This window comes from Elaeis guineensis, chromosome 15 (assembly GCF_000442705.2).
Source record: "Elaeis guineensis isolate ETL-2024a chromosome 15, EG11, whole genome shotgun sequence".
In the NCBI taxonomy this organism is placed as follows: domain Eukaryota; kingdom Viridiplantae; phylum Streptophyta; class Magnoliopsida; order Arecales; family Arecaceae; genus Elaeis; species Elaeis guineensis.
The window spans coordinates 61,787,569-61,859,657 of NC_026007.2; the positions used below are offsets into that span (position 1 = coordinate 61,787,569).

Below are 72,089 nucleotides of genomic sequence, written 5' to 3' on the forward strand. Positions count from 1 at the left end.
GTCAGGAGAGTGGATGATGGAGAGCTAAGAGCTTTTTGTAAGTATTTTTAATTATTTTTTTGTTTACAATTTGATTTTCAGTATGAAATTAAAATAGCTATGACTTTAATTTTCAGGATCGTATGATAGGCATCAGATCCCAGCCTACCTTTGAAGGCTCGACCGCACCCACAGATGATGAGATCTGTGATCAGATGCTTGGTACGAGATCCTATTATGTTAGGAGTCTCGGACATGGGATCAGTGCTCTCTCATCCTCACGCTCGTCCAAGGCTGACATCCATACTGCCTGCGATGCTCGACTGGTAGAGATGCAGAGGCAAGTTACTAAGGATCAACAGCAGACTGAGCAGGGAGTTGATGAGTTGGCTGCATGCGTCGATGAGTACTAGTTGCTCCAGATCTAGATGATGGAGCGGATAGCACAGATGGGTGGATGATGCAGCTGATGAGATAGCAGCAAGCTGGTCCGAGCTCTTTCGAGCGCTCTCCTTCCCCAGCCCGTTCTCTTTTTGCAGATGCCGACACTTGACGGCTTGTTTATGTAGTTTTTTATTTTTATTTCAGACCTCTTGTAATTTTAATTTAATATAATAAAATGATAAAATTTATTTATAAATTTTTTATGTAAATTTTTTATTTTTATTTTATAGATTATAAATAAAAAAATATTATAAATATAAATTAAAAATATATATTCATAAATTATTTTAAAAAATTATGTGTAAATTTTTAGCGATAGAATTATTTTTGATGAAATTTTATCACCAAAAAATATATTAACAATAAAAATAATTGGTCATAAATAATTTTTTTAATAAATTTAAAAATATTAAAATTTTATATTAAATTAATAGTGATGAAAATATTTTTATCATAAATAATTGATAATTTAGTAGTAATGAAACTTTACATCAAAAATTATCATATTTATGATGAAATATTTATGTCACTAATATTTTTTTAAATCTAAATTTTATAAAAATTTTTAATTAAATTAATAACGATGAAAGTGATTCATCATAAATAATTATTTTTTTATTAGCGACATAATAGTTCATCATAAATTACTTTTTTTAGGACGAAAATTTTTCATTGTAAATAGTTTTCAAAAAAAAAAATTTAATGATGAAAATTTTTTGTCGGTAATATCGATTATTGGTGATAAAAATATTTTTTTATTATAAAAAATTATTAATGACATCGTTATTTGTAACTAAATATTAGCGATCATAATTTTATCGCTAATAACTATTATTGATGAAAATCGATTATTAGCGATGAATTTTTTACGTCGCTAATACCCTGTTCTGTTGTAGTGCGAAATGACGGAAGTCCGATCTCCATTGATATGATAGCCTCTGCATTAAAAGAGAGTTTGAAAGGAGTTTCACTTGTTGGGATCCTTTGGGTGGTTCTATAAGCCCATAGTATATTGTACAGTTCATCAACCCAGGCTTCTTTAGCTCGGTCAATTCTGGCTTTGAGTTTCTGTAGAATGATTTTATTGGTAACTTCAGCTTCATCCTTGGCTTGTGGATGTCCTATTGAGGTAAAGTATTGAGGGATGCCATGATCCCGACAGAACTCAGCAAACTTGGATCCAAAAAATTGATGCCCGTTGTCCGTAATGATTATTCCTGGGAGGCCAAATCTACAAATGATAGTTTTTCAGATGAAGTCGATTACCTTCATCTCGATAATCTTGATCAAAAGCCCAGCTTCTACCCACTTTGTGAAATAATCTATTGTCATAAGCAGAAACTTCTTTTATCTTGAAGCCAGAGAAAAAGCACCTAGAATATCCATCTCTCATTGTACGAATGGCCAGGGAGCTACAATTGGAGTTAATAAAGCTGCTGGCTGATGCTGGACATTGGCTATCCTTTGACACCGGTCACAGCACTTGATAAAGTTGACAGCATCATCTTGCATTTTGGGCCCATAATAACTCTGTCGGGGTAGCCCGTAAGCTAGTGATTTACTGGTTATACGACTCCCGCGCATCCCTTTGTGTACCTCTTGAAGGGCATATTTTACCTCAGAGGGGTGGAGGCATCTAAGGAGTGGCAAAAATAAGGACCGTCAGTAAAGTTGGCCTTCATGAAAGATATAATGGGGGGCCTGATGCTTAACTTTTTTGACTTCTTTTGAGTCAGTTGGTAAAACTCCATTCTTCAAAAAGTGGATGAATGAATCAATCCAGCTAGGTTCTTCATCAATTTGTGACATAAGGACCGGATTTTCAAGATTTGACTTCTCCAATACTTCAAAAAATGAACCCCTAGGGAGGTCGTCTAGTGTCGAAGTTGCTAACTTGGAGAGGAGATCGGCCTCGAATTCTCTAATCGGGGAACTCACTGAATTTCAAAATCAAAAAATATTGAGGTAAGATTCTTTACCTTTGAGAGGTATTTCTTCATATTCTCCTCTCATGCTTCATACTCCCCTTTGACTTGGCTGGCTACCAATTGCGAATCAGTGTAGACCTTCAGCTTCTTGGCCCCCAACTCTCGTGCAATTCTTAACCCAACCAAAAGGGCTTCGTATTCGGCTTCATTGTTGGTGATAGAAAAGTCGAACCATAGGACATGCTGTAACAAACCCGTCCGATCCAAAAACTAGCAAGCCTACATCAGACCCAGCAGAATTAGAAGATCCATTTGCATTTATGGTTCAAGTCTCATCTTGTATGCCAGATAGGTCCTGATTGGATGCTTCAGTCCCGATAGCCACTTCTAGTTCAATTGGATTTTTGGAAACTGTGCACTCTATAATGAAGTCGGCCAGAGCTTAAGCTTTAATGGAAGGCCAAGGTTTGAATTCTACTCCATACTCCATGAGTTCAATTGTCCATTTTGTTAATCATTGGAAGTATTAGCGTGATTCCATGCTGCCTTCAAAGGTTGATCAGTCACAACTACAACTGGGTGTGCCTGAAAATATGGTTGGAGCCTGCGAGTGGAGATGATAAGGGTGAAGATGAGCTTCTCCAATTTAAGATACGTGTCTTGGCATCATGCAGGATTTAGCTGACATAATAAATAGGCTTTTGAATTTTCTCTTATTCTTGGACTAGGATGGAGCTCCTAATAGCTGGTAATACTACCAAGTATAAATAAAGTTTTTCGCTTGTTACTGGTTTGCTAAGAAGTGGCGGAGAAGCCAAATAATTTTTGAGCTCTTAAAAAGCATAACTGCATTTCGAGGTCCATAAAAAGTCCTTAGGCTGCCTTAAAACCTTAAAGATTGGAAGGCACCATTCGGTCGATCTAGACATAAATCGATTGAGCACCGCTATCCATCTAGTGAGGCTCTGAACTTCTTTTATGGTTTTCGAAGGACTCATGTTCTGGATAGCTTCAATGTTCTCTGGATTAGCTTCTACATCTCCATTTGAAACCAAGAACTCCAGGAACCTCCCTGAGGTTACATCGAAAGTATATTTTGTTGGGTTTAGCTTCATTTGGTATCTTTGAAGTGTGATGAAGATCTCTCGAAGGTCGTCCACGTGGTAAGATGAAGTCTTGCTCTTGATGAGCATGTCATCCAGGTAGACTTTCATATTCCAGCCGATCTGATGTTCGAACATTTTGTTCACTGGTCGTTGGCAAGTGGCACCTGCATTCTTTAAGCCAAATGACATAATCCTGTAACAAAAATGACTTTGGTCAGTAACAAAGATGGTCTTCTCTTCATCTTCAGGTGCCATCTGGATTTGATCGTATCCTGAGAAGGTATCTATAAAGGTGAGGAGTCATACCCCAAAGTAGCATCTACCAACTGGTCAATTGAGAGCAAAGGATAGCTATCTTTCGGGCATGCTTTATTTATATCTCTGAAATCTATACAGATCCGTCACTTGTCGTTAGCCTTTTTTACCAAAATAACATTAGCAATCCAGTCAGGATACGTTACTTCTCGAATAAAATCAGCATTGAGTAGCTTTCCTACTTCTTTAATCGTAGCCCTCTATCGTTCGGAGGCAAAATTTCTTCTCTTCTATTGGACAAGACTATAGGTAGGATTGATATTCAACTGATGTACTGCTATGGTAGGGTCGATCCCGGGCATATCCGTCGAAGTCCAGGCAAAAATATCCGCATTCTCCTACAAAGAGGAAACAAGTTCTCTTCTCACTTTCGAGTTCAGCATGGATCCAATTTGCATCATGTGTTCTGGGTTCCCATCGTTTAATGGGATCATTTCGAGGTCTTCTACTGGCTCTCCTCATTCTTCAATAAGATCATCATGGGTATCCAATCCATCGATAGGATAGGTCTTTGATTGCTTGGTGTCCCTGAGTGTGATGGAGTCGCATTGGGGTGCCAGCGTCTGATGCCCCCGAACCTCACCGACCCCCTCATGGATTGGAAACTTCATCTTAAGATGATAAGTAGATGCTACTGTCCAAAGAGCATTCAGCTCAGGACGCTCATTGTACGCAGAGGGCGTTTGTACTACTAAGAAGTCCACTTGAGCCATTGACCAGTGAGGGGTCTGGCCAACAATCACGGGTAATGTAACTATCCTTTTAACAGGTATCGCATCGCCAGTAAATCCAACCAGAGGAGCATCCAGTCGTTTCAAACATTTAGGGGGTATTTTCATCTTAGAAAAAATATCATAAAATAACACATCCACAAAACTTCTATTGTCTATCAGGGACACGGCGTACAAGATAGTTTTCTATGCTAAGAGTGACAATAACCGCATCATTATGCAGATACAAGATTTCCTAGGCATCCTCTTCAGTGAAGGTGATAGGCTCCTCAATTTTAGGCTTCTTAGAGGATTCAGCTTCTTCTTCATTCCGAGGCCAATGCCCTTCAGCTATTATATTAATGATCTTGATTGGAGGTCAATCTTCTGGAGGCTTCGATCGACACTCTGGCTATGAGGGATCCCTTCAATGCTCCTCATGATGTCCCGGGTGATGCTTGATGAATCGATCCAGACATCTACGATGAATAAGCTCCTCAATCTCATTCTGAAGCTGAACACAATCTTCAATGTCATGGCCATAATCAAGGTGGTAGAGGCAGAACTTGTTCTGATTTCGACATATGGGATTTCCCCTCATCTTTTGTGGCTGAGAAATTTGGCCACGTACCTTCATGAGGACCTGCATTCTAGGGACATTAAGAGAAGTATAGTTAGTGAATTTTCTGAGTAGAGATGGATGTCATTTTCTGATTGAACTTGTCTGCTGGCGTCCCCTTGGGGGGGGAGTTCGGGATTGATTGCACCTGGGGGGAGATCAGACTTGTCGAAAATCTTTTTTTTTTGAGTCGAAAATCTTTTTTTTGTTTGAGTCCCCACGGTTGGGACTTCTCAAGTTTTTCTTTTTTTCTTTCTTTAGGGGCTCTTCCAGACGCAAGTCCACCCTCGAAGACTTTATCAGTGCGAGTATATTTTTTCGCTCTAGCCAAAATCTCCATCAAGTCTCAGGGATAAGACTTCTCCAAATAATATCGAAGGTTATTCTTCAAAAGTCCACTCTTTAAAGCTATCATTGCGATTGACTAAACCAAGTCTCATACTTTCCAGACAGTTACATTAAAATGGCCAAGATATGATCGGATAGACTCTCTCTCTCACTTTGCTTGATGTTAATTAAGAAATTAGACCCCTTTCTTTATCTGTGGCTACTAACAAAATGGGTTACAAAGAAGCGACCCATTTGGTCAAATGAGGAGATTGAACATGGCTTTAGATCGATGTGCTAGTGTCAAGCCACACCTTCAAGGGTAGCGGGAAATGCTCTATTAAATGTAGCATCAGCATCTCCATGGAGGAGCATTGCCACCTTGAAACTCTCCAAATGATCCATGGGGTTCGTTGATTTATCATAGCTCTCCAACTAGGGTATTTTGAAGTGGTGAGGGAGCAATTACTCATAACTTTAGTACTAAAGGAAGGATCAGCGTAGTAACTATCATCTCTAATGGAGACTCGATTTTGTAGATTCTGGATCATTTGTCTCATATCTCAAAGCTGGCGATCAACTTCTGCATCCCTGGTAGTATAGGCTTTGGTATGAAGTGAGTTGGTCCATCTCGGAGTGAAACCATGCTCCGAATGAGGACTCAGAGATCATTGAACATCAAGCTCTAAGCCTCTTAGGCGACTTTGATGAGTTCGCCTTTGTGGTTGAGCCTAAGGATGTTTAGGTAAAAATGCGGCAGGTGGTGAAAGGCTATTTTGTTGTATCACCCGCACCGCCGTGGTTAGATTTTGGACCTGCTGAACCAATAGGTTAAACTGATCCATACTAACAGTCGCTCCAGATGGTGGAACGACCAATGGTGGGACCTTTATCGAGGGTACATGTACTTAAGAATCAAGTTAATTGTTTGTTGATCGAGAAGTTACGGCATTCAATCAACAGGACGACGCTCCTTTGCATAGCATCATAGCAATTTCAAGGCTCTCTCCTCTCCTATGGGGGCTTAGACCCTTCCTCTAGCATCAATCTATTACGAAAGATTTTTGATCCTACACAAAAATGGCTGGAGCAAATGGAAGACCACCGACCACCGAAGTGGCATTCCTGCAGAATAAGTCCTGACTGAAATTGGCTCCAACGAGAATCCTCCAACAGTCAAGTCAGAAATCTAGCACAATAGAAGAGAAGGAGAGAATGGGAGAACAGAAAGTATTCTCTAGGGTGCACATGCGAGCATACCTGGGGCTTATCCTCTTATCTCTACTTATAGAAGAATCAATAATGATGAGCTGTACAGATCATGTCAGTTGATGAGTTGTTCTTCACTCGTCATGCAGCTGACAAAAAGGGACGACATGACATAGGCTTGGTAAGCACGTGGGTGATGCACCCTAACTTGACTTATTTAGACAAAGATCATTTTTAACCTTTCGACCTATCCGTGTGGTGGCTATTTGCGGTCCGATACTCGATCTCTTCTTGGATGCCAAAGTCAAGATTCCGATAGGAGTCTCTACTATTAAATGGAGGGCATCGACCAAAGAGGGAGATTGGTTGATAAGCTAGAGTTCATCCATTCATTGATCGATAGGCCTCATGATCGGTAGCGGAGATATGGACATCGGAAGGCTTTTAGCAGGGTTCTGCTCGAAGGGTCAATATTATAGTAGCCAACCTCCTAAGAATGGTTGCTTGTAATAGCAAAAGACCTCTGATCTGATTAGGGATAAGGATTGGCCAAGAATTTTAGAGAATAGTCATGCTTTTTCTAGCTCAATACTCGATACCCTGAAATTACCTTGGAGGGAAAGATCGACCACCATATGATTCGATAAGGCATAGAAATACGTCATTGGGTTAGGAGATCAGTGCCGCCACTTTAGCCCAAGTCCCTTCAAGAAAGGGTTGAAGCAGAAGGTGAAAGGATAAAAGGTCATTATGACTGTATTCTATCTTATGGAGCCATGTGAGATATTTAAATACCTCGGATAGCAGTCATAAATTGGCATGGCGCACAGTTAGCCGTGAAAGATACGGTGATAAGATATGGTGCACAACAGGTGAGCAGAGCGACACGACCGGATGACAGAGCCTTTCGGATCAACAGGAAAGATCGTCATGTGTTCTTCTGCTTGAATTTCAAGTAGGGATTGGGGAGGACATGACAGTGTTGGACCCTTATAAGGGGGATCGATTCTGTCCAATGATCGATGAAGGTGGGCTCCATTATCGAACCCCTATGGGAGGATCGATTCTATTCAGCAGCCGACGAAAGCGAGCTCTAACTGTAGTAGGATATCTTTTGCCTAACAATTTTTAGCATCATCTATTTTTTTTTCTTATAGACAGTCCTCAGAGATATCCATTCGATGATTCTTTTAGACTAGCTGCTAATAGAATTTTGACGATAAAGATTTTTAATAATTTTCATTAACGTGTAGTGGCCAACGTATCACCCCCAAATAATACTATTCTCGGGAGGTGGAATTGCTCCGGGGAGCTCTACAGTGAGAGTAGCACTATTGCTTTCGACGGCAGAGGTTCGAGGTCGGACTATCATCAGATCGATTTTAGCCCACTCATCTATTGCGATGGTGGTTAGAGCAGCTCAGCGATTGGATTCTAGGCCCGAGGCTCGATCCGAAGTCTGAAAAACTTTTAAGTCGGACTCAAGGAGGGGTGTGGCTCGGCCCAATCCGATCTATTTTCAATCCTATTTGCAATGCTGCTCGATACTTTAAAATCTCCAAGATGAGATTTGTCGGGATGCCATGCTGGTGTGCTCGCATGGTCGAGTCATCTGACATGCCCCAGTCCGCATGCACGGGATGTGCATCCTGACCATCTCCATGTGCAATGATGCTATGTACTTTGAAATTCATTAATTTAAATATTTTAAAAATATTGTATTGTATATAGCCATAGATCCATCTTTTAATTAATATACATATTCTACGGTATCCGTATAATTATATATTTTTATATAGGTTGGAGGATTATATACATTGATCAATTGATTGTTCAATATAGATAGTTTGAAAAATATAATTAATTCTATAAGTCATTACAGTAATCAAATACTATGGTGAGGGTTCGAAAAAAAATTTGGATAGTATTTTTTTTTAGTTCTCTTCACATATTTTACGCTATATGGAGGAGAACTAAGGAAAGATGCTGTCGAAATTTTTTTCAATCCTTATTGCTTATCGTTTGATTATTGTACTTGATCTATAGAATTAAATCAATTACTGAATGGGACAAAACTTTCTATACCTATTAGTTGATGGCAGGATGTAATTATTACCTAAGCCATTTGAAATGATAAAATAATCATTTAGTTATTGCTTTGTATTTGTATATGCACAATCCTTAGATAGTATGCCATAGACCATAGTTGGATGGACCGTCGAGTAGTCGAGAGAAAGATTTTTGCTGAATACGAGGAGGGTGTAGAGTACTTTTATGATTATGCTTTTCAAAATATGGCACTCTTACATTAAGGACGGGCTCGTTGCCCTTGTAAGAGATGTGATAATAGAGAAATACTTAATAAAAATACAATGACTGTCTATTTATATTGGAGTAGATTTATACTCAACTATAAGCATTGGTACCTGTATGGAAAGATGTGGGAGATAGTTGCAAATGTTAGAAATGAGCAGAAAAAGAACATAGATAGAATGATAAACATGATTATGGATGCTGCTGGTCCTAAATTTAACTAGAATGTAGAGGATGATCCAGAAGCTAACAGTGATGATTTCTATCGTATACTGAGAGATACTGACGAACCATTATGATCAAGATGTGAAACACACACTATATTATTGACTGTGCCAGAGTTATTGAAATTGAAGGCCAATTTAATATGATAGTTAACTGTTATGATAGGATGGTAGTAATCATAAAAAAAATGCAATCGAAGGATGAGAAGTTTGTTGGGAGTTTCTATACTTCAAAAAAAATGATGAAAGGGCTAGACATAGGATATGAGAGGATAGATGCATGCCGTAATAATTATAGGCTTTTCTATAAGGACGACCAACCGAAGAGCTCATGTGATGTGTGCAGTGAAAGCCGATTTAAGCCAAGGCAAAAGGATAGGAATCAAAATGACATACTACACAAGGTTCTTCGATACCTTCTCCTAACTCTTAGGCTTCGGAGGCTCTATTTGTTCAAGAGTACTATCGGACAGATGATATGACGTAAAAAAGAGATTTGCAAGCACTGCGATATGATGACTCATCTGTCAAACAATGAGATGTGAAAGAAATTTGATGTTTGTCATCCTTTATTTGCTCAGAAATTATGCAATGTCAGACTGGATCTATCTATCGATGGTTTTATACTGTTCAATCATGCAGCAGTACCTTATTTATATTGACTGGTTTTTACTACTCCATACAATCTGTGGTCTGGGATGTGAATGAAAGAACATAACATCTTTCTTATATTAGTTATTCCTGAACCACGACATCCTGCTAGAAGCATTGATGTATATCTAAAGCCTTGTGTTGATGAGCTAAAATTCTTATGATTTGATCACATACGTACTTTTGATGTATCGAAGAAGAAGAGTTTCATAATGAAGGCTGCATTAATGTGGACCATTAGTAATTTTTTTGCTTATGGAATGCTGTCAAGTTGGAGCACTCATAGAAAACTAGCATGTCCCTATTGCATAGAGAATATAAAAGTATTTCAACTTGAGCATGGTCGTAAGCCTTGCTGGTTTGATTGTCATCATTAATTTCTCTCCGAGCATCATCCTTTTCGAAAGTAGTGGGACAATTTTAGGAGGAATAAAATAGAGAAGGATGAGGCACCCTCGTGACTCAGTGGTATAGAAGTGTTTCAAAGGGTATCTCAAATGGATGAAGTCCAATTTGGTATACTATTTGACAAGCAAAAATTTTGGAGGTTCAGTAGAATTCATAATTAGGTGAAGCGTAGCATATTCTAAGAATTACCGTACTAATCCATCAATTTGATCCATCATAATCTTAAAGTCATGCACATTTAGAAGAATATGTTGGATAATATTTTCTACAATGTTATGGATGTCAAAAGCAAGATGAAGGACAACCCTAAGGTCCGAGCAGATATAAAAAATATATGCAAGTGTCTTCTATTAAAGCTGGTTAAGGTATCTCTGAGAAAATTTTTGAAGCCGAAAGTAACCTACACTTTAACGAGGGAGCAGTTGAAGGACGTATATAAATGGTGCAAAAATCTTAAATTTTTAAATAGTTATGCAAGTAATCTAGCGCGGTGCATCAATATCAAAGATTGCAGGTTGTATGGGCTAAAGAGTCATGACTGTCATATTTTGATGCAATGATTACTCTCATTGGCTTAGCATGATCTCCTTCTCAATTCTATATGGAGTTCTTTGATCGAGCTTAATCTTTTCTTCAGAGATATTGTGCTACCAAACCATCCATCGATCACATCTCGAGTCTTAAGGCTAGCAGTGTAGGGATTATATGTAAGTTAGAGAAGATATTCCCTCTTAGTTTCTTTGACTCTATGGAGGATCTCGTGATTCATCTGGCATATGAATCTAGGGTCGGAAGACTAGTGCAGTACAGGTGGATGTATTCATTTGAAAGATATATGCATAATCTCAAAAAAATAGTAAAAAAAAGTCAGAATCGAAGGTTCTGTTATGGAGCTTACATAATTAAAAAAATTTATAATTTCAGTCGACACTATTTTAACTCTAATGTACAGATAAAGCTGACTTAAATGGGTCAAAATAATGATGGTGGTGATAAGGGATCAGAGATGGAGATCTCAATATTTGTCTATCCTGCTCGTGAATTTGGGTCCGAGATTCATCGAATATTAATTGATATTAAAATTTGATAGGTAGAGACATATGTTTTGTTAAACTGTGCGGAGGTCGATCCATATATTGAGTAAGTATCCATCACAATCTTAACTCTTTAATTACTTATCATCCTGTACTTATCTTATGCATATATAAGCAATATAATATAATGAGGTGCTGAGACGGGACAACTCAATGATAAGTGAGGAAGAAATTTTTACTCAATGCTCACAGAACTTTGTAAATTAGTTCCACCAATTGGTAAGCGACCATTGTCTAGTCATTTAATTTAATTTTTTTAAATTTATTTTTTTTATAATATACAGATCATGCAAGGGGGTGAATCCATACCTAAGAAGCTAAGACTATTAGGTTACAGGCCATCAAAATATGTAACATATTATAATGGCTGTAACGTAAATGGTTTTAAATTTTATATCTAGTAATATGGATATCATAAGAGTATAATAAACAGTGGTATGTGTATAAAGGGCAATTGATGGAAAGAGGCAAAAAGTGACTACTATGGAATCCTCGAAGAAGTGATCAAGTTGACCTACCTTGGAGGTAATAGTGTTATTTTTTTTAAGTACCAATGGTTTGATATCGATAATTGTATGAAAGTTGATCTACGGCATGGACTTACTGAAATCAAACATGGATCAAAAGCATATGTCCACAATCTTTTTGTGCTAGCTCAACAAGCTGTTCAAATGTATTATACTTCTTTTCTATCAATGGAGAGAAGAAAGAAAGATTGGTGGGCTATATGTAAAATTAAGTCTCAAGCCATTCATTACGAGCTCAAAGAAGAAGAAAAAGAGTCCCATTTATCAGAATACTTTTAGGAGGATAAAATATTAGGAGTTCATTAGTCTTTAATAGATGTAGAGTTGGATGCTCCAAGAATTCTCTTATGTGATGGACAACATGAGGAGGTAGATCATACTGAGTTTGTTTTAAAGGGCAATCCTATCCAAGAAGATGAAGAAGAGAAAGAAGTGAAAGAAGAGGAGAAAGAGAAATAATTAGAAGAAGAATCTGACGAATACCAAACATCTGAAGAGATCGATAAGTAGTCGACCTCAGCAAGGAAGGTCGATCCCAAGGCAGATGGAGCAGTTTTTGTCTTTGTGATGTGCTTGTTTTATTTGCTTTTCATACTTACATTGTATTATTTCAATTATTGTATTGCTTGTCATAATTATATAATTAATCTGTGAATCTATTTATTTTTATTTTCAGACATTATCGGATGACTACTCTTAGAGGATAGAGCAGTGCTAGCTGAGGAGAGAGCTCTAGAGGATAGAGCTTTAGAAGAGACAGCTCTTATGTGGATAGCTCACATGGTTCTGTGGCATCCACACCATGGGATAAACTCTAACACTTTAAAAATCTTCATTAGGTTATTTTGTCCTTCATTATCTAACATAATATTCTTTATAATCTTTTGCTACTCTCAGGTTAGGACAATGTGGGGTCACCATTGACCCCACAGTCATATAGAGTAGCGGCTAGCTCTAGCTTCAGTGTTGTGGCAAAAGATCCATCCGGCTTGCGGCACCTCTGATTTGACCAGATGATAGAGAGCTCACACACATTTAAAGCTGCTCATAAGTACTAGATCTTCAAGAAATATGTTTAAAAAATTTTATCTATTTTAAAATCAATATTTATTATTCAAAATCAATTTTACAAGATATTTAGGATGCTTGAGGTGTCTCATGTGGTTATCAGGATCATCCGAGGATTGATATCGGAGTCGATGAATGAGTTCTTTAGTTGATCGTCGGGGGCTCGTGACGCTGCATGGGAGATACTCATGGTAAGTCAAAAGTATTTAATTTTTAAATTCATGGTACGTTAGAATATTTATATTCTATTTATTAATACATGTTATCCTTTATTTGCAGTCATACTATCGATTTGAGACTCTTGAGAACGAGGAGGCTGGCAGTCGATCTTCGAGGAGGTTGCCATACGATGGCACCAGGATGAACTATGCCACATCAGGTAGGCTGCTATTGAGTTCTCCAGTTTTGAGTCACTGTTGGACTGAAAGTCTTTCACGAATCATTGGATGCAGATGGATGTATAAGAGGCCTTTTGTAACCAATGGAGTAATGAGTACTCCGATAGACGACAGAGGGCCTTATAGAATCGGACCGTCCAATAGAATCCAATCAAGCACATCAGCAGCTCCATTAGCACACATCTTATAGCAGATGGATTGGTAAAAATTCTAAACTTATATTAATCTCATATTTAATTGATGATATGTTTGTTTTTGTGAACTTGATTTCTTTATTTATTGTAGACACGACAGTTGGGTCATGTACCACGACAGCTACAATTATGGGAGGCCACGTACTAGTCTAGAAGGATCGATGATTGCTTAGATTCTAGATTCAAATGGATTGCGATATAATAAAATATTATTTATTAAGTTTTTATATATAAAAATTCTTTGTGCACCGTTTGTGGTGTAGAATATCTGACATGGAGTGCACCGCTTTGTCCTATTGGATCATGTAGCCATCACTTTTCAACGCGCATTTAATGTCTGCAGTTTTATTTTTTTATTTAAAATTTTGAATGATAAAAATATCTTTCTTAAAAATTATGACACTCCTTAAAAATTATAACATCCTTTTGTAAAAATTATGACACCCTTTTCTTTCTGAAAAAATTATGACATCCTGTGCTGATATTATGGCATGCTGCATTGAAATTATGATTTTTTACACAGGATGTCATAAATTTTTCACTGGATATCATAATTTTTGTGAAGGGATATCATAATTTTTATGAAGTTGTGTCATAATTTTATGAAGGGGTATCATAATTTTTTCAAAAAGGAAGGAGTATCATAATTTTTATGAAGAGATGTTATAATTTTTAAAAAAAATATCATAATTTTTAAGAAAGATATTTTCATCATTCAAAATTTTAAACAAAAAAATAAAACTACGGATATTAAATGCGTATTGGAAAGCGATGGCTACATGGTCTAATAAGACGAAGCGGTGCACTCTACGTCAGATTTTCTACACCGTGGGCTATGCACAAAGAATTTCTCTTTTATATATACTGATAGGTATAATAATACTAATGAATTTCTAATTTGTATAGACGGATTACACAGAGTATGTTGTAGCATGGCATGGTGAGAACCGATCCTCTCAGCCCCTCATTGACCTTGAGGGATGGCTCAGGACCACCAGAGAGGTTACTAGGAGCCAGGTCATAAGGTTGGGACATAGCTTCGATCTTTCAGCAGCTTGTTGGTCTTCGACGTCCTCTTCTCAGATTTCGATGATCCAAACATGGATAATGCACATATCAAGGAGGTCGTACAGAGGCTTTTTTGCCAGTGATCTTAAAGCTTCCAAGATGCCATCCATGATATGATGGTTGAGATTCTCCAAGACTCATATTTGTGCGATTAGCTGAGCTCATTGTCACAGCCATCGCAGCAGATAAGTTAAGCAGTATTAATAAATTTCTTTACTTACTTTAAATTTTTATATTTAGAAGCTTCACATATTTAGGCTTGAGTTAGAGGAAGAAAATCTAGGGGTCAAAAGTTAATTTGCCTATTGATGGATGGGATGGAGCTGTAAATATGTCCGTATCATTGAATGGGATGTATAGGAATAATCTATTCGAGAATCAGAAGATTATATCGAAATATATCCCTCCATACTAATTTAGACTTGAAGCGGAAGAGAGGGATACAAGGGGGTCAAAATTCAATCTAACCATCCAATAGTTGTGCCGGAGGTATCTATAACTTTATATCATCGAATGAAATATGTAAAAATAATTCATTCGAGAATTGGAGGAGTATATCGAAATATATCCATCCATACCGGTTTAGGCTTCAAATAAGAGAGAGAAAATATCCAAATGGTCAAAATTCAACTTAACCATCCGATGGAGTACTAGCTGGGGGGTTTATAGCTCCGCATCATTGAATGGAACGTATAGAAACAATCCATTTGAGAATCAGAATAGTCTATTAAAATATATTCTTTCATAAAAATTTAGGCTTGAGGTGTATCAATTATAATAGTTTTACAGTTTCAATTAATTTAATTCTAAAATTATTAATAATATTTTATTTTTTTATTATAAAATATTGGGATATCCGACTCCATCTACCTGCTGTTGCAGATGACACACAGGAGCAGGAGTAGGAGGAGGAGAAGGAGGACGATCTCCGTTGATTTTTTTTTTTAATTTTAATATAATGTATTTGAAATTTGAGCAGGATTATTTATACAATTTAATTTTAATGTAATATATAATATTAATTTTTTATTTATGATGGTGATAGTTGATTATTAGTTGCCTGTTAATTATATGTTGCCTGTTAATTTAATTATAATAAATTTTAGTAAATATAATTATTTGTTAATTAAATTATAACATATTTTAATAAATATATTGCTAAAAATATTTTTTAAAAAATATATAAGTATTAGCGATGAAAGCTTTATCACTAATAAGTATTAGCAATGGCTTATTAGAGACGAAAAGCCATCGCTATTACTATTTTTTAAATTTTTTAATTTTAAATCCAAAAAATATTATAAGCGATGGAGTGTCGTCACTAAATGCCGTCACTAATACCATTATTAGCGACAGCTAGTTTGCTGTCGCTAATATGCTGCTTTAGTGTTGAGCTTTTTTTCGATGGCTTTTTAGCGACGGTACTCCATCGCTAATAGCCAGAGGCGGCTCAACACATATGGAGATCTAAAGCTAAATACTAGAATGATGCTTTTTTTTAATCAAAATTTATGTAATTTTTGTACTAAAATCTTATTTTTTTAGCTTTTTGAGATGTAAAATTTTTAATTAAATTTTATAATCAAGTTCTTCTAACATTTTTTTTTAATTGATAATATAGCCAATCCATTTAATCTTTCTTGAGACATTGTTGATCTTAAGTAAGATCTTATTAATTTTAGTTTTGAAAAACTTTATTCTGCTGAAGCAGCATTTATTGAAATTGTTAACATTATTATAAAAATAATATATGCATTTGAAAAATAATCGAGTCTTCTTATATGATTGAGTATGTCTATTGGACTGTTATCTTCCACTTGTATAATTTTTTTTTAAATTTTTAGCTCTGAAAATAAATCTAAACCATCAATATCAGAGTAGTTATTATATTTTAAAGAACATTCAAGATTAAGGCAATATTCTTTCAAACTATCATTGTCTAATGATTTTAATTTTTTATTGCTAAATAGAAAATCAAAAATATTTTTATATATCTTAAATTATTCAAATCTACTTTGGAAAGAAAAAATTACTTAATTTAATATATATAAGAAATAATCAATTCTAAATGATTCTTCAAGAAAAAAATCTAATAACTGTGGAAGCCAGTGACCCTGCGCGTGGGTAGAGAGAGATGGCGAGATGGCGAGCTGAGAGTGGTGTTGAAATGATTCCCCTCTCCCCTCTCCCATCTTTCTCTATCTAACTATCTGTCTTATCCATGCGGACAGTGTACCAGCACACAACTCCTTAGCCATTTACTCCCTCTCTGACTTTTTATCACTACGGAGGCACGCATAGAAATTTCTAATTTCCTATGCTGTATTCCAAATTCACAAGCACAAAAATCTCGATGTGGAAGGCAGATCATTTGTACCCAAAGAAATTCCTACATGGGAGGTTTGGTCTGCTTGGAAAGGAAGCAAACCCAACAGCCATAAATACTTTATATTGGGAAGTAGAGAAATAGCTCCTTAGGAGGTCGTACCCCATAAAGCATGGAATCCTAAGCTATGCTATAACGGTGGCATGCCTCTACTATGAGGAGAGTTAACCCCGAAGACCGCATAGCTATTAGTGGGAAAAGAGGAAAGGAAGGCAACCCATGGCTTGAGATTGTTTGCGATTAAGATACTAAAATAGTGAAACCAAATGGATAGTGGGGCTTAAAGCAAATGGAGGCCTAAAGCAAGGGCTTTAGTGGCCTTACCCTTTAGCCAGCCCTGCTAATAGCATTAACAACGGTATTTCAGTAATGGCAAAATACCGTCCCTAATAATAAATTTTCTTATAGTAGTCTTACAAAACCATCGAAGATAGAAAAATCATCACACTCCAATGTCCAAGTCAGTCTCTCATGGAAGCAAACAAAAGATGTTTGAGCTATAGATGGAGATGAGAGGTTATGGTGGTGTTGAGTATGAATTATAGAAGATTGGCAGTGGAGAATGAAAAGTGGAAGGCGGTGCGTGGAGAATGAGGGTCTCAAAGGTGGAGAAGGGAGAGCTCAGAGTTCTAAGAGGATTGGATCCCAGTACATATGAAGTTCATCTCTGAGAGAGGGCATGCAAAGTAGGTGTTTACTCTTACTTGGAGTGTTCCGGATAGAAGAATTTTATAAATGAAGGCAAGTATTTGTAGTCTTCAGAGACATGTCATCCGTCAGAGAGTAGAGGTCGTAGAGATGTACTCTGATCGTCAAGAAATATTGGTACACATGCCTTGAGATTGTTGAATTACAAATCTCATTTAATGGAGGAGGAAGTGGAGAAGTAGTGGTCGGACTGTTTGTGGTCTTGTGGGTAGAAGGCTCTGAAATTTCTCCAACATGATCCTAAAAGATCAAATGGTAGAAGCTAGGTGATCACTCTATCACCATTTACCAAGGATATACGTATCGGCTATCACTAAATCATCGGTGCCATGATGAATGATCTGTATTAGAGTGTATCATAGGGTATAGTTTCTCCTACTCATGTCATCCAAATGGCCCCCGATTACATTGCCACTGTTGGGATATACCGACCGACGATCGACGGACGACTCCGACGGATGATCCCGACGGACGACTCCGACGGATGACCCCGACGGACGACTCCGACGGATGACCCCGACGGACGACTCCGACGGACGACCCCGACCGTCCCCGACGGACGACCGACGGACGACCCCGACGGACGACTCCGACGGATGACTCCGACGGACGACCCCGATCGACGATCGACGGACGACTCCGACAGACGACCCTGACGGACGACCCCGACCGTCCCCGACGGATGACCCCGACGGACGACTCCGACGGACGACCGACGGATGACTCCGACGGACGACCCCGACCGTCTCCGACGGACGACCCCGACCGACGGACGACCCCGACGGATGACTCCGATGGATGACCCCGACGGACGACTCCGACGGACGACCGACGGACCACCCCGACGGACGACTCCGACGAACGACTCCGACAGACGACCCCGACCGTCCCTGACGGACGACTCCGACGGACGACCGACGGACGACCCCGACGGACGACTCCGACGGACGACCCCGACGGACGACTCCGACGAACGACTCCGACGGACAACCCCGACCGTCTCCGACGGACGACTCCGACGGACGACCGACGGACGACCCCGACGGACGACCGACGGACGACCCCGACGGACGACTCCGACGGACGACCCCGACCGACGATCGACGGATGACTCTGATGGACGATCCCGACGGACGACCCCGACGGATGACTCCGACGGACGACCCCGACCGTCCCCGACGGACGACTCTGACGGACGACCGATGGATGACTCCGACGGACGACTCCGATGGACGATCCCAACTGACGATCGACGGACGACTCCGACGGACGACCCCGACGGACGACCCCGACCGTCCCCGACGGATGACTCCGACGGACAACCCCGACCGTCCCCGACGGACGACTCCGACGGACCGATCCCGACGGACGACTCCGATGGACCACGCCGACCGTCTCCGACGGACGACTCCGACAGACGACCGACGGACGACTCCGACAGACTGATCCCAACGGACGACTCCGACGGACGACCCCGCTCACGCCGACTTATAATCGGGCATACCCGACGACCGACCGACCGACCGATCATCGGACGACATTATCGATCGATTAACGGCTCTCTACCGACTGAGGATATGTCGGTCGGGCAGACATTTTTCGCTCTCCCGACCGACTGCACCAGGGAGTCCGATGGCCGACTCTCGCAACATGCCCAACTGACCGTCGAAGGGGTCCGAATCTCCACCCGACGCCACTCAGCTGGCCACCGACCTAAGATCGGTCGACTCCTCCGATCGCCGTACTGCTGCCAGAGACTGTCAGCCCTGACAGCAGCATGCGACACTGCCGTCTAAGGGCATTATCCCGCCTAGGACATTGTCAACCCTAGTGATTTGACACTTTCACGGTGACTTTGACAGTCTACAGTGAGTTGATAATTCCTCAATTATCTGCGCCATTAATGACGGCGCCATACTACGCTCCACTATATATATCGGGGAAGGCTACAGTGCTAGAGGCCCTTAAAAAAACACACAGGCTCGCCCCCTCACCCTCTCGTTGAGTTCTTTACTTTCTTCTCACTGTTGCCTAGTCTCCTCTCTGACTTGACCGTCGGAGCTGCCTCCGGTCAGCGTAGACTTTCTTTTGCAGGCGCTCGTTCCCAGCGACCAGGCGATGAGGGGATTGGCCGCAACAGATTGGCGCGCCAGGTAGGGGGGTAGTAGCAACTAATGACAAAGACAAGAGCTCAACGATCGAGAGTCACCGGATTGGCGAGGCGCTGTTCCCGTCGGGAAGAGGCCTCCCCTCCACCCTCCGCGGCGGAACCCAGCTCTCCGCACCCCGCGGTGACCACGGAGGCGCAGATCGCGGCAATCGTACGGCAGATGACCATGCTGATGGACGCGGTCAAAAACCTCCAGCAACAACTGGTACGGCTGCCGCCATCACCGGCCGGGCAACCGACGGCACGTCCGATGCCCTCCAGGAGCAGCCGTCGACGCCCGTGTCGATCTCCGTCGCCTCCGCGCGAGCGCCTGCCATAGTGCTCCCACGGAGAGGAGGGGCGGCTGCGACGCGATGCCCGTCGGTCCCAGCAGCCTTCTCCCTCTCCGCTGGAACGAGCGAGGAAGGAGAAGCGACCGCGAACGCCATCCGCCTCACTCTCGGAATCTTCCGGAGACTCCACTCCTGGGGTCTTCCAGCACCAATGGATGGACGACTACGAACGTAGGTTCGAGAAAATCGACCGTCGGCTTGCACAGTTGCAGGTGGACGGGCAGAAGTCTTCAAACGACGTCGACTTCCAGACCGTCCAACCTCTCTCCCGACTCATTCTCGACGAACCGATCCCCAGTCGGTTCAAGATGCCGCACGTGGAGCCCTACGACGGCTCCACCGACCCAATCGACCACCTGGAGAGCTACAAGGCTCTCATGACAATTCAAGGGGCAACCGACGCTCTTCTTTGCATCGGCTTCCCCGCCACACTCCGCAAAGCTGCCAGGGCCTGGTACTCCGGCCTCCATTCGAAAAGTATCCACTCCTTCGGGCAGCTCGAACATTTCTTCGTGGTCCATTTCAGCACCAGTCGGAAGCCGCCACGAACCTCGGACAGTCTTTTCTTCCTCAAGCAGAGAGAAAATGAGACTCTACGACACTTTGTGATGCGATTCAATGCGGCCACGCTTGAGGTTCGGGACCTCAACGAAGACATGGCTATCTCGGCCATGAAGAGGGGGCTAAGGGGGTCCCGTTTCACATACTCCTTGGACAAGACCCTCCCCCGGACATACGCCGAACTGCTGGAGCACGCGTACAAGTACATGCGCACGGACGAAGGAGCTTCCGACCGGCGCCTGACTTAAGGCACGGGCCGAAAGGAAAAACGGAAGAAAGGTCGGGCCCATGCTGAACCCAGCAGGTCCTCCACCGATAGACGGGTCTTGCCCCGACGACGGAGTCCGAGACCGACGCATCGCAGGTATGACTCCTACACCCCTCTCCCCGCTCCTCGTGCACAGATCCTGATAGAGATCGAAGGAGCGGAGAATCTACGACGACCTCGGCCTCTGAAGGCAAAAGGCCCCGACCAACACGATCGATCGTCGATCGTCGAATCAATGGCTCGATCACCGATCGTCGAACCGACGGCCTCGACCTCTGAAGGCAAAAGGCCCCGACCAACATGACTCGATCATCGATCGTCGAATCAACGGCTCGATCACCGATCGTCGAAACCGACGGCCTCAGTCTCTGAAGGCAAAAGGCCCCGACCAACATGGCTCGATTGCCGATCACCGAATCTACGACTCTGTCGTCCGCTTGATCGTCGAATCGTCGAACCAACGGCTCAATCTACGTCTCGATCGTCGAGGACACATCGGATTCTACGATGGAGATCGAAGGGGCGGAATATCTACGATGGCCCCCATCTCTGAAGGCAAAGGGCTTCGACTAATGCGGCTGGCTAACTTGCCGACTTAGCTTCGACTAAGAAGGGCAAAACGCCAAGACGACCGCAGTCGCATTCGCGACATACCGATCTGGTCACGACCGGTCGAAGGATATTCGGCTTGCCACTGTTTATCATACATCCCGACGCATACGTCCGACCAAGGGCTGGACAATGGATATTCGACTTGTCATCATTATCCTATCCGAATACGTCGGACGCTACTCGACTATCAGATTCTGCAGAATGATCATGTCGACGAGCAACGTTCGGAGGTTGGCCGACCTCCGACCCGACGTGCATGCTCGACCTACAGTCGGGACGACCGATATTGGATCATTCGTTGATGTGATCGCCAGAGTCGGGGCAAGACGAGACGGAAAACCACTCCTTTCGTCCGAAGCCGTCGCCCACGTGTTCATGCAAGCCAACACGACATCGGACTCAGGAGTGGGGGGGGCAACTGTTGGGATATACCGACCGACGATCGACGGACGACTTCGACGGATGACCTCGACGGACGACTCCGACAGATGACCCCGACGGATGACTCCGACGGACGACCCCGACCGTCCCCGACGGATGACCCCGACGGACGACTCCGAAAGATGACTCCGATGGACGACCCCGACCGACGATCGACGGACGACCCCGACCGTCCCCGACGGATGACCCCGACGGACGACTCCGACGGACGACCGACGGACGACCCTGACTGATGACTCCGACGGACGACCCCGACCGTCCCCGATGAACGACTCCGACGGACGACCGGCGGACGACCCCGACGGACGACTCCGACGGACGACCCCGACGGACGACTCCGACGGACGACCGACGGACGACCCCGATGGACGACTCCGACGAACGACTCCGACGGACGACCCCGACCGTCCCCGACGGACGACCGACGGACGACCGATGGATGACCCCGACGGACGACTCCGACGGACGACCCCGACGGACGACTCCGACGGACGACCGACGGACGACCCCGACGGACAACTCCGACGGACGACCCCGACCTACGATTGACGGACGACCCCGACCGTCTCCGACGGATGACCGACGGACGACCCCGATGGATGACTCCGACGGATGACTCCGACGGATGACCCCGACCGTCCCCGACGGACGACTCCGATGGACGACCGACGGATGACTCCGACGGACGACTCCGATGGACGACCCCGACTGACGATCGACGGACGACTCCGATGGACGACCCCGACGGACAACCCCGACCGTCCCCGACGGACGACTCCAACGGACGACCCCGACCATCCCCGACGGATGACTCCGACGGACGACTGACGGACGACTCCGACGGACGACTCCGACGGACGACCGACGGACGACCCCGACGGACGACCGACGGACGACCCCGACGGACAACTCCGACGGACGACCCCGACCGACGATTGACGGACGACCCCGACCGTCTCCGACGGACGACTCCGACGGATGACCGACGGACGACCCCGATGGATGACTCCGACGGATGACTCCGACGGACGACCCCGACCGTCCCCGACGGACGACTCCGACGGACGACCGACGGATGACTCCGACGGACGACTCCGATGGACGACCCCGACTGACGATCGATGGACGACTCCGATGGACGACCCCGACGGACGACCCCGACCGTCCCCGACGGACGACTCCGACGGACGACCCCGACCGTCCCCGACGGACGACTCCGACGGACGACTCCGACGGACCGATCCCGACGGACGACTCCGACGGACCACCCCGACCGTCTCCGACGGACGACTCCGACGGACGACCGACGGACGACTCCGACAGACCGATCCCGACGGACGACTCCGACGGACCACCCCGCTCACGCCGACTTATAATCGGGCATACCCGACGACCGACCGACCGGCCGATCGTCGGACGACATTATCGACCGATTAACAGCTCTCTACCGACTGAGGATATGTCGGTCGGGCAGACATTTTCCGCTCTCCCGACCGACTGCACCTGGGAGTCCGATGGCCGACTCTCGCAACATGCCCAACTGACCGTCGGAGGGGTCCGAATCTCCACCCGACGCCACTCAGCTGGCCACCGACCTAAGATCGGTCGACTCCTCCGATCGCCGTACTGCTGCCAGAGACTGTCAGCCCTGACAGCGGCATGCGGCACTGCCACCTAAGGGCATTATCCCGTCTAGGACATTGTCAACCCTAGTGATTTGACACTTTCACGGCGACTCTGACAGTCTACAGTGAGTTGACAATTCCTCAATTATCTGCGCTATTAATGACGGCGCCATACTACGCTCTACTATATATATCGGGGAAGGCTACAGTGCTAGAGGCCCTTAAAAAAACACACAGGCTCGCCCCCTCACCCTCTCGTTGAGTTCTTTACTTTCTTCTCACTGTTGCCTAGTCTCTTCTCTGACTTGATCGTCGGAGGGTCCTCGCCGGAGCTACCTCCGGTCAGTGTGAATTTTCTTTTGTAGATGCTCGTTTCCGACGATCAAACGACAAGGGATTGACCGCAACAGCCACATATGCCACCGCACATGCAGAATTTTTCCGCAAGCCGAACGCAGCCTATGCAAATTCCAAGCCTAGCCAATGAAAAACCAATAATCATCCGATCGCTCTAACTTCCTTCCGGATGCACGTAAAACAACCTATAATTCTCATTGGTGTGTGTGCGTTTTTTTCTAACTCATCTCATCATGTTTTTCCGGCGAGATAAGAGACGCAGCGCCGCGTTCCAAGGTAACGTGGAAGACGTTGCATGGATGCAGAGCCAAACCAAATGCAACGTGTCACAGCCAGCTTTACGAAGGCCGCGTGTATCAGCTTAATGGCTACACCTGAAGGTAAATTGGTTCCTTCCATTTACTGAGAAGCTTTATAAAGGGAAGGGTCTCAAGGCGAGGAAAGAAATCCAAAAGAGAGAGTAGAATGCTTCTAATTAAGAGGCAGTGGGGTGATTGGTGGAGCTATCCGTCTGAAGTCGCCAGAAGTTGGGAGTATCAAGGCCATTAGCCGGAGCCCGACGGCCACCTTCTGCACGGGGGGTCAAGGAGCACCGTCTCGATCCGGCGGTGGGAGCAACATGGATAACCAGGGGCAGCAGTTGCAGCAAGAACCCGTAAAGACCACCGGGTAACTAATAATATATAGCTGTGTGACGACCATAATCTTGGATCATCTCTCTGTCTCTCTCTATAAAATATGTTTTAGCATCATCCTGATACTTATTCTTGTAATAGTAGTTCTAATTTTACAATAGAGGCATTTGAATTAATCAGTTGATGAAATCTAGAGAAAAAACAAAGATATCTCCACCATTAGTGATCATGTTGCATCTAGACTTCCAAATGATGCTAGTCAACTCGTACTTATTTTGCATCAACTTAAGGTGGTAGAGATAAGGGGAATATATGATAGGAGGAAACTTTTAGTTAGAAAATTTTGAGTCTTCATGTAAATAAAATAAATGGACTTATTATGTAACTGAGAGCAGAACTTAATAAGGCTCAATTATGTGGACTAATGGATGCACCTTCGTGTCACTTCTGTCCTTTCTCCTCTAGAGAGAGCAGAACCAATGGAAATGAAAACTAATTTTTACCATCCGATAGTGGAGGAGTATACTTATAAAGATGATGATCAAATGAAGATGGAATCGGACTTGGGAGATTGCATGGTAACATTAATAATAACTAGATTTGAAAGGGTCGCGGTTCTCTGGTCTGCCCAGCAAGTATCTATGACTTCCCATGACAGGGGCCTCTAACATTCTCCAAGCAAAACGTGAGCCTTTTAACTCTGGTCTCTCTCTCTCTGGCGACTTTGATTAGCAAACTAATAACATCAAGTAATAATTGAGGCAATTTTTTCCTTATTAATTATTTCAAAAGTACATCAGAAACTTGCACCCAAAAAAAAAAAAAACGATACATTGGGAACTTGTTTCTTCTTACAGGGATGCGATGTCTCATTCTTTTGGGGAGGGTTACTCCACGCGGTCAGACGAGGAAGGATTTGGAGTGATTTATGGGGGAAATCAATCCATCTCGAAACCTGGAGAGCATGAAAACCATCCCGGTAAGATATCTGTAAACAAATGGGATTTGGTATTTGTTCATTTCCTCTGTTACAGGCGTAGTGCTGATGACATGAAGTTTGGTTGTGGAGGCTCTGAATTAGACCTAGTTTTTCAAAAAAAAAAAAAAAAAAATCTCTTTCTGTTCTGCGACATGGATATTCTTACAATATTTTATTTTACATTGCAATCACACATCCAAACTCACTAAACATGATAAACTGTGCTTTTTCCTGCTAGGTGATTCCATTACCAATTTACTGTTTCCTTTTTTTCTTTTTCTTCTCCTATTTTTCGTGCCAAAAGACTATGACAAGTCGCAGGACAGCGAAGTCAAACAGAAGGAGAAAGGTCGGAATCAAGCACAGTCGGGCAAGTGAAGATTCGCCGCTGATGTCTTCACATCTTGTTCGTTTCAAATAAGATATTTGCCGTTTGTCTTGTGTTCTATCAAGATATCAATGTTTCGACCAGATTCTTATTAAATTTTGATGTTGCTAATTAATGTCCTTGGTGCATCGGTGCTTTCGCAATCCAAGCCGTAACATATGATCTTTGAGTTGTTGAGGTCAGCTACTTGTATCATTCTACACTTCGAAGTCTTTATATTCGCACAAGCAGAGGCAGATGGACTGTCTAATGCTACCATCTGTCTCTCCCCCTAAAACAATTCCCAAAAGGAGAGCTTACCCCAAAAATAATGCCACCAGCTCTCTCCTCTTGTTGACCTTGTTTTAGCTCACCGATCGCATGGGTGCTAGAAGGCGACTAACTAAGCTGTGACCTGGTTAAATAATAATTAGAGTCCTTAGACTCTGCTAAGCCTATTTTAGGTAAATAGAGGCCATTTCAAGTTCTAGCTTTAGACCTCAAGAGGAGGTCGTTATAAACTTGACAAGGCAATACATGAAAGAGTTACTTAAAAAATTCCCGTTAAATGACAAAAACCTTGCATTAGATGTAAATTCAAAGGGTTTAAAGTTTTGAAAATCATTTTTATTTCTTCATAGAAGTCTTGGCTAATACTTTCGTGCATCATTTCTCACTTCATAATTTCTGTTATGCAATATTTGTGAATCATGCTAATGGAACTTCCTCATTCCTCCAATTTATGCTCAAATACAGAGACATTTTTTAAAAAATATTTGTGAAACATGCTAATGGAACTTCCTCATTCCCCCAATTTATATTCAAATCTAATATAGGGACTATGTTTATTTTTTAAAGGAAGGCAGTCTGAACCATATTAGGTGCTGGTATGAACGGCATCCAATAGCCAACTCGATCGGCCGGCATCCTCAACCAATCACAGATTATTTTATAATCTGCTACATGGCAGTGATATTTTTAGGGCAAGGTGCATCAGGAATTATGATATGCACTTGTATCCGAGCAACCTCTATCCTTCGATTACCCACAAATTTCTCTGGATACAAAACTAAATTTTAGCCCCAAACAATCCATTCGTATCTCATGCTCAAAGTAAAAGAAGTTTAGAGAGTGAAAGTGGTCTGCCTTGTGCTTTAGCAGGTTTAAGGCTGTCACGTATTTGCCAAATGAGTTAAAATCTGTAGACGTCCGTGAATGACTTTTTATGATCCCTATCCATCCGTAACATGCGGGTCGGTAAAGCTGGATTGGAAAAGATTGGAAATGAGTTCTAGGAAACTGAACCATTTAGAGTGCTATGCTGGTGATTGGAAAAAAAAAAAACACTAAATTGTTCTTGCAAATGAACTCGATCAGTTTGCTAATGGCTAGCTAGGCCCCTCCAAGCTTGAACGGTAACAAAGAGAAACAGTCCACATGATCTGCTTACGAGGACAAAAATGAGGAAAATGACATGATGCAACCATAACTAATAGCTCAAATGAAATTAGCAATAATATGTCGTGAATGCATCAATAAAGAAAGTTTACAAAAATGGAATTTCACTTGAGTCATCCCTAGCCTAGATTTCCCTATAAACAATATCCGTCATCTCAAAGAATGCTGACTGATGTGGATGGTATACAGGAACTGGAATTCAGGTAGTTAGAGCTTTAGAACTGCTGGAGAAGTCGTGGTCGCTTGGAAAGCAAATGATCCTCTCGCAGATGCTATTCTCTTGACTGCTCATGCAAAGAAATGGACTCTTGGATGATCACCGATCACAAGCAGGATTTAACACTACAGTGGCCAGTGAATCAGAACATGATGCTTGGCTCTGCAAATAATTGGAGAGACCTCACATGAGACTGTAATTAAGAACCAGGAATACAATTCTTGATTGCAAAATGACAGAACCATGTTAGATCCCGGAAATCTAAACAAATATTAAAATGCAATTTTACTATTAAACAAATCACAAATAAATAGATAAATTTTAAATAAATAAAAAGATTGCAGGGATAATGACAACCGTATTTTGCAGGAAAAGTCCACCTTTTATTTTCATACTGGCAAAAACCGGCTTTTTTCCCATCCAGAAACATTCCATTTCAGACCTTGGACCAGATGCCTCTGCTTTTAGATTTCTCTAGCTCAATTGATGCACACATATTGGTAATTAATGCACATACAATATATGTTGATGTATACGTAAAAACATTCTAATAGCAGTCTAAGGGGCAGGGTGTAATGGTCTAGAAAGTTTCAAAAGGACCAAGTTATGCAAGTGGATGTTTGCTGCAAAATTCCATATTAGTAAAACAAACTATTTAAATAAGAAAATAAGCCTCCAATGTATGGTACACTCATCAATGGAACTGTGCCTGCAGTTGCTTCAGAAATGTAATTTATGGAAGACAGTATTAAAAAGTATAGACACACATATATCTTCTCAAACTAGTTTATCTACATCTTGAGACAATTCAGTGTATACTTGCAAATGATGTCATCCAAAATGTTAGTCTAGAAATATATAAGTCATAGCAGAAATAGTAACCTGAAAAGTTCTGAATTTGCCATATGATGGTTTGAGTAATTTGAACAATAGTTTTTGCACTCCAGTTTCGATGGAAAAGGCGATTGCAGTTTGTGACTCATTTTTCCAACAAGGAAGGTTAGCAAGGGACATGCAAAACCAGTGATAAGCAATTATGGCTAGGCTCTCCAATGTACATGAATGAGGAGGATGTGTAGAATGGATAAAAGAAACAACCCTTCTTTCATAGTCCTATGAAACCATAAAATCTCAAGGCAATAAATAAAACTAAGAACGTAAAGGTAATATGGCTCAGCAAAGGAGCTGCAAGATGATTTTCAGAGTTTAATCATCATGAAGTAGCTGAGACAAATAGTCAGTATTTTTTTGTCCACTAGTAGAATGACTTCTGACATTTTATGTGAGAACCCATGCGTGTTTAGCCTTACATCCACTATGTAATAGCTAGATCTCAGGTATCTATACAAGATCAAGGAACCTAAATAATATCTTCTACCTAGTTTTTTTCGGTGAGATCCTAGATTGTTACAAATGATATTAGAGTGGACCAGATCTATAGCCCATATAGACTAGAGGACACTGGCAGTACAGATCTATATTGGATTTATGATACTTGAGATTGGATTTGAATGAATTATATTTATAACAGTCCAAGATCTTATCAAAAAAGACCAGCCAAAATATATTATTTGGATTCTTTGATATTAGATATGTACTCGAGATCTATCCATTGCATAGGCGATCTCTGATAGAATCATCCTAATACATAACACTATTACTAAGATCCTTCATCTCAATCATTTAGAACAACAGAAAAGCTGTAAAACCATAAGACAAGGCACCACAACAAAGGGTTGATCAGAGATGGCATTGTGATGGGACAAGAACGAAAGGTAAGGCAACACCATGACAGATGCTTTCTAAAGCATCTTTCTTCCAAGTTCTGTTTATTCACTCCTGGTGCAAGCATATAGCTGCCAACATCTAGTAGAGTCAACTGAAAGCTTAATAAGAAAAGACCATTTGGATCTAGAATGCATGCTATGGGTCTCTTCTTTTGTATCATTCATGAAGTTAAGGAAAATCTTACAACCTAACACGTATATGATTATGGAACTGAATCCTGATCACAGTCAAAAGTTGATCACCTAAAAAATCCCTAAATACATATACCCATCCACATAAACGTGAAGAAGAATAGTAAGCTGCTTACAGAGGCCTCATTGTTCCCACTTTTGCCTGCAAGGCAGGAATATTCTACTATGAAGGACACCTACTAAAAAGAGCTTTATAAATATCTTGCCATATAAAGGAATTTTGGATTTTTAATAATTTTCCCTGTGACAAAGGAAAGGAATTGTAGAAATGCTGATATAATTTCTAGATGCTTATTTCAGTAGAAGATTAGTATATTCAAAGCCAATCAAAAATTACAGTCATAGAATTGAAATATATTAACCATCACACAATCAGATTATATCAAAGTCAAGTTGGTGGTGGATTGTGATACTTCAAATGACAAATGCAACACAAATTTTCCATATATAGTTATCCTGAAATCATAGCATATCAAAAGCAGTGGAACATGCAAGAACAAGAAATCTAACAAATTAAAACATACTACGTTATAAGAACTCTGAGATAGCCCCCCCATGAAAAGGAAAAGAAATAATATCTTTCATAAATGAACAACAATTAACAGGGTACAAAAGTTAGTTCTGTTATTATAAATCTACCTGGCTCATCTCCACATTGACCTTTCTGAATCAGCAGCTATCACCTTCTCAGACAAAAGTGGGATTCGTTTGGTGGGTGCATTGGATGCATCCAGCATTCTTTCTCGTGTCAAACGGTGTTCCTGCAAAGTATAGTTTGATACAAATCAAGAATACAATAAAACTTAAGAAACCAAAAAAATTTATTGTGCCAAAACGTTAGTGTTGGCAACAAGTAACATATTTTTGTGGGAACACAAATGTCACGTTTATGCATTGCATCATATTCCAGAATGTCAATGTTGACAGCATTAAAAATCCACTACATGAACTCAATACTATCCAAATCAAGTCAATAGTCACGAAAATAACTATTGATAAGTGAGATATATCTGATGTATAATCGTGCATCTTGGACACCTCATGCGGGTCGGCCTAAGAGGCACAACTTTAATAACCATCTTCCATTATTGGGGAAAAGGTATACTGTATCGTAGAATTCCACACAGTAGAATAACAATTGTCCTATCACAGTAAAAAATATAAATAGCACAGGTTGTGGAGGTTATCCACTGCCCGACCTGACATCCTCTCCTTAGATTACAACTAAGTGCACACCGATGAGGCAAACCTCAAAGACCAAAGGAAGATGCAAGGAACCACAGTGAAGCCACTATACATCATTGGCTTTCATCCGATCTCCAAATCAGATATTACCGACCTCGAAGTCGGGACCCATCTAACGACAAGGAACAATGCTCAATGGACCACGCAGGTGCTAGTACGCTCAAGGCAAAGCCTCAGTTCTCCCTCGACCTCGGGCCATCATCCTATTTGGCGACGTGGATGATCCTTAGAATCTCCCAGAAACTTGTGACTGCCATCCACGACTAACATGGGCACGACCTGTGACTGCCGCCCACGACTAACAAACCTGATCCGCAAGTACAACTCGCTGTTGACACCCACAACTAACAATCCCAATCCTCAGATTAGTGGACGGATTTCTTATCCCAACGGCCTTTTAAATCATGGCTTAGCAACCTAAGGCATTAGAGGCCAAATGACCTACTAGATTCTGGCGTGACAACTTATCGCATCGCTTCCATATAAAAAGAGATAACAAGGGAACCCTCAGGTAAGCTCCACTCCAAAAAATGCTCGATGTGCTCTCACTCCCTCTCCCTTCTTTATTGTTCTCGAGCTCCAGCTAACTTAAACATTGGAGGGTCTCCTGTCGAAAAATCTCGACGAGAGTGGACTTTTCACTTGCAAATCCCTCTTTGGCATCTCGATCCTCGAATGATGTCCAACTCTGGCAACATCAGCATCGAATCAGTTTTGCAGCAATAGATTGGCGCTAGAGAAAGAATCCACCAGTCTGATCGAAGAGAAAAAATGAGAGCGCACAACTTTTTCGCCTCCCACCAACGATTCTCTCGCTACAGCTAAAGTGGCGTCGTCCGAGAATATGCCATTGCACAACCCCTTGCAATGGCTAATCCTCAACCATTAGAGGCCCTAGCCCAACAGATCCAAATGCTAACCTACACAGTGCAGGAGCTCTAGCAAGTGGTGGAGCGGCCTTGATCTCCGAAATTGCCACCTTGAATGGCTTCTTCTCAGCATAGTCATCGGTTGTGCCCCGAAAGCCCGAAGTTGGCTCCCCGATGTACCCTCTGCTTTGCCCTTGCCTCTGCCCCCCGCCAATCACCTTCTCATTGTCACCTGAGGGAGGAAGACTGATGCCAACAATCCTCCTCCGACAGAGATTCCACGTCGGGCTACCCCCTGCCTCCCGAAAAGTCTCGCCGAGAAAATGATCTCAAGCAGAAGGTCTGGGACATTGAGCACCATCTTGGCAAAGTCCAAAACAAGAGTCATTGGAACAACGATGGTCTCAACTTCAGTTCTCGACCCCCTTCTCCCACGACATCCTGAGATAATCGATTCTGAGTCGGTTCAAGATGCCTCAGGTGGAGTCATACGATGGCTCTTCGGATCCTCTCGATCATCTGAAGGACTATAAAGTCCTTATGATGCTCTGGAGTACCTCGAACACCCTTCTCTGCCTTACCTTCCTGACCACACTCAAGAAGTTAGCGCGGGCGTGATATTTGGGACTCCAGCCAGAGTCCATCCACTCCTTCGAACAACACCCACTTCGACAATAATCAGACCTAACGAAAGAATACCGATAGTCTCATCCAACAAGAAGAGGGCAAGCCGCTGCGCAACTGTGGCATGCTTCAACGACACCACATTTAAGGTATGCAATCTCAATGAGTCAGTGGTGATGTCAATGCTCAAATGAAAACTGCGGAATGAGCACCACATCTTCTCCCTCGACAAAATATTTTCAAGAGACTATGCTGACTTACTCGTGCGAGTCCGAAAATACATACAGACAAAATATGCCCATGCCACATGGAAGCAGGCCACGGGAAAGAAGACCCCTAACAAAAAGCGAGGTCGGGACGAACCTTGCACGAATAGGGAGGATTCTTTCCGATCGATGAAGAGCTCCAGGCTGAGGAGTCCCTCTTAGCTCTTCAACAACTACACTCCCCTGTTTGCCCTCCGAATCCAGATCTCGATGAAAATTGAGAGCTAGGAATATCTTCACCAACCCCAACTGATGAATGCCCCACCGATAAAGAGCAAGGAGAGATACGTCGCTTCCAAAATGACCATGGTCATGATACTGAGAATGCCTCCAACTCAAGAACGAGATTAAAACCCTAATCTGGAGAGGCTATCTTGAGAAGTATGTATGGGGGCAATAGATCTGAGCACTCGAAGAGCTGCTTTAGCATCAGCCTAATGAGGAGAACAACCACTGACCCATTGGCGGTGTCATCAATGTGATCTCTGGATTCGCAGGTGGCCTGAGGGTAGAAAATTTGCCAGGACTGTAGAGAGATAGCATGCGAGAAACTCCATTTCCCCCTCCAATGAAAATATACCACTAATGAGTCCGGCACCTTTTGGTTACATTAATGACAAATATTTTCCTTTAGACCCTGCTATAGGTTTTTTTATTAAAGCAAATATATGAAACATCTTACTGATATCGACTGCAGAGAATGATCGAAAACACATGAGAAGCATACTCGAGACAGTCGAGTCCAACCTTGGTCCTCCGACGATGACAATCGAAGGAAATCCAATGCGAGATATCCAAACCCCAGTCTGGACCTCGACAACTAGGTCGAAAAGCGCCGACCTCATGGAGATATCTCGACTACAGCTAAAACCTCCATAACAGTGATCGGCAAGGCCCTGGCTACAAGGAGATATTTCAACCCAAGTTAGGACCTTTACGATGAGACCTCGTCGAAATCTTCCTGAACATCCTCCCAAGGATCGAATTAAGACGACAATGGCGATTTGGCAATAATTGTCACGGATCGGCTTGACATCGACTTCGGACAAAATCTCATTAGGATCTTCCCGAACATCCCCCCATGAATCTGGTTAAGACAATGATGGCAACTTCACAATAATTGCCATGGATCAACTTGACATCGACTTCGAATGAGACCTCGTCGGGATCTTTCCAAACATCCCCTAGGGATCGGATTAAGACGATGATGGCGACTTGGCAATAATTGCCATTAGTGAACTTGGCATCGACTTTGGACGAAACCTCACCAGGATCTCTCTAAATACCCCTAGGGATCAGGTTAAGATGACAACGATAACTTGGCAAAAATGCCGCCATCGAATGACTTTAGATCGACTATCGATAACACGACTCCAGACCAAACTCCGAACATCAAGACCTTGGACCGCAATCTGGATCGACCATTGCCTCATGGGCAGTTAACCAAAGCTACGACTAAGTCGATTAGGCAAGCAACCGACGTTGAGTCATTCAACACAAACATCTAAAGATAAATAAGGAAACCCATTCCATTAGAGAAAAGTCCATTACAAGAAGTTCGTTGTCAATAAAAAGGAGAAAGGCAAAAAACACATATAAGGCTAGTTGAGGTCTTCGGGCACAGGCTCGACGATCTCCTCAGCAAGACCCCCTACAGCATCCTCAACGACAGGGCTGAGAGTCGGGTCCCCAATCGGGGCAGGCTCATCCTCGGGCGAGGCAGGCTCGTATTTGGCCTAAACAGGCTCATCTTTATCTGATGAGAATGCCTTGCCCTCATCGTCGCTATCTTCTGGATGAAGACTCAAGTCCAACTTAGGAACCATTCGACCCAAGCATGTCTTACAGGCTTCAAAGCTGTACACGTAAGCCACCGAGGAGCTCTCGACGACCTGATTCTCGAACTCTACCAAAGTCTTGAACTCCTCGATGCCTTTAAGTTTGGCCTTGACGACAGCCTTTGCCTTCTCCTCAGTTTTGGCCTTGATGAGCCCCACCCTATCCTCAGCAACCTTGACTGTTGCTTCCCAAGTGCCATAGCCTCCTCAAGTTCGGCCATCTTCTGACAAAGCACCCCAATGACACCGCGCTTGATGGCTATTAGGCCCTCTAGGGCCCTAACTTTCTCTTGAGCTATCTGAAGCTCGGACCTAGCTTGAGAGGCCTCTTCTTCGATTGCCCCCTTCGCATCTTTGATGGCTTGCCTTGCCTCCTTGGCAGCCTATCTCGCTTCCTCCGCAGCCTTTATGCAGGCCTCGGACACCCTGAGCCTTTTTTCCAGGGAGAGCCTCATCTGGTTGAAGCCGATCAGGCCCTTGTTGAGGACGATGATATCATGTGCGAGCTGTATGGAAAAAGCAGGGTTAGCAACTACAAACAGAAGATGAAGACAAGTGCGAGCAACAAAGGACTCACCCCAAGGAGACCTGCATAGGAAGCACCGATGACCTTGTCCAAAGGATGGGCCTTCCTCTCCGACCCGTCGGCCGGCAACAGAGTCACCTTCACCAACTCGAGGTGGTAGTTCCGAAGTGCGGAGTTGTCACTCTGCACCCTCTTTGCTACAGTAACAAACCCCCTTCGCTCCTGAACAAGAAGGGGTTCACCTTAAACCTCACTAGCCTGCTCGATGCTGGAGGAGACAGCGGCTGTGGAATGCAGCAGGGCAAGGATGGGCTTCTTTGACGAAGACTCCCCATCCAAAAAGTCCATTTTCCTCTTCAGGGTCGACTTGATGGATGAAGGGGTCGACCTCATCGGTGCAAAACCGAAGAAAAATTAGTCAATTGAAGTTCTAACAATAGTTAAGGAAATTCTTCGAATCAAAAAGGACATCGATCGTAACCCAAAACAATGCCGAGCTAATACCGATGTTGTAGAGATTCTGCTCGGACAACGGCTCCTTTAGCTCAGGCATTTCAACATCAAGCAGACTCCGATAATTTTTTCTCATCCTCGAGAAGGACAAACTTGTCCTTGTTGGGGACAAGCAGGGATCATCCCAGATCAAGCTGAACCCCCAGGGCCGATCCGAGGATATGAAGAAGAAATAGCTCTTTCAGTCGTGCACTGAGGAAGCCTAGTAATTTATTTGCACCCCAATCAAGAAAAAAAATACCACCACCTCCTCTCATGAGGATGCTTCTTTAGAGTGAATAACGCTCTGAAGAGGGAACACCCCGGGGTAATGCTAAGATAGTTATAAAGAATGATGAAGATGACGATCATCTAAGTAGAGGTCGGAGTGGTCTGGATCAGGAGGACCTTATAAAAATCAATGACATTACTAATGAAAGGATGGAAGGAAAGCTGAAGACCAATCCGGAGGGATTCCTCATACAGCGTGACTTAGCCCTTCGGGGCATCGATCATGCAACCATCCTGGCTCGGAACTTCAAGCTAAAAGGTCAAGGAGATGGAGAATTGAGAATAAAACCTTCTTAGATCATCCTCAATAAGACCGACTCCTTATTGCTTGGGTCCCAGAAATCCTCAAGCCCGTGCATAGGGCTACCTGTACATCGGGGTCTGAGGGATCGACATGTGGCTGAAGGGTCAGCCTCGGCAGTGGTCCGAGAGGTGCTCTCTAATCGAATCCGAGGCGACGACTAAGAACTCTAGTCACCTCGAAGGCTTTCGCTCCTGACCTCCGTCAGAAGATATGGAGGGGAAGAAGCTATTGATGCAAAGAAACCGAAGGAACGAGAAAAGAGAAGGGGAAACCAAATCAAAGGAAAGGGAAAGAACCTGAGCAAAGACTGATGGAAAAGCAAGAGAAACGAAATGAAAGAGGAGAACCAACCGAAGACCGCAGTTTGGAGATCATCGACATCGAGAGGGACGGCAGCGACGAGGATCCTCCTTCTGTTGACTATAACGGGAAGCAGTTGGCACAGGAAGAAGAAATGTGGCAGAAGTACAACAGGAGTAAAATAGAAGGAAAATGATAGAAAATGTCTATTTATACTACTCCCTAACAGCCAAGATTCAAGCCTCGCACCATCGGATTCCGACGTGTGGCACGCATCGGAGCCACTGAATCATGCGACTCTTCATCGCACCTCCTCCAGATTAAGCTGTGTAGGCTAATCTGCAGGATGCGATGTAGGACCTACCAACGTACAACATGTGGCAATCCCCAATGGGCCAAAAGATGATTTTCAAATCTCCCTTTTTTTAGGTCATTATGGCGTGACGCCTCGAGTCGGCTCTCTCTCATAAATGCAGTCGAAGCGGCACATTCATTGCATCTCGATATTTTCTTCACCGAATACTACCAACTAAATACCTAAGAGAAAAGGTCGGATCGACGATCGAAGACCGGTCTGATGGTCGGCTACTCCATTCGAGCAACAAAACCACTTTGGACTTGGGAGTGGGGGGCAAGTGCTGTAGAGGTTATCCACCATCCGACCCGACATTCTCTTCTCGGATTACAACTGAGCACTCACCGATGAGGCAGCCTCAAATATCGAAGGAAGATCTAAAGAACCATGGCGAAGCTACCATGTCATCGGCTTTCGCCAATCTCCAGATCGGATATTTATCGACCTCGAGGTTGGGACCCATGCGATGATAGGGAACAGTGCTCAACAGACTACACTCAAGGCAAAGCCTCAATTCTCCTCCGACCTCGGGCCGTCAACCTATTCGGCCACGTGGATGATCTCTAGAATCTACCAAAAACTTGTAAAATGTGGGCACAACCTATGACTGCCGCCCACGACTAACAAATATGATATGTAGGCATGACTCGCTATTGACACCCACGACTAACAACCCTGATCCTCGGATTAGTGGGCGGATTTTTCACCCCAACGGTCTATCAGATAATGACCTAGCAATCTAAGGGGTTAAGGATCGGATGATCTATCAGATTTCAATGTGACAACTTATTGCACCATCTCTATTATGCAATTTTCTCAGATCATGGAAACTCGAGAACATCAGCAAACCACACACGAAAGAGGTGGCACAAGAATTTTGCTTGAGAAGAAAAAGCCTCCCTTCTTTCAACCTTTAGAGGTGGCCGCTAGGGTTTGCTCCCCTCCAATGATGGCGTGCAACCAGAGAGAAAAGAGAAACGAGGATTTCGAGAGAAAAAGATTCGATTCATTCCACAATGTTACAGATTACATATATATATAGCCTATATAATGGGTCAAAATCCAAATCTGAAAAACTTTCTGGACTAACCTAAATGCACTCACCCAAATTCATGTACACCCATGGTCTGATCATGCACTCATCCCTTGAGTTAGTCTCCTTAAGACCCATCAAATCAGGTCTTAAAATCCTAGGATCAAAATCCGATCCCAGATCCAAACAGAAATCCCGTACATCTATTTTCGCGACTCGAGTCGACTCGATCAGAGCTTGAGTCGACTCGACCATACTTGAGTCGGCTTGATCGAACCTCGAGTCGGCTCGACTGTCGTGCCACCAGTGTGCCACAAAATGCTCCTTTCTGTTTGGATTTTGAGCCGACTCTCTCAGGAGTCCGAACCAGCTCGACCTGATCTGAGTTGACTCCTCTTGGTACCGAGTTGACTCCTCTGCTGGCAAAAGAGCTTTGCTTGGTTTCTTGTTCCATCTTGCATCCCAGATATCCATCAAGCTCCTCGAAGTCCTCGTCACTAAACCTCAAACCTGTGAAAACTATGCACCACCTCCATCTTAGGACCACTCCTGCCCTAGCCTATGATCGCACCCGTCATAGTGAACTGAGAGCCTATCGAACCGACTCCATCTGTTGTCACCTCCAAGACTATTAGGGTACCACAAAATCCCTACAATTTTCACCTTGGTTCTCCCAAAGCCTTGACGAGCACCACTCTTCATCGAGTTTTGATCTTCTGCACGATCTGGCCAATGAGTGAAGCCAACTGTGCAAACCTCCTCGCCACCGCAGTATATCTCAATTCTGGAGCTGTCCGAAAGACTGCCATTGCCTCTCTTATGGCTGAAGCTCTCGTCCTGCATCTGGACACCTCTTCTGTAGGTCCTATCATCAACGACTATGCACACCACTGATCCAGTAGCTATTCCCACTGCTGCCTCCGCAACTCCACCTATCATGCCACCAGCTACTCCACCTACGACTCCCAATCACCGTAGCTCCAGCGACTCTTCTCATCACTGCTTTAGTGATTTTAGTCACCATTGGCAAAATGGCTCTGACCACCACTACTGCAACATGCTCTGCCGCAGCATCAAAAAATTCTGGAGTGACCGCAACTCCACTCTCCTGCCTCCAACCCACCTATGGTCCGTGCTGGTGGAAGTCTGGGTTCTCTCCGCATCCTATCACCATCATAGCATCTATCCCCGATGCATATGCCTTTAGACCCTCTCCTGGTGCCCGCTCACCACTGCCCGAGTGTCTAGGAGACTCCACCTCCCTCTGTACCTCCTCACTTAGAGCCCATGCCATGGTCATGGTCTTCATCATCATCGATGAAGGAATCTCTCCGATGCTCCTCCACGTGAATGCACTTGTGCTCAATACTCCCTCTCTCTGATCCGGCGACCCCACAATAAACAGCTCTGATAAACATACCATCAACTGTCCAATCTGTATTGACTGGACCTCCGACTGATCCTCCATGGCTGAAGCAATCACCTCGACTTCTTTGGACACAACAGATCTCTCCATCTGGTACAGACAACTCAACCTCCTCCCTCTCATCACAATCCTATTATCTTTGGAGACATTCAGCACTCCTAAATCGTTTCTAAAAATAAAGCTCTTTTCCTCCAAGTATCCAAGTGATACTACGCTCCTCCTGAGATCTGAGAAATGATGCACACCCATCAAGGTCCGCACCCTCCCGACATACATCCTCAACTTGATGGAACCCACTCCTGCTACACCACAAGAGCTCCTATCTCCTAATATCACTCGCTGCCCCTCACCCACCTGTGTATAAAAAGTGAACCACATCTGGTGAGGTGTACAGTGATAAGAGCTAGCAAAGTTCAGTACCCATCCATCTGCCTCCTCCCTGTATCCAGTCGATAACATTAGGAGATCATCTGATATATCGCTCTCAGCCACTGCACTGGATGACTCCGATCTGAAACCTTCTTCCTTTCCTTTCTTCCTCTGAAGACAATCTCTCTTCATGTGCCCTAGCTGCTGGCACATATAACACCTTATCTCCTTGATACTCCTTGGAAAATTCTGCCTCCCCACTGCCTTATATCTATCCTTCACCCTCCAAGACCTTTCACCGACCATCATGGCATCCTGGGGAAGCTCCGTACTACCTCTCACCATCCGCTCCCTCTGCTCGTTCGTTCGAAGGATCGACACTATCTCCTCATAGACTAGTGTCCCTTCCCGTACAATAGAGTTGTCACCAGCAGATCAAAACTCTCAAATAGCAAGCACAGCAATATCAAGGACTTGTCCTCCTCCTCCATAACCACACCCAAATTGAGTAGATCCGTACTCAACTGGTCGAACCGCTAAATATGTCCCAACACATCTCCACTTTCTTTCATTCTAAGGCTGTAGAGTTGTTTCTTCAGCATAAGCTTGTTGCACATGTTCCTTCCCATGTACAGGGAGTGCAACCTCGACTACAAACCTTTGAATGTCTTCTCTTCCAACACGCCATATAGCATCGAGACTGCCAAACACCACCTGATCAGCAAATAGGCCCTCTTCTCCAAAGAACTCCAAGCCCGATCTGTCATCCCTCTGACTTTTTCTCCAAAGTCAGATCCAATTCCTGCTGAACCAACAGATCTTCTACCTTTATCTTCCACATCGAGAAATTTTTCTTTTCATCAAACTTTTCAAAATCAATTTTCAGCCTGCTGCTCATGATGTCTCAACACCATAACCACAAACAATGCAAATCTGATTGAAAAAAAATATGTGACAGGAAACTTCAGATCCTGACGTCTCCTTCCTTCTCCACGCTCCACCTGACTCTAATACCAATTGTTGTGTAATTTTTTCAGATCATGGAAACTCGAGAACACTAACAAACCACACACGAAAGAGGTAGCACTAGGGTTTTACTTGAGAAGGGAACGCCTCCCTTCTTTCAACTTTTGGAGGTGGCGGCTAGGGTTTGCTCTCCTCCTATGATGGCGTGCAACCAGAGAGAAAAGAAAACAAAAATTTTGGGAGAAAAAGATTTGATTCATTCCATAATGTTACAGATTATATATATATAGCCTATACAATGGGTCAAAACCCAAATCTGAAAAACTATCTGGCCTAATCCAAATGCACTCACCCAAATCTATGCACACCCATGGTCTGATCATGCACTCACCCCTTAAGTTAGTCCCCTTAAGACCCAGCAAATCAGAACTTAAGATCCTAAGATCAAAATCCGATCCTAGACCCAAACAGAAATCTCGCACATCTGTTTCCACGACTCGAGTTGACTTGATCAGAGCTCAAGTTGATTCGACCACACTCGGGTCGGCTCGATCGAACCCCGAGTCGGTTCAACTACCGTGCCACCAGCATGCCACGAAATGCTGCTCTCTGTTTGGATTTCGAGCCGGCTCTCTCAAGGATCCGAGCCGGCTCGACCTGATCCGAGTTGACTCCTGATGCTGAGTCGACTCTGTCGGTAAAAGCCCTTTGCTTAGTTCCTTGCTCCACCTTGCGTCTTAGATATCCAGAGCCCTAATCAAGCTCCTCGAAGTCCTCATCGCAGAACCTCGAACCCATGAAAACTATGCACCGCCTCCACCCTAAGACCACTCCTGTCCTAGCCTATGACCGCATCCGTCATAGTGAACCTAGAATCTATCGAACCAACTCCATCTGTGGTCACCTCCAAGGCTATGGGAGCACCACAAAATCCCTACAGTCTCCATATAAAAAGAGGTAATAAGGAGACCCTCAGATAAGCTCAACTCTAGATAATGCCAATGTGCTCTCACTCTCCCTCCCTTTCACATTCTTTTCTTTACTGTTCTCGAGTTCCAGCTGACTTAAGCATCGAAGAGTCTCCTGCCAAAAAAACCCTAACAAGAGCGGACTTCTCTTGTAGGTTTTCTCTTTAGCATCTAGGTCCCTGAATGGTGTCCAACCCCGACCATATCAACATCGAACCAATCTTGCAGCAACAGCACATAACTTCAATTGCTTGTTTATTAATTTCAATAAACTATTCAAGTGCTTAAATTTTAGATCTATTGCAGCAATCATTCTCTATGGATTTGCCAGCATTGCACTTTGCTTCCATCTGCCATGATTCAATTCACTGGCTCTGATATCAGAACATACAAATTAAAATAACTAAAAACAGACCTAGATGATTTAGATCCTTAGTTCTTTGGAGGGAAGAGCGACATCTTAGAACAAAGGATATTACAGAAATGATTGCCTAGCCAATCTATTAAATTTGTAAATATATTTACAGCTTCAGAAAATAACTATCATGTAACAACTATCCATCATCAGTATTCTAATTTCCATCATTATAAAATTATACATCCAAGATGAAATCCAGATCTAAGATTTCATAAAAATAGGCTGGCCAACAAATGTTTAACCATAGGATATAACTTGCTCTAAAGTGATCTCTTGCAAGATAAGTCTCTGAATAAAAGTATTGAGAGCTTTTGTAATGTGTGGCTAGTCAAATTGAAGACAATAGTGTATGGTGTTTCCCATGTATGTGATGGTAGATGTCATATATGACAGATCTACTCAGAACAAATAGAAAAGAACAATATTTCACCCATAAATTTCAACTGATTGCACCAGGTTTTAAGGTTCCTTGTGTAAAATCCTTCGATCACAAATGGTTATCCATGGCTTCATTGTTTATCCAAGTCATTCAAATCCTTTCTCAGAACTTTTATGCAAGTATCTGAGATGTGGTTCCTTCCCACTAAATAGATCATCAAACACATAGGGGACACTTCTAACTGTGCAGATTACCCTGTTATCATTAGATGATCGAATACTCCCAATGAACTTTTCACCATCAATTTGTCCTTTGTATGGCAACTTGCAATTTTTTTTGTTAATCCATTTAAATTTATTTTTTCTGCTTTATATATATTGCCCAATTTGGCAAGCTTATTAATCAAATTTGTACGCACATGGTGCTCTTATCACTAAGCAATGTGGGAAAGTTGTTCAACTCAACCAACATTTCATTTTCTTGGGAAAAATAAATGGTCTGTTAATGAAATTCAAACAAAAAGGGAGCCAATTGAAACCTTCGTATTTCATAAAATGATGGTAAGCAAATGAAATCCTGAGGGAAGGAGACAGAAGCATAGGAAGAGAAATGTGCCAAAGAAAAAAATAATAATAAAACAATGATCTCTAAAGGTCATTCTCTAACAAAAAGGAAAGCCTCACTCCAAAAGAAGAAAATGGGAAAAGAAAACTCAACCCTTAATCTTCCTCAAATTACCATCAAAAATCTAATTTCTCTATCTGAAACCTGCTTAAATTCTCTCTGCAGAGCCGATGAAAAAGCATGTGGTAGGATGGTGTACTATTTCTTACTAACTAAAAAGCTTTCAATTCTCATGTTGAGATATGGGGATTCCACATTCAAGCAAGTTGGGCTAAAATCACCACCACAGAGGCATGTGAAAAGACAATGATGAAGCAGTTAACTATCTCAATCTAAGCTGTGTCCATATTTTTGACAGATCAAATGTATACTCCCTTTAACTATACCACCTTTTTCAATATTACCTCATTCACATCACCTCTATATTTGTATCTTAACTTTGCTTCTTTCTTGATGACATAAGAGTCTAGTTCATATTCTATATCAGCAACACTCGAATTGCAGAAAATTATAGTTTCAACCTCTTCTTAATAGTTTGTATCAGATCCTCTATGAGGACAGGATCATGCTCCATCAAATAAACATTGAACAGTTTCATCCTGTTTAAACACTTTACAGGGTTCAGCTTACCAATGGCTTTTAAGTGCCTTAACAGTTCATGGATTAAAGAACAAAAAAACCATAAGACTTCCCTGGAACTTGTGCACTAAAAACGTGTGCAGTTCTAGTTAAATGAACCAAAGAAAGGATTTAGAGATACAAGCATACCATGCGAAAAGGAAACTCATCTCCTTCAAGCATATGTACAATTTGCCCCATATTTGGTCGTTTTTGAGCATCTAAATCTACACATCGAAGGCAAACCAGCAATACCCTCTTCAAAGCTCTTGGTGAAGGCTGAACTTCCATCAATGGATCTACTACCTCCTCTCCACGTCTACTTCCTACCATTCCTTTAAACCAGTCCACCAAGTTTACCTGCAAACAGATCCCATCACTTCCTTGAGACTAGGAATATCACAATCACATGTAAAGAGATCTATGTAAACTCACCTCTCCGGGTGGTCTGCTATAGTCTACCGGACATCTTCCTGAAATTATTTCCATCAGTAGAACCCCAAAACTGTACACATCGCTACTCTCATTAAGCATGCCTGTGCATGCATATTCAGGAGCCACATACCTGTGCAGGCATTCATTTAAAAAAAAAAAAAAAATGACATATATGAGACGTCTAGAAGAAGGGTAATATGTCCTTTGATTAAGGAGTGCATTTAGTTCATCTTCTCATTATTGATGAATTTTCATCATACAAATATCATTGATAGATTATACTATAGAACAGAACAAGCCTACCAGTATTGATTGACAGACATGTGAAAGTGTGAAAGAGATAAAACATACCCAAATGTTCCCATTACACGTGTTGTTACGAAGCTAGAGCCAGAGCCCAAGAGTTTAGCTAATCCAAAATCTGATACTTTAGCATTCCAGTGCTTATCCAGAAGAATGTTGCTGGACTTTATATCTCGATGCACAACTTTGGGCTCTAATCCTTCATGCAAATATGCTATTCTGAAACCAGAGCACCATTTCACGATGATAAGCCAGTGCCACAAGTTCGGCAAAACATCAGAGGAAGAACATTAAAACAGAGTAAAGATGGATAACAGAAATGCATGATTTTTTAGCACTATGAAAGAGAAAGAAATACATTGACGAGTTTTTCATCACGTTAAGCAATTCTAATCACTTCAAGCATTAAGTATCAATTTAGCATTACTGGCATTTCTTGAATGTTGGACGTTTAAAATTGTAATCAAAATGCATGACAATGTGTAATAATAAGTGTGAGAAAAAAAAAATGTTTTGGTAAACTTACTGAAACTCTCACTTCTGTTACAGAGAGTCATGAAGTGTGTAAGACATAATAATAACATGGAGATTAGTGAGAGAAACTAACCCTTTCGCTGTTCCAATGGCTATTTTAATTCTGATATCCCATGTCAGCGGACTGACAGGGCCAACATCTCCATGCAACCACCGCTCCAGATTCCCATTATCTATGTATTCATATACAAGCATCCTGAATTGGAAAGAGCAAATATTTAGACAATGATTATTTGACATGCTGACTGCATTTCCAGCAAAAATAAATTCACGTAATAAATCCAGGCTACCTTTTAGCACCTTCTGCGCAGTACCCAACAAGGCCCACAAGGTTCTTATGCCGTACTTTTCCAATGGCTTCAACCTCCACCTTGAACTCCTTCTCTGCCTGACCCCTAGAGAAGCCGTATGAAAATAAGAACCCACAAAAGTTTACATTAAGGAAACTAAAGAGACACCCATATTTCTTTGTTGCATCTTACTTCCTTCCGGTAGGAAAAAAAAGGAGGCCATATGGTTTACAGAAACAAGAAGATTTCCTCTGATGGTACAACCTGTTTCTTTGTCATCCATTTCCTTGCTTTAGGATACAATAATTGATCCTTTCCTCCAATTTCAACTAAGATGGAGCAACTGTGTGAAGCCAAGTTATAGGTTTAACAAATTGCAACTTTAATGGTTTGTAACATGACTGGATAATCTACCAGTGCCTTCTCGAACTTATACCAACAAGGATCAAAAGTGCTACTGATGTTCTTGTTTTGCAATTAAACACAGTAAAATTACCTTTTCTCAGAGAAGGTTTATCTCCACACAGTTTTTTTTTTTTTTTTTGCAGTAAAAAGGTTATCTCCGGGAGCACTGCTGTGATTTTTATGATCTCCAACATATAAAAATCCAGGTCTAAAAGACCAAAACCTGAATCAGAGGCAGACCTGAACTTTAGAGATTTCAGCTATTCTTGACTTAATTCATGTTATTTTACTTTATTGTCAACATTATTTCGATAACTACGACTATAGCTTATAGAGGAATCAAAGAAGCAGAGCACCTCCATTTTGGTAAGCAGACAGTGCCGGCGCAGCCATTTTTTTCTCGTTTTAGTATAGAATAGAGCAGAATGGAACCGTACTCACTTGTTATTTAGGAGATTTTTGACAGCGACGATGGAGAGGTCGGGCAAGACGCCTTTGTAGACGACACCGTAACCCCCCTCGCCGATCACATTCCCGGCGCTGAACGCCCCTGTCGCCGCCTCCAGCTCCACCAGCGAGTACCACCGCCCCCACCCGATGTTCCCCATCCTCTCCGCCGCCTCCGACGACGACGCCCCCGACGACGACCCTAGCAACCTCTCCCCTTTATTAACCCCCACCAACCCCTTCTTCTTCTCCTCCACCTCCACCTCCACCTCTACCTCCACCTCCCCCACACCGCCCTCCGCCACCCGATCGACAGAGATTTCCTTGGTCGACGAGGGGATGATGACAGACGTATGCTTCACTCGCGACGCCGCCGCCCGCCGACGGAAGAAGAGAAAGGCGAAAATGGCGCCAACGAGGAGCAGGGCGGTGGCGATCGCGACGAGGATGTAGACAGGAAGGTCAAGCACGGCCGTCTTCTCCGCGAAGAAGCCGCCCGACGTGAGGTTTCCGGCGCCCATTTCCAGCGAAAACCCAGAGAGCGAGAGAGAGAGAGGTGTCTCTCTTTTGGAAGGTAGTGGGTAAGAGAGAGAGAGATTATACGAGAGAGAGAGAGAGAGAGAGAGAGAGTGCGAGCGAGCGAGCTGCAAGGAAGGCCCTGAGGCTTCAGTGCCGGGAAAGCGACGGTGTTACTGTTTGGAAATCTTTGGGGCCAAGCGTGATAAAAAGTTTATTTTATTGTTTTTTTTTTCTTTTTTTGTTTTGTAAATAAAGGAGTTAGACTGGTTGGAGGAGGTGGAGAGAAGGAATGCAAATGGGTCTTATTCTGGACAAAATTACAAAACCGTGCTCCATGGACAACGGCAACCGTTGAACGCATTTCTAAAGAGAAAGGCTCGACTTTTTACCGGCTGTCGACTTGGGAAATTATCCAAATGGCCTCGAGCCGGAAGAATGTCGGTACCTCAGGCTGAGTTATGGTCACCTCCGGTTAGGAAGATTATGACGCGTAAACGAACCTCGGCTGTAGCTCTGCATGCACTTCTCAAAATGAAACTGTTCTTGATAGGTTCTGATTTGAAAGAGTTGAGGTAGGTTGATGGTACCTAGAACTTTGTTATTGATGGATGTTCGAATTTATTAGATAATCATAGTGACTATTAATGTATTGTCAGTATTAGTATTACATGGTTGCCTCTACAGTTATCGCATGTTCTTAGATATTATGAAAGAATATCAGAAAAATAGTAGTTAATAATTAAGTATCAGTACCATGTTGTAGCAATATATTATATATTTTTTATGCTGTCATGGCAAAACAAAAGTTAAATACCATATGTCTATGGGAGACTAATCAATATGGATAACATACTATTATGTGGTATAATTAGTACAAATTGGCAAATATTCATACTTAAATTGTTGGTAGTGGTGTTAAAAATAAATCTTTCTAATTGGAATGTCGATCCATCCAAACACTATGTGATGTCACAAGTTTTTCATCTACAGTATATGAAAACTCAATTGCTTTTGACTCAAACAATCGAACAAGCAATTTTATGAACATCCTATATTGAACTTAAAATTCACCTGCAGCTCGGCCTAGCTTATTCAAGCTCTGGTGCAGGAGCTGCGTTCTCATCATGTAGTCCAGTATTTCTTCTAGCATACTTCCTATGTGAGCATTTGAGTAAATTTATTCGAAGGTGCTTTATTGGATACCAGGGGTACCTTTGTAAATTCGAATTACTTAGGCGGATGGAGTCACTTTTTTGTTTTGGTTCGAGTCTACAAACGTGGGGAAGCAGTGCAGCAACACCTTTAAAAATCGTATTTATGGTTTATTTCAGGAATTACGTGACCCCCTGGCCTCTTGACGACTACCGTACAGTTCCGTTATCAAAGAACCAGATCGTTGAGCGCGTCACAACGAGACACGTCAGAATCAAAGTGGGTCCCATCAAAATACAGCACCAGCCCGATTGAACGTGGCAGCGAGAGAGTGAAAAAGCCAGCATGGGGAAGTTCGAGCACGAGTAGCTCATCTATTGGCGTAATTATCAGCGAGCCAAGTGAAGCGCGCCGGGTGAACGTTAGGGGGTTGGGGCCCACTGGATTCAAATTTGGCAACCGCAACAGCAGGTTCGGTGCTAAACGGGGAGGAGACGCTATCTTAGAAGCAAGCCATGGGGCCCATTCTTGGCTTCTTCTGAGAACGGGGTAGGAATGCAAGGCTTATCTATTTGATAACCGTAGCCTGTAGGAAGTGAAACACTGATGCAACTAGATATCTGCCTAGAATGCGAGGCCAAATGCTAATCTGTTGAATCAAATGTTTAAAGGTCTAGAGCCATGTAGCTACACTCTCCTCTCAGAAGTATCCTTCTTGACAAGTGCTAAGGCTCGAACAAATAATGCACAAAACTATCTGGACGAGGGTCCATTGCCTGTCGCCTCTTGGTGTTTGCACCCCAAATGGTGGCATTCCCATTCAAAAAAGGACCGTCCCGTGCTTATGTTTTGTCTAGAAGGTGAATAGAGGAGGTAGAATTTAGTACTGAAAAGGCAAGACCATGCAGGGTTTAAACCACCTTAGGTTGTTATCCTCAAGCCAATTTTTGAATTGACGACCAGTTTATCCATTAATTTTTGGATTTTTGCACATCACATCCCAGGTTTTATCAAAATTACACATAATACCAGCCATTATCCCTATTTACAAATTACATCGAATAATATTAACTTAATTTGCATGTGCTTTCTTACCTTGTCGTTTCACTGATTAACCATAAATCTTGATTAAATTAACCAGAGGTGGGTTACTCTTAACCAGGGTCCAATTCATTCATTTTCTATCGTCATCGACTTGGTTCATGTAATCCTAACCATCGAATTTCTATCACCATCATCGTTAGCTCCTTCCATGTTTCTTCTCTCTTTCTCTCTCCATATTTATATCTCTCTTCTACCATGCATGCTTCTCATGCCCAACTGATGAGCGACAACTAACTACGATCTCGATGGTGCTTGACCTCAATGGCAGAGGCGACTTCGAGCTCCATCATTAGAAGAGGGTGGTCACCAAGCTGTGCAGCATCCTCACCTCTTCCTCCTCCATCACTGTCAGCAATCTTCTTTCCCTGCCTGTCTACTGTCCTCGGCACCCTCGACATCAACGAGATCAGGACCAGGAACGAGCTAATCAAGCAAGCCATTGTGCCTGCCTCTAACCCCACTCCTTATTAGAGCCTCTTCTGATGGATTCTCGCTATCTTCTCCTATGGCCTATGCTCTTACTTCCACTTTGTTAGTTACTTCTTCCAATCCATCCAACAATTGCATTGTTAAAGGTGATGGTGATAATAATGGTGGCATGACTTGTACCCATCCCATCCATCATCACGTCTCGCTAGCTAGTTGCCACGTATGCTAACACCATTACCTGCATTAGTCCCAGGCTCACGTTTTATGCCCCCAAGTTGAAGAGCATATGGTCCTTGTGAAGGAGAGAGAAGGGGAAGTAGAGGTGATGAGGATATCTTCGCAACCCTATAGAGATCCTAGACGAATAGGCGGCAGTGGCCACAGGAGACGAAGTAGACGATATGCACTAAGTCCCGACCACATCGAGGATAATGACATAAAAGAAGGATTCCCTTTCCTTCACATGAATCCACCATTGAATCGTTCAATTGTGGCTTCCAGATCTGTGCAGATAATGGATGTGGGAGTTTAGAGTGCTTCAAGAGCTGCATGGAATGTGATACAGGTGGTTCGTTGTCATGACTGACTGAGAGAGCAGGGATGAGGATATGTGAAGGAGGAAGGGGTGATCAAGGCCATGGGAATGGGACGAAAGATGGTGAGATTCAGGTTGGATGAGGGAAAAGAGTTTGGGGTATATCTTTTGAGTGTAGCTACATGGTGTGGTGCACCATGCGCGCTATCCACCACATGATGAACAGTCGCGAATAAGTGGTGGGTTGTGTAATGCACGCCGCATGTAACCATCCATCATGCAATGGATGGTATGCACGATGTATCATACAGTGATGCACCCACACTCATGAATGATTCACCTTCTTTCACGACAACAACCATTGGATCACGAAACAACTGCTTCAAGATTTGTGCAAGGATGCGCGTGGCTCTCAAAGCACTGCAATATTTGCCTCCCATTGCATTTTCCAATGGCTGGTGTCACGAGAGAAGGTGAACCATTTTTTGGGCAAAAGAGATATCCCGATCCGGTGGTAGAGAGGGTGGTGGTCCCACCAGCAAAAAGGTGGTGGTCCCATCATCCAAAGAGAAAAATTGACTTCAATTGTATTTTGGTCTCCCCTAACGTCTATATTAAAGATTTTATTAAGATCCGTTGATGATGCATTATTTAGGTTGATTTGTAAATAGGGATAACAGAAAGTGTCGCATATAATTTTGATGAAAATCTTGAATGTGATATGCCAAAAATCCTAAGTTCTATAAATGTTGTCTCATGTTCGGAGGAGACTATCACTCTACCCGTCTACCGTGCTTAGCTACAAGCTAGACAACTTTCAGTCAATTATAACCAAACATTTGGGACGACTTTACCATATAGATTGTTAAGTAAGCAGTCTTTCTAATTGAAAAGGTTGCGAAAAGATTAATTCTGTTTGGGGAGGTAGATACATTTCCTTGGGGGGTACGCTTGTGCTATTCATCAATGCGCTTCTATCGTTCCTACTACTGTACTTTGTGTTAATTTTTAAGCTGCCTGGTTGAGAAGGAAGCTAGATGGTTGTAGAAAGTCCTTCTTCCACGAGGACAAATCGAACTGGAGCATCGCTTGTTTATCCAAGTGGAGATTTGTTTGTAGACAGAAGGAATTGAACAGGTCTAGAGATGGCAATGTACATCTGGTGAACTTTAGAAGCTATGTACCAAGCTCTGCTTTCAGTATGGACTTCGAGATTTCTTGGCCCTGAAGATAGTCTCTGGAGGAAACAAGTGCGTTGGATGCACCACCGAAACGTGAAGTTAAAACCACTTGTAAAGAAGCGATCAAATCAGAACATAAAATATTTATTTTAATGTGCTACATGGTGTCTGACCTAGAAGTAGAACATGATGATGTCAAAGTTAAGCCAATCTAATTTGTTTATGGTTGGCACATTTATAATTAAACATGGCATGCAGCATGAATATTGCATAATGCATGTGTCATCTGCTATTGAATATGACTAACGCATGTATGTATCAATTAGCATCATATATTATTGAATATGACTAATGCATTCATGTATCACGGACCAATACGTAGGTGCAATTTGAGTACTTCATCATAATAGGAGATGTGGATCACAATGTGATGTAGTATGTTGGAGTTAATTGTGATGATACACATGGATGTATGAGAAGATGCATGGTACGTCGGATCACACACTTTGTTTGCTTTGATTTTTCATTATGAATTCAACCCTACGAATTGTTTTGGTTGTCAATACAATGGCTTTAAGTTTTTGTGCCGAATCTGGATATTGGAGGGACTGAAGTGATATATTTTTGGGTTCCAATATATAAATGGCATGCTTGAGCTGGTGCCGAATAATCTGTTGAAGGTTAGGTTGCATAAAAACGAGCTATATATGTATCTGTATATATAATTTAGAGATTCCTGGTTACCATGCTTTCAGTTTAGCCTTGTGTCTAGTGGATGAGCGGTGTCACTGGCATTTTATTAAATGACAAGCCCTTTGGTCCCCATTCTCTTCTAAAGAATGCAGGAAACATCATTATGGAACCCAACAAATCCATAAAATAGTCTTAATGTTAACGTTGGTGGGTCTGTCCACATCAAAGGAGAGATAGAGAGAGAGAATTGAATCCAAGATAGAAGCTGACCGTGCCCCTTTGTTTCCTTTGGGCCCCCAACAGACTAAGTAGACTTCTCAAGTTTCCTTGCCTCTCAGTTAGGTAGTCCCGCCAGTTGACGGTGTGGAAACAAAAGCTGAACAAGTAGTTGGTGCCCGCAAGGATGAGAGCTGGTAGCTTATTTTCTGTGAAAAAGCAAATGACCAATTGTTGCGGACAAGAGCTCGACTCATCACGTGAGGTATTGTCCACTCTGACCCATGGACCTCACGATTTTATCCTTTAAAAGACTCCTCACGTGGAAAGATTTTTTCCTCCTTACAAAAGTGAGTCTCCCTTGACTCATAACCGATGTGAAACTATTGATGCCCTCAACATTATTAAAATCACAATACCAATGAGAAGATAAGGGCCGAGAATCTTAGACTTAGTCCAACTTAATAATTTTATTTCAGTATCCTTAAAAATCACTTGGTGATTCGAAAAGGATCGTGTCGATATCGAAAGAGAAACAGCACAACAGACAGAAATTTTACTTCCTAAACTCGTTTCTCTGATTTTTGCATAGCATCACTCCTTGTACTTTAGGGCCCAAAAATATTCTGTTTCCATGACACAGTCTGGGAAATGTTAATTGACCATATGCTTATTCGTTTAACTTGGTATAGCATATCTTGATGCTGGTCTTAGTAACATTTAATCAACAACTTAGGTACTGATATCATTCTTCACTAGTCTAAATCAATCGAGATTTTTAATTGCTGTCATTGGTTGTGCACACATTATCTTGAGTTAGTTAAATGTGGGATGTTTGATGTTAGGATATTGCAGGCAACTAACTCATGAAAAAGAATAAATATTATATATATAAAATGAGGAGCCATGGTCATAAGAGTAGAATGTGGCTTTGTTTATCCTCTCAGAATCTTGATTCAGATATATTTTAGTGGTGATTAGCAGTTTATGATTTGCCATTGGCTCAAGGCAACCCTAAACAACAGGGTGGGTTTACTTAGACTAAGAAAACGCAGCAAATGATCTTGGCTAAGTAATGTTGGTGAACTGTCAATTTACTTTGGAGCTGCGCATAAAATTTTGTGAGCTAGTGCCCTGTCAAATTTGATATGGATCAAACAGACAACCATAACTATTCTTGACTGAAAGACAAGAAAATCTCAAACAGTGATTCTATGGAGGATTAAGAGGAGTTACCGTGTACCATATCGTGAGTCACAGTGCTTATCAGAGAAGAACTTTTCCTACTTTGTTTCAGAATACCGTTCCACCTGGATGAGAAACTAACATTTCATTTAAAGGCATGTTAAGATTTACTAACAGCGGAAAATTTACAGCAGAGGAACGTTCAACCCAATCACAACTGCCCAATGTGCTGCTCTGACCCTGACCAGGAAACTACATTTCATCTATTGATTGCCTGCCATATATTTCATTTATTTGGCAGGAAATCACTTCCAAGCGACAGATATCAACCATACCACCCTCAGTTGAAGAACTCTAGAACAGCTAGCGAGAAAAACTACCTCCAAGAATCTCTAAAAGCGCCTGGGACGTCATCGCTGCTACAACCTGCTGGCTGATTTGGAAAGAACGAAATAGATGACCTTTCCGATTTGAAGCTCTATCAGCAGCCACCCTTCATAAGAGAATCTACCAAACATTACAATGCTGGATTGCAGCTACAGAGGATAAGTCAAAGCAAAGCATCCAAAAAACTATCCAACAACTTGTGTAAATTAAGAATCAAAAGATCCTCATATCTTGTAAACACCCGCTATTCTTCTACTGCAAGGCACCTTTTTTTTTTTTTGATGTGAATAGGAGGTAGTAGGAAGCTACCCCCATTTTATTCAATGAAAAAAGAAAACAAAGTGCTCTGTAATAGATAACAGGGCCTGACAATAGAAATTCAGCTAACAAATGCGTTGCTAAATGGAAAACAGAAGCAAAAACAATAAGAAAGAGATGTTTAGCTAATGGGAGGGTGGGCCAATAATTGCAGTCTAATCTACAACTGTTGACAATGGGTCTGAAAATTAGAAGAGCTCAGATATCTCTAACAATAAAATGATTGGAGCAACTTCTGCAAAATCAAGAACACAGAATTTTTTTATTCAAAAATATATGGTTATTTCGTTCCCTCCAGATCTCCCGGCAAATGGCTGCAAAAAGTTGATGTCCCACCTTCTTAGTCACCTTGGCTTTATTCTTACTTCTCCAAACTATCCATAGGTCAAGAAATGTTGAAGGCCTTCCCTTTAATTTTAAGTGTAACTTAATGGTTGTCTCCAGAGACTTCTCGTAAATGAACATCTGAAAAAAAGATAATTAATAGACTCGATATTGGCTCCACAAAGTGAGCATCCAGCACTAATGCTCCATTCCTTCCTATTAAGAATTTCATCAATATGCAGTTTATCCTTGGCAGCCAACCACAAAAATACTTTGACCTTCTTTGGGCTTAATGTCATCCAAATAGCATTGTGATATGGGCATCTCAATCCTCCAAAATTAAAAAAGCTATAGAAAGAGTCAACAGTGAAACACCCATTATGAGCCAGTTGTCAAACTGGAGGATCTACGATACGAAATAGCATAATCGAAGCAAAAAGATCATATAAGAGATGCAGCCTCTAAGTCTCAAACCATGATAAAGGTCCTCTTAGCCGATACACCAGCTCAAAGAACTGAGGTTCCAATAAAAAAAAATTAGAAGATTTGGTTTCAATATCCGAGCATAAAGATCCTCAAATCGAGAGCATAAGGGAATTGTATCAACCTACACATCTTCCCAAAATCAAATGGACTCTCCATTTTCAATTTTAAAGGCCATACAGTTCCAAAAAGCTTCATTATTAGAACTCACTTCTTTCCAAATAGGTTAAAGATCTGATATTGACTTCCTCACTCTCATCCCTAGCTTCCTCCTTGAATAGTAAGCTCTAGCAATCTGATGTCACCACAATCCATTTGGCCCTTGGAGAAACTTCTATACCCACTTTGCCAACAATGATTGATTCATGAGGGATAAATCTTCTACAACAACACACTCCTCCTTTATTGTTGGTTGACCTATGTCAAACAATCTTTTTCTTTAACCTGCCTGTAACCTTTCTTTTCTGAATAAAAACTTTGGGTGGTTTTCACCTCCCTTTCGGTCAAAAAAAAGATTTACTAGAAGCAGTGGGATGGGTTGAGAATGCTCTCCCTTTCTCCAAAAAGATTTAAAAAGGAGGTGACAATGTTTGGGAGTTGTATTATTAAATTTGAGGCTTTCTAAATTGTTAGATGTTCTTTGGCTCTTGTGATTAGCTCACTAACAACAACTATCTCAACCGTCTTTGTTGGTTAGCATTATTAATTGCAATTTTCTTTTGCTTCATTTTTAGTTAAGTTCTAGCCATAGTAGCATGTCATCCTGTTTCCCCATGTCTTCCTAACGGTTGAGTTGCACCTCTGACGTTGACTTCGAAAAAGGAAGGTGGTATGGGTATTAGATATTTATTGATGGCTAATGAGGAGGCGACTAATGCTCGCTATCAGTATCAACCACATAATTAATTAACCATGAAGCTGATAAAAGTATTGTTTGCCTGTTGATAACCACATCTTCTTGCAGAGATGACAGACATGCTATTCGGTTTGAAAAAGCATAGGTTAAGTGATTAAGTTTCAAGTTTTGGATTATGTGGAACAAAATTGTGGCAATAAAGAAAGGTAAAAAGTGATGGGAGAAAGTAAAAATAGAGAGAAAAATGAGAGATAGGAGACCTAACCACTAGTTGAAGTTATTTCTTCTTTCCCGAAAAAATATCTGTAAACCTGGTTAGCTGCGTCACTGCATTAAATGGTTAAGTTTACCAGCTAAAAAGTTGGGTTGCTTGGCTGGTTAAATGGATAACCACCATTTTAATGGCGGTTATCCAGGAACCAAACACAGCCTTGGTTTCAATCATGGGCTGTCTATGTGCCCAAGTATGGCAGTTCACCTCTTTCACCTTTTTTTTTTTTCCCCTCGAGAAACTCATCCATCGCCTCAAAAATCTAAAAAAAGGTAAATAAATTATTAGATTAAATTGTCTTAAAAGAAACTATTTTCTCTCTTGAGACAACCTCCTAAATCATTCTTTTAGCTACGTAGCTTTTGCATTATGTCTTGCACAGCTACTCCAATCTAGAAGGCATACCCACCATCTTTTTCATTGCTTGGATTCGCGCTTGCTAACCTTGATATTTTGTTTCACAAGATTAGTTTGTTGGTTGGAGTCAATAGATTAAATTAAATATTTTCTTGCAAAAGACAGCGGTCATTAAGCCTCCTTATGTAGACTTAGAACTCTATTGGAGCGAGTTTGGATTCTTTGAATTGATGCTAGGAGGCTGCTTGAACGAGACTCAACAATTATCTCATAATAAGCAATAGCAGCGACTTCTCGAGTCCATCCCTGGAATGTACATCTCAAAAGAAATCACGTTCTCTTATTCCTTCGATTCGTTCGCTGAAATGATGGGGCTCAGCTTTTCCTTTCAATCAAAGGCTTGTTCGGCAAAATCCGGTGAGATGGACCGAGAAAAGTGACAGGACGGAAGGAAGGGGGAGGAGTGGAATTTGTCGGATCCAATCTCAATAGGATTAAAATAAAATTTAGGATCTATTTACGTGATTGTGCTCAAAATCTTATAAAATTTATAGTCTAATTATAAAAAATTATAGATTGGACTTGATCTATTTTATAACTATCAGACCATCTTTTGCATGGACTGGCCCAAATTTCATAAAGAGAAAAAAAAAAAAAAAAATTTATACACAGCACGTGACTAAAAAAAAAATGCATCACCTCATCTGATTTGGCCTTCCAATGCATATTTAATATTTATAGTTTTACTTTTTCATTTGATATTTTGAATGACTAAAATACCTCATTTTTTTCGAAAAAAATTATGACATCTTATGTTGAAATTATGACTTCCTACGTAGAATGTCATAAAAAAGAAAAGATATTTTTATCACTAAAAATTTATAAAATTTTTAAATATCAAAAATATCCCTATCAAAATTATAATATCATATAAAAAATTATAACATCCTATACAAGAAGTCATAATTTTAACACAGAATATCATAATATAAATATAGGATGTCATAATTTTTTCAGAAGGAGAGGAGAATTTTTGTCATTCAAAATTTCAAACCAAAAAATAAAATTGCAGGTATTAAATGCACATTAGAAAGTGATGACTACGTGGCCCAATCAGGTGGAGGGGGGTGCCTGTTTTCTACACCGCATATGGTGTACCAAGAATTTCTCAAAAAATAATCTATTGATTATGTATTTTTGATGGTTGGGCCATGAATCTCATGAGATTTTGTGCCCAACCATCTAAATAGATCTTTATAATGTGTTTGAGAAATCTAGCAGGATTAGACTGAATTTTCTATAAGAATCGGACTTGTTAGCCTGCTCAACCTGTTTTCTTGTACTAAGTCCATTGTAGTTATGGTCTAAATCTCATCCAGTAGTCCATTGCACTGCAGGATTATGAAAAAAAAGACCCATGGAGGTTTTTTTTTCCTCTCATGGGTTTGGACTAGAGAGAGATTGTGTTGATGTGGACTCTATTTAAGTAGATTGTAATCTATGATCATATGAAAAATCCAACCCAATCCTATTAGATTTCCCAACAGAGCCTTAGAGCTTGTTTGGAAAATCCTATATAATTAGGCTAAAAATTCTATAGGAATCAAATCTATTGGCCCATTCAATTTGTACTTTCTAAGGACCTACCCAAGTCCTAGCCTTTACAATGATTAAAAATAAAACATGGATGGCCCAACCCACAAATCGTGTAGAATTTTCAACCTAATTATATTAGGGAATCCAAACAGACCCTCAAAGAGATTCCAAAAATTGTGTAGAATTTCAACCTAGTCATATTGAGAAATCCAAATAGGCTCTTCAAAAGAATTTTTTTGACAAAACAAATAAAATATTTTATTATTTTAAATTATTTTTTATAAAAAATTGAATATTTTTCTTACAGTCAAATAAAAATGCCTTTGGTTCCTACCATGCTTATACACTCTTATAATAAAGAGTGTACAAGTTGAGAAAATGCACAAATCTATATAAATTTGACTATAAAATATAGATTAAGTAGTTTCATAAGAAAAACAAACTTGCATAAGTTTAAAATATCATTTATGCAAATTTTAAACCCAAGTAATGTTAAGGGATAGCAACATAAAGGAGTGCAATTTCTCTGCAACATTGGCTATAGGAAATTTTATTATATAGAATCTGGCTTAATTATGCAAAAAACTCTGAACATTTTGGGACTTTTCAATTTCATCATGAATTTTTATTTAGTGCAATCAGATCATCGAACTTTGAATTATTTCAATTTAGATCCTAGCTATAACTTTTGTTGGCCTGCCATGATAGAGTTGTGACATAGCTTGTTTAGATGTAAACTAATTACTTATGTGGCAATAATAGATGACATGGTAGTGAGAGAATTTTTCTCTCAAAAATAGCCTCTCTTCGTTTGGTTTGGATTTCCATTTCGATTAAAATCTCATCAAAATATCCTATGATCTGAACATTAGATACAATCGCGAGAGGATGCTGTTTCCCAAAGGCAACGAGCATTGGTTATCGGTCATCCATTTCGATGACGAAGGTAATATCTTCATTTTACTTTAGATTATACCTATAATTATATTAAGATTTAGTTATTTTTTTCTCTATAATCCCTAATTTTTTCATGCTAGATCCTTCACTTAATCCAAAAAATCACCTAAAGATTACCTCAACATCATACATGAGTAGTGACTTTCATAAAAAGTGACCAAAATAGTTTATTTTTGTCATGTCTTTAATTATATGGTCCCAAAGCTCTGTTAAATGTTTGTTTCTTTAGCAAGATGTGATCCCAAGATGTTTCCAAATAGAAATAAATATTTTATTTTTTAAATAAAAATTATAATGTGGTTCATTCAAAAAGATTGACTGGTTCAGTGGCACAGCACTGTGGCAAGCTTTACTAGTGGAAAAACCTCTGAAACTTAAAATACTGTGGAAAAGCTCTGCTTGCTCTATAATTCTAATTGCTTTTGCATAAGTAAAAAATAAATGAGTATAACAAATAGGAAAGAAAATCAGAGAAATGGGAGTACATCAAAGAAATTTGCAATGAGGATAAAAAATGCTACTTTTCTTTGACCATATTTAAATTCATAGAAATCTAGCATCATAAAATATCCTAGAAACCTACACCTTTTACCATGTAACATGATCATGGTATAATTTTAGATATTATAACATACAAAGTAACATTATACATGTATGACTACTTATTTTAACTATTAAAATTATATTTCATGGTCAAAATAATTGAAAGCATAAAAGACTTGAACATTAACAACACAATGTAGGTGGCACACATATATGGAATTTTTTTTCTTGAAAGTAAAATGAGGGAGCAAGAGGCTACCTCCTAGTTATTTATGAGGTAAACACATATTGGTCATGCCACCTACAATACCATCTCATTTACTCTATTCTCCACATCATTGTGATGGTGATGAGCCACCACCACACTAGCTTAAGTGCCAAATATCCATAATATTAGATGCATACCATCTCATTGCCATATAGAATTATTTTCAAGCAAAACATTTGTTTCTTATCTGCAGAATTATTGTCATGCCTTGTTATTTAATTTTGATGTGTCATGTAGAATGGATATTGTAACCATTGCTATGCATCATGGGGACAAGTTTTTCAACAAGAGGGGATGCGGTGAACATGTTGGAGGTAGTGTGGCATATTTCAACATCAGTGACATAGAAATCTGATCTTATGATAAGTTATATGAAATGGTGGAGATGCTATATGTGGATAAAATTTCAATTTTATTTTGAAAGATTTATGTTTTTAATAAAAATTAGAGAATGATGCTTATATATGAAGATAATTAGCTGAAAAAAATGATAAAGGCTGCTTCAGATGCAAGAGAATATCTTCATATTTATATGGAGCATGAAGCAGTCTAAAAAGTAGTCATAAAGAGACTTAGGACTCAAAGTCATATAAGATAGATTACTGAGAAGCAAAGCCAACAAATGGTCAGTAAAAGCAAAAAATGTAGTGAGGGGCAGAGGAAGTAGTGCTAGAGCAAAGAAATGATTTCATGCAAGCTCGAGCAAAGCTCAAAAGATAATTATAGAGCAAAATCAAAAAACTTTTACAAGTCAAGAAGTGAGAATTAAGGAAAAAAATATTTGAGAGACCTAGGACTCATATGGTTACTAAGGAAGGTAATGAGAATGAAGAATACATACCATGCAATGATAATGAAGAGGAAGATAATGATGATAACTATTATATAGATGCTGAGTTATTAATTGATGATAATGAGTTGATAGCCAGAAGAAAAAAGTCAAAGAAGCAAAGAACAAAAATTTAAGAAAAAAAATGAGATAGTGCAGATGGATCAACCAGTAGCTGTTAGTAGGATTAGAAGATTAAGATAAGCTACTACTTTAATTTGGATGAAGCTAAAGAGAAGACTGGATACTTTAATAAGTATCATGATTCTTTTGAGTTTGATACACTCGAGTCAAGTCCTAAGCACAAGATTGGTGAGCTTAGGAAGAAGAAGAGATAATTTTATTTCAATCTTAAATCTGACATGTAAGATATCATTTTTTCTATAGATATGATATTCAATACGATGGAGTACTTCAAAGATGATATGGTCAAGTACCGTATAGCACATAGATATAATATAAGGTTTATCAAAAATGAAGCTAGTAGAGCAAAAGTAAAATGCACATTCATTGGTTGTCCATTTAGATTATGATATTCTAATGAAAAAAGTTTAGATAAATTCTAAATCAAGATTTATGTTGGAGAACATAAATATGTAAAAAGTCATAACAATAGTCAAATAATAGCAAAATAGATTGCAAGAGAGTTTGAAGATAAGCCTAGGGTATGTTTTACTTATAAGGCTAAAGAGATGATGTATGATATTAGGACAAAATTTGAAATGGATGTAAGTGTATCTAAATATTGGAGGGTGAGGCAAATAGCTTTGGAGACTATCAGAGGATCTCATCATATGTATTATACAAGGCTATCTGATTATCGTGAGGAGATTAGAAGGAGCAACAAAGGCACAATAGTGATCTTGAAGACCAATAAGTTTGCTGATGGAGTATAGTTTTAGAGATTATATAAAGCTTTTAGAGCTCTTCATAGGAGCTTCTTGGGAGCTTGCAGGCCTATATTTGGTCTTGATGGATACTTGCTTAAATGGGTTTATAGAACGGAGCTATTATCTACCATTCGTAGAGATGTAAACAACCAGATGTTCCTAATAGTATGGGCTGTGATTGAGATGAAATGCAAAGATTCATGGACTTAGTTCATTAACCTATTGGTTGAAGATTTTGAGCTTGGAGATTGGTATTCCATGCAGTCATGTAATATCTGTTATATACATAAGAATGATTGTATGAAGGCTTATGTGGAAGAATGCTATACTAAAGGTGCATGGAGGAGATGCTATGATTTTGTTCTTCAATTTGTCAATGAAAAAAAGTTATAGCTTAGATTGGGTGCAGAAGTAGTGCTACCTCCATCTGTGAGGATACTGTCAGGTAGATCAAAGAAGAATAGAAGCAAAAATCTACGTGAGGAGTCCAAAAATCCTCACAAACTATCTAGACATGGTAGGCAAATTATTTGTCAAGCAAGCTTCAAATTAAGTCATAATAAGTAAGGATGCCATATCATAAGTGATTCTTCAAATGTTAATTTGCCTTATTGTCCACCATCAAAAAAATCTAAAGGCAAACCAAGATCTGATGAGGCTATGCAACAACTATGCTAAATATATTTTATACCCTTTTAACCTTTTATATATTTGATGCTATTTAACTTTGGCGTGAGCCACTACAAAAAGATGATAAAGCTATCTATAAAGAGAAGAACAGAGCAACTGCCAGTTGCTAGACCTATTGAGCAACAACATGATAAAAGAACCATTGAAAGCACGAAGAGGTCAAGACAAGAAAGACTACTTAAGGGTTATGGATTGTATGTCTCACATGATGTGAGGAGTGATTTTTTATGGTAAGAGTTTATGCTAAGCTTTTTGATGTTATGTGTCGTATGTCTCATATAGGAGTTTATTTAATAGGGATCAGATAGGACGAGGTATTTCAGTGGAGGAGAAGTATTGCAACTGATCATGGGATCACTAAGAGCTCATATTAATGCAAGAAGGAGAAAGCACAATGATGAATCAACTGAATCACTATCTTCTCAGTTAGGAACTCCAGGATGTAGTATTGGAGATGTTCAGAAGGATTATTGTTAAGCAATGATTTTTGTAAGGTTGAATAGTTTGTTAACTATTCAATCTTTAATATTTTGTTAGTTGATATTTAGTGCATAGGAAAGCTGCCAACTATCCAATGTTCAGTAATTGCTTTTTCAATATTTTGTTGCTGTTGAATATAGTTGTAATGTTTAGCATCAGTGTTTAATGTTGAAACTATGGTACTTACTATTTAATGAAATATTTCAGCTTAATGCATGGGTTGTGTTCAATGTTTCATGAGTTGAATGTTTAATGACCTTAATATTTTATGACTTCAATGTTCCATGAGATGAATATTTGGCTCAATGTGCAATTAAAATATTTGACTTAGTGCTAGGCCAGTTGAATGTTTGATTGCAATGTGCCCTAGTACCATGGGAGCTTGTAGGCCTATATCTAGTCTTGAATAGTTTCAAGATTAATGTTCATGCACCTCATGTTTCATGAGTTCAATCTTTGGCTAAGCAGTGCAATGTTTTAAGATCATTATTTCTACTGGACCTATGTAATGGCACTATGTTATATTTTAGTTTCAATATTTTAGCATCAAATGCATTGTACTATGACACTATATAATGGCACCATGTCAATGTTTTACCATCACTGTTTCAATGTTGCAGCATCAATACCCATACAAGTTAGGAAGCTCTTACTCCAATGTTTCATGACATGAATGCTTGGCTTAAGAGTAGCATTGTAATGTTTAATTCCATGTTCAATTGCAGGCTTTGATTGAATGGAATAGTTCAAAGTTAAATACACATTTAGTTGAATAGTTTCAAGTTCTATTTGTTTGTGCACCTCATTTAATGTGTTTTAGTTCAATGTTCCCACGACATTACTGTTTCATCTTATGTGCATTTCAATAGCATAGTTCATGTGCAATGTTTCTACTTCACATGCCTAATAGAACTGTATAATGTATCATAACTTCAATATATGGAAGGACTTCAATATGCAATTCAATGCTTATGTTCAGTTTTGTAGTTTAATGTGCTTGTTAAAGGATCAGCTGAAGACTTTACATATCTAATGTATCATGACTTTAAGATTTTATGTCCATGTTGAAGTTTATTTGATGTGCATTTCAATGATATAGTTGATGTGCAATGTTTCTACTTCACATATCTAATGGTACAGTGTAATGTATCATAACTTCAATATATTGAAGGACTTCAATGGCACAGTTTTTGCTTATGTTTCTAATGGCATAGTCCATTTTAGTGGCTCAATGACTTTAAGTCCAATATATAATGGCACAATTTGAAGTCCAATATTTCATGTCTTCAATGTTCTATAAGTTGTCGACCTCAAAGTGTAATATTTTAAGTAGTTTATTATTTGGCTCATTGTTTGGCTTAGTTGAAACTGTTTAGCTCAATGTTTAGAACTTGGTTCAATGACATATGTATGAAATAGGTTACTGATTGAGATCAATGGCACATGAATGAAACACATTATTTTCATGTGAAAGATAGAGATTTGGTTCAATATTTTATGATTTCAATATTTGGTTCAAGATTTTATGTTCAATGCTTGATTCATTGTGCCACAGTGTAATATGCATATCAATATTTGAATGATAGTATTGTAGCTCCATGTGTAGTTCAAAGATCAGCTGAAAGCTTTACATGTCTAATTGTGCCCTGTAGTTCCATATTTCATTTGATGTCCATTTTAGGGCACAATTTGAAGTTCAAAATTTCTGCTCCATGTTTATAACAACACAATCCAATATTTTGTGACTTTAAGTCCAATGTGTAATGGCATAATTTGGAGTTGAATGTTTCATGACTTGAATGTTCCATGAGTTTAATGTCTGGCTCAAAATATAGTGCATTGCTTGGTTAAATGTTTAGCTCAGTTGAAATTATTTAGTTCAATATTTAGGATTTAGTTTACTGACATATATATGAAATAAGCCATTAACTGAAATCAATGTTACATAAATGAAACAAACTTTTTTCATATGAAAGGTAGAGTTTCTACTTTAATGTACAAAAGACTGCAGTTGTGATCTCAAAATAGGGGACTTGTGTAAGATAACCTCTGAAACTGATTTTATTATAGATTTAGTCACTCATACAGCATGTTTTAGTTTTTAAAAAGGGTTTCAAAGGTTTCAATATGTCAAGGATTTCAAAAGTTTCAAATATTATAATATACCAAAGCATTCAAATGTTTCAAATGTATTAGGGTTTCAGCCTTTAACAGTAAAGGCATTTTAATATTTCAGAGCTCATTATTTCATAGTTATTATAATTCTTTTTTCAATATAGGTATGACATATGAAATAAGTTGTTTATAATATTGATTGAGCATACCTTTTATATAAAGAACTTATACTATAAATTCAAATATCAAAAATCAAATATTATATTTAATATTATTACTGTACAATATTCATTACAAAGGTTATCTACAATAGCCTGACATCCTAGTAGTCACTCAAAAAATGATCATCAAAATATGATCACCACTACAAAAGTCATTTTCAAGATATTACACAATTATAAAAATAATAATTATTTAAAATATGATCACCAATATTAGTAAAATCTATGAAAGCATGATTGCAATAACATAAAGCTTCTTCTATGCAGCATGCTTTGTAAGCTCCCTCCTCAACATAGATCATTCAGTCTTTAATCTTGCTGTCTTCTCTTTGATATTTGCTGCTTCTCTTTTTAAAACATATGTCTCTTCTAACAAACCAATTATCTCTCCTTTAAGTTTTACTATATATTCTTTCAAATTTGAACTTTCTTTTTGATATATTTTAATGATTGTAGATAATATTCTCACCTCTAATTTTAAATCTTTGATTTCATCTCTTTTTCAAATAGAGCCACTTTTGCTCGACCCCTAATTTCATGATCAATCCATATGAAATATCCACAATATGAATTATTCTATAATCAACAAATATGAACAAATATTAGGGCAGTTATTTTTTTGATCTACAAAACCAAGTTGAAAGAGTAACTACTTTACCTTTGTTACATATTCCACTAAAATTATAAGGGTTTAGATGCTATCATAGCAGCTTAACAAATAAATAAAATAGTCAAACAAAGATATACACTGGCATACGACATAAACATGTACATCATGACATGTGAGCTTGTATACACTAAAATGCACAAGATGAACAACTTAATAGTTTGGACAACCGAATTAGTGGAAATATCCACCCAAGAAATTGATTAACTCATTTGATAGTTTGGATAACCCTAAACCTTCATCTTGGATTGTCATTAGTCCATGAAATCCATATTCTAGATACAAAACTGCACTTGCACCGATCTGCACCTTCATAGCTCTCGATCGACTCTATACTACAGAGTGGAGACTCTTTTGAAGATCTTTCAACTCTCATACTCTTCATCTTTTTTAAATGCTCCTCTTTCTTGGTACTTATGCTTACTATCTTGCAGCCATTGTTAGCATTCAATAGCCAGATGGGATGGAAAGGAGGAATAGAGATGACATAAAAACTTGATAAAAAAAAAAGAGAAAAGAAACTTGTAAGTATTTTTGCATGTCAGCAAAAAGAAGCCACCTAAGTGAGTCATGTGACATGTGACAACTCCATCATAAAAAAATAATAGAAATCATAATTAATGTCCGAATTGAAATAATCCAAAAGTTCGGTAACCTAATTGTGCTAAATAAAAATTTAGGATGAAATTAAAAATCCCTAAAAAATTTAGGATTTTTCACATAATTAAGCCTATGGAATTTCTATAATGATGAAATTTGGCCTAGCCATGTCACTTGGGCCATCCAATAGAAGGGGAGGGTGTGCTTTAAATGAATAGAAAATCTTAACTAAATTTTCTTAAGACTTGTCAAAGTCAGTCATCTTTTTTAAGATTTTCTGAGAAAGTGAAAAAGACTATCCAAGATTCAAATATAAAGCTTAAGTATATTAAGTACCCAAACTATAGGAATTTTCAATATGATATAAAAGGTCCATTGCCTAAAAAACCTCATCATATTGCATGAGCACATGAATTAATATGATTTGCAAAAATTGATCATAGGTGGTTATATCATGAATTACTGCCGCTGTGCTATGTAGATCCAAAGAACTTTTTAGTGACCACTAGATGCCTAAGTTTCCAAAAAAAGATAGAAAAAACAAACACAAACTTAATAGTATGGCCAAATATGCAAATGTAGTAAGGGTCAAAAGCATCTTCATGGATGGAAATAAAAGGAAAAGATATCTCTACAAATAGGTAAAAAGAGGGGGAAAAGGGGATAGGATGGACTCATGCAAATCATAAAATCATATTTTTACAAAATGCACTCTCTCTTTTTTTTTTCAAGAAAAGTGCTATCAACACTAGACATGCGAAAACCACATTGCAAATAACATGATTTTTTTTTTCATTATATTTGTCGGTATTCATCTATGCTTCATTCCTCATTCAATTCCTTAATCTTACATGGTGGCAAGTCTAGGGGTGCGAATGGTTTTGATTGGATCGGATCATGAGTGACCTAATTTGATCCGATTTCTTAATTGGATCTTGATGTTGGACCTAGACATAGCCCAATAGAAGATTGGGTCGGATTGGATTAGGTCTATAATCTAATTTTTTTGATCTAACAGATTATTTTGGTCAGATCGAATCTATGTATAATCTGGCCCTTAACCTATAAATGTAGCTCCAATTCAAATCTAGGTTGGGTCCAGAGAATATAAACCAAAAAACTAAACTAATAATTGTTGCCTTACATTAGAAAAAAAACAAAATTATACATCTCTTGATTACATGTACTTTGTTATACTTAATTATGACCACTTTTTTTGTTGACTCTGTGCAGAAATACAATAAAAATGTATACATAAATCTAAAATTCTTTACATACAGCACTTTCACAACCAGCCCATAGTTTGTTTTTATGAAAACACGGCTAGCTCATAGTCAATACAACATTATGCCAACTCTATTGCTACTCTATCTTCTTCATTAAGATGCAAAAAAAAAATTGATATTCTGCCACACTAGAAACTTCAAACACTGACTATTACAGTAAAACAGGAACAAGCATCCAACAAAAGCCTCTACCTTATCTCATTAACTTCCACAACCTCTCAGTGCTATCAATTTATTCTTTATTCATCATATTCTCATTCTCAGATGGAAGAAACTCAACAACATGCTGCATGCAACCACCATGGTCCACCCATTCTTCCTTCGCTCTTTGCCTTGACTCCAACAAGCTCTCAATCATCCAGCTAATTGCCACAAGTACCCCCCTTCGGACAAAATGGAGAGCCAATAATAAGACTGAGACCCCCACAATAGTCATGACCATGGTGAATTTGAAGCCGGCCATTAAAGCGACAACCATGAAGATCACTAGTCGGGCTAAAAAGCAGTAGAAGAGTGGAACCTACAAGGAGGAGAGTTAGGAAGCTGAGGGAGTGAAGCTCATCATGCTGAGTAATGACCTCCAATGGTAGGTCCCTAGACTGGGTTCGAATCGGATCATATCATTAAGCAAAAGATCCAAATCAACTGATATAATTAAATAGGTTGAGTTAGGTCAAGTCAGAATTCAGTAAACCTAGACCCAACCTGAAAAATAGAGTAAGTCCAATTTTAAAACTTTACTCAGCCCTATGGATCCTTTAAATCGGTTCATATAGGGTTTTAGTGGGTTGGGTCTCAGGTCAACTTGACCAATTTGCAGCCTTAGGTAAGTCTAAGGGGCCCATGTGGGGTGCATTTAGTCCCCACATTGGTTATAGAGAAAGTAGATATTATATATAAAGAACCAAAAATTCAAATACTACTTTCTAGCTAGCCTCTTTAAGTGAAGTCCTAGGTTGTTCAGATGATATCATAGTGAACCGAGTCTATGGCCCATGTGGTGCAACATGGGCCCTTTTAATGTTAATCATAAACTGACTAATTATGTATTAAGTATATCTTAGATACATATATAGAGTTAAGAAAGCCAAATAGCATCTTCTGGTTAACTTTTGTTTGATTAAATCCTGAATTATTATATTAGATATTCCAAAAGATGGGAGATAGTTGGCATGAGAGTTCCATCTGCTCCATTAGCAATTGTTGATTATCATATTAATGTAGTGTTGTTAAAGAAATGCTAATAAAAGGAGAAAAATAGAATAATGAGGCTGCATCTAGTGATGCTATTATTTTTTTGAAAAAAAGAAATAAAAATTCTGTTTCTAATTTTTTTAGATTTTTGACAATAAAATATATTTGGTATTTATTATCTTTTAACAATAAAAGTAAGAAAATATGTTTAGTAAATAGGGTTATAGATGGAGGCAGCAGAAAAAGAGGTACTTGAGGATGTGTTTGGCTTTAAAAAAGTTAGTGGCTATTGCATTGGGGTGGTCGAAGAAGACATGAATGAGTTGGAGAGATTGGAGGATGTAGATGATGAAGACCTTAATAGAGATGTTAGAGAAGTGGTAGGCATTGGGTACAAGGAGGCTAGCAATGTCGGAAGGTGGGGGGGAGTGAGGAGATGGACAATGAGGATGCAAAAGTTAGAAAAGAAGCCAAATAGATAAGAAGTTTGGATATTAGGTACCTATGGAAGAGGAAGCCAATGCCACTTATAGAAAAATATAAGTAACAATTTTCATTTCTATTTTTTAAAAATAAAAATATTGCAACCAAATGATTTTTCTACATCTAATTTTATGTTTTTATTTAAGAAAAAAAAAATATCCTTAAATTAGTGATGTTCAATATTTCTTCAATATCTTTTTAAAATAATTAATTACTTAAATAATCATTAGAGAACTAGAGATAAATCTCTAGCTCTATTTTCAACTTAAAAGCAGCTCTTCATATGAGTTTTATATAAAAGTAGCTATCCATTCCAAATATAAATTAAAAGTAACTACCTATTTTTGGCTGAAATTATCCTTATACCCCTATACCCTTTAAAATATTATAGTATTACATTATCATAGTATAGTATTTCTTTACAATAAGGCAGTATTACATTATAATAATAGAGTATTCCTTTACAATAATATAGTGTTGCTTTATTATATTATATTAGTACAATATTTCTTTAGAATAAGACAGTATTATATTATATTAGTATAGTATTTTTTATAATAATATAGTATTGCTTTATTATATTATATTAGTGCAGTATTCCTTTACAATAAGATAGTATTACATTATCATAGTATAGTATTACTTTATAATAATGCAATGTTGTTTTATAATAATATAGTATAACTTTATAATAGTGCAGTATTACTTTATAATAGTGTGATACTGTTTTATAATAGTATAGTATTATTTTATAATAGTATAGTATTGCTTTATAACTGCAAAGGCAATTAGATCATTTCATCCCATTTAGATAGCTATTTTTAAGTTATATTTCAAATAAAAAAAATTTTTATTTGAAACTTAAATAGATAGTTACTTTTAAGTTGAAACTCAATTGGATATTTCTCATTAGTTTATCCTAATCACAATAATCATTATACTATTTGCAGCATCATTTTTTTTTTTGTAAGAAAGCAGGGGAAAAGGGGCTTCCCTAGAGAAATTTCATTGAATTTTAAAGATGACTTATTTATAGAGCTACGATGTGTGTGTAGGGAGTTTGCATGAGTTTATAGGGTAGTGATATTATTGCTGCTTCTGATTTTAAGAAAACATCGTTGTTTCCACCTTGGGTTTACAGGTTGCAGCTAATTCTGAGGGTAGAGATTAAGATTAATACTTAGTTTTGTGGAGGCCCTTCCGATTTATAAGAAACTTTTGACTCTGTCATGTAATCTTGATGTCGTTTGCCTCAACCTTCGTTTTCTGTGGTCGTTCAAAGCCTTCCTCAGGTCCTATCGACTGAGTAGAGTTTGTGTGGGTATGTACCTCATTAATTGCCATGTACTCCTCGAGTTCCTGAGATGCAGGTGTAGGTGTTGCAGTTCTTTTTGCAGTCCTAGTTTGGTGTGCCCTTTCCCATCTGCAGCAAGGCCCGTCCATTCTTCAAAAAGAAGGTTCGTTTGTTTAGCAACTTCCATTGCTGAGTAAGCTTCGAATCTGAAAGTTTTGTTGTTTCTTTCCTTCTAGGCCTTCCATTGTGTAGTTAGAAGGAGAGATGCAATTGCTTTTCCCTCATTGCAGCTTGTGAAGCCCTGAAACCATTCCTTCCATATTTGTTCCATGCTGTTCGGTAATTGTGGTGGCTGCAAATCTTGAATAATGAGTTTCCAAGTTACTCTGAAAAATTGGCACTGCAGCAATAAGTGATCCACTGTCTCCTTGCTTTTATAACAGAGTTTACATAGTGGATCAACCAGGACTTCTTTTTCATTTAGGTTTTCAAATGCAAGAAGTCGATCGAAATTTACTAGCCATCCAAAAATCTTGATTTTTTCAGGGAGAGGTAATTTCCAGATGGTCCTTCCAATTGTGTGGTGTACCCCACCGTCAATAAGGAACTAGCAATTTTTGACTGTAAATGTTATTGATTTACTCCACTTCTAGAGTCTTCCATCTGCTTCATTTGTCAGTCTAACATTTGAGATGAGTGTGACTAATTTATCAAAATCCTCTGTAGTAGCGTGACTGAGGGGAGTTTTGAAGTTTGTGATCCAGTCATTGTGCGAGAAGAAGCCAGCAATGCTGATTTGAGGATGTGTTGCGAAGAGCGCTAGGTCTAGAAGGACATGGTTTAAAGGAGAATTTGCTAACCAGGTATCATACCAGAATGAAAGTAATACTCCATTACCCACAACCGGCGAGGTGAAGTCTTGAAAAATTTGTCCAAGCTTGATGACACCTTTTCAGAATGGGGAGGCCCATCTAGAGTTGCAGTGCAGGTGGGAAGTGATACTCTTCTGCAATAGTATATGTGGAGAATGAGCTTCCTCAAGGGTTTCTCTGGTTGTGAAAAAAAATTCCACCACCATCTGAGGAGAAGCGACTGACTTAATGTTTTGAGATCTTTGATCCCCAGGCCCCCATGATTTTGGGTCGGCAAATCATTGACCATCTAGCAAGGTATTTAATTTTTCCACAGTATTCGCCTCCTCCCTATAGAAAGTTTTGGCATGCTTTGTTGATTTTCCGGGTTATTGAGTTTGGCAGGGTAAGAACCATCATCCAGTATACCGGTAAGGTATTGAGAATAGTATTGATGAGGGTTAGCCGGCCGATCAGGGATAGTGTCTTGTGCTTCCAATCTGCCAGTTTTTGTCCATCTTTTCTAATAGAAAATTTCAGTAATGAAATTGAAGTGAATTATTATGGAGTGGCATACCTGAGTGGTGGATCGGTACTTGGGCTGTAGGCCATCAAAACAATTTAAAAAAAAAAAAAAATAGATGCAAATAAAAGGTATGCACAGGATACCCATCTTAAGATCTGCGCTGCACCGCTCTGTATTCTCCCCTCTATTTAAGAAATTCACTTCACAGAAAAAAGAAAGAAATTCACTGAACCTGGCCATCGAATGGTCCAGTAACCGTCATATCTAAATTAATTATTTATTTGGGGTTACGACAACGTTTGTCAGTATGGCGACATCGAAACAACATCTTGCACACCATTCTCAACTGGATAAGCTTCGCTGACTTATCCGCCCGTCACCCCTCCAAGAATTTCACGACGATACCCACATGATTCACTCCACGTGTCCGATCCAAACTTCCGATCTCATCCACGTTTCCGATCTTTCCTCGCTGAAAAAGATACCCACTCGCGCTGCACCGACAGCGAAGCAACCCAATCCCCTCCTCCCCATTTCCCACTCGCCTAAGCCTCGCTCCGCCTTGGACCCTCTTCCTCCGCCGTCTT

At 40.3% G+C, this 72,089-nt stretch overlaps 3 protein-coding genes across 7 annotated transcripts in view; 2 read left to right on the plus strand and 1 right to left on the minus strand.

Moving 5' to 3' along the window:
• Positions 1-24,460: 24,460 nt before the first annotated feature.
• LOC109506672 (uncharacterized) lies at positions 24,461-26,172 on the plus strand. The gene is made up of 3 exons (XM_019855135.3): positions 24,461-24,711; positions 25,535-25,656; positions 25,961-26,172. Exons 1-3 carry the CDS (start codon positions 24,662-24,664, stop codon positions 26,032-26,034), a joined length of 246 nt encoding a protein of 81 aa, XP_019710694.3. The 5' UTR covers positions 24,461-24,661; the 3' UTR covers positions 26,035-26,172.
• Positions 26,173-27,484: 1,312 nt separating this feature from the next.
• LOC105058151 (probable receptor-like serine/threonine-protein kinase At4g34500) lies at positions 27,485-46,696 on the minus strand. Of its 3 annotated transcripts, none has more exons than XM_010940977.3 (8): positions 45,997-46,696; positions 45,151-45,255; positions 44,934-45,056; positions 44,375-44,545; positions 44,024-44,153; positions 43,739-43,948; positions 30,317-30,438; positions 27,485-27,918 (listed from the first exon to the last, which is right to left on the minus strand). In XM_010940977.3, exons 1-7 carry the CDS (start codon positions 46,521-46,523, stop codon positions 30,322-30,324), a joined length of 1,383 nt encoding a protein of 460 aa, XP_010939279.1. In that variant the 5' UTR covers positions 46,524-46,696; the 3' UTR covers positions 27,485-27,918; positions 30,317-30,321. The 3 variants fall into 3 exon arrangements, with proteins under 3 accessions (XP_010939279.1, XP_010939278.1, XP_019710658.1); XM_010940976.3 differs by having other exon boundaries at positions 27,485-27,959; XM_019855099.2 differs by having other exon boundaries at positions 27,485-27,860; positions 45,997-46,695.
• A 24,676-nt stretch (positions 46,697-71,372) lies between these two features.
• LOC105058152 (BTB/POZ domain-containing protein At1g63850) overlaps positions 71,373-72,089 on the plus strand; it is a 7,195-nt gene continuing 6,478 nt past the window's right edge. Inside the window, exon 1 of one of the 3 annotated variants that reach the window (XM_010940979.4) lies at positions 71,373-72,089. This exon is cut by the window's right edge and continues 1,138 nt beyond it. The gene's annotated coding sequence lies outside the window, so the exon portion shown is untranslated. The other 2 variants (XR_012137149.1, XM_073249285.1) reach the window with 2 other exon arrangements.

Excerpts from the sequence above, each read along its gene's own strand:
- LOC109506672 (XM_019855135.3), top strand. The coding sequence starts at position 24,662 with ATGGATAACCAGGGGCAGCAGTTGCAGCAAGAACCCGTAAAGACCACC. Across the intron at positions 24,712-25,534 it reads GAACCCGTAAAGACCACCGG|GGATGCGATGTCTCATTCTT; the intron begins GTAACTAATAAT and ends TTCTTCTTACAG. Across the intron at positions 25,657-25,960 it reads AGAGCATGAAAACCATCCCG|ACTATGACAAGTCGCAGGAC; the intron begins GTAAGATATCTG and ends TCGTGCCAAAAG.
- LOC105058151 (XM_010940977.3), bottom strand. The coding sequence starts at position 46,523 with ATGGGCGCCGGAAACCTCACGTCGGGCGGCTTCTTCGCGGAGAAGACG. Across the intron at positions 45,256-45,996 it reads AAAAATCTCCTAAATAACAA|GGGTCAGGCAGAGAAGGAGT; the intron begins GTGAGTACGGTT and ends CGGCTTCTCTAG. Across the intron at positions 44,154-44,374 it reads CGTGTAATGGGAACATTTGG|GTATGTGGCTCCTGAATATG; the intron begins GTATGTTTTATC and ends ATGCCTGCACAG.